Source organism: Centropristis striata, chromosome 6 (genome assembly GCF_030273125.1).
Source record: "Centropristis striata isolate RG_2023a ecotype Rhode Island chromosome 6, C.striata_1.0, whole genome shotgun sequence".
Lineage (NCBI taxonomy): Eukaryota > Metazoa > Chordata > Actinopteri > Perciformes > Serranidae > Centropristis > Centropristis striata.
Window position 1 is genome coordinate 30,261,360 of NC_081522.1, and position 72,089 is coordinate 30,333,448.

The following is a 72,089-nucleotide window of genomic DNA, read 5'->3' on the forward strand; positions in this document are numbered from 1 at the left end:
GGGGGAGGGTTAGCATAGTTCTTTGACTGAATTTTATCTTGACTTTGACTACAAAGCTCATACAAGTCTCACAACACGGCACCAGCTTAGTTAACATAACCAACTGTGGTGTCACAAAGATGTTGCTTCTGAATCCTGATTTAGTTTTTGGTTTGCAGTAAACAGATACAATATCCATATGAAATAGAAACATTATTGTGTATTGGGAAAATATATTTCAAATGGGTTCAGGTTTCCACTAGACACAAGAGAAAAAGTGAAACACTGTTCTGTGTTTTAGGATTAAAACTGTTTTATTGGGATGAGAAAACTAATTTAATTTACCATTTTTGAAGAATGTTTATCAATCAGAAATTTAACAATTTAATCAATATGTATAAAACAATACATAGCATGTCAACAGTGAGGATGACCATGATGATGATGATGAGACATGAGGGATGTGTTAAAATGGTCTGGCTTGCTTTGAACTTTCCTCTGTTCAGTTTACTCATTGTGGTGTCCAATCATAGACTGTATATAAATAATGGACGTAGTCACTGTGACGTCAACCATTGGTTTGTGGACTGCCCGTTGGAAGCATCGAGTTCAGCGTTCCATTCGTCACCATCTTGTTTCCGATACAGGGAGCAGACCATATTTGGACTGTGGAGGAGCGAGAGGGAAAATGTTACTTACCTCAGAAAAATCAACAGCGACTCCTTGGAGTGTCTGATATTCCAACCAAACACTGGAAAAGACATTTTTACTGAACAAAACATTAAGTGAAAATATAGTGTGAAAGGGTCAAAGTTATGAGACCAAACCGGTAAACGTCCTTTTTTATATGTATATAATGTTATATATCATTTTATTGTCACGTTGCCATGGATTCGCATTGTTCTGCTTCTCTCCTGATAGCGGCTCGCCTTGTTAGTGATCTGTCAATCAAAGCTAGCCACGCCCCAAACCAAACGATTCTTTATCTTCTATTTTCTTCTAAATGGGGTCATTATTTGAACTATTAACATCAAATTGTCTTAAAGATGATTTTTTACAAGTGATTGAGACCGTAGTGTTGTCCTAAAAAAAATTCTGAGGTAATAAATCAAGTGAGAAGTTTTCTCATTTTGCATTGAAATTAATAGACAGAAATGTTTTTTGCAGCCACACTTAGCGCCCCCTGCTGGAATTTTTCGTAGAATGCAGGCTTAAGGCACTTCCTGGTTTGCCTCCCTGCTCAGACCCGGAGGTTGCCACCTGTGTCCATGGTCTACTCCCCGTATCGGAAACGAGATGTCGACGCAAGATGACGACGAGTGTAAAGCTGAACTCGAGGCTTCCAACGGGCAGTCCACAAACCAATGGTTGACGTCACTGTGACTACGTCCATAATTTATATACAGTCTATGGTTCATATACAGAGAGAATGAGCTTGTTATGTGTGTGGCTGCCAGCACACATGTACCTTGTTTAGCCTATAGGCAGCGTCTATAGATGTTAAAGGTGTTTTTTCCGCTTTAACTATTAGTATTATTCTGATACTGGTGACTGCCTGCATTGAAATATTCCCATATGTATATGTGATATAAATGCAGCATGGCCTGTTATCACATACATACATATTTGATATGGTAATGGCCCCCGTAAGTATCTAATGGGAAAGTTTTTCTTGTTATTATAGAACTAACAATGGTAACAGCACTAATAATGCTGATCTTGAAGTGAAATAAACCGCTTCGTGAAGTGCAGCGTCACAGCATGCCTAAGAATCATTATCATACAATAAGAAGTACATCATGACAAATGATGAATACGAGGTTACTTTCTGAGGATATTGGTTCTTCATCTTCCAGTGTATGAGACAGTGATTCATCCTGGGACTCACCTTATTAAGACATACGACCAACCTGTCACATCCTGACAGAAACAGGACCCACTCAGCCACTGTGGGACTCATAATTTTAGATCCCATCTTATGATAAAAAGGCAAAGAAAATGGATCTGCCAGTGAACGCAATAAACAGAGGTTTATGGGTGCTTAATGGGAAGGTACACCTATCCATCCAGATAGATTGTCACCCTCAGTGGCTTTTGGTTTGCAAATCCCACTGACCCTGTAAGCTGTGTTTTCTGGAGCATTAGCCCACTGTGAGACAGCACCAGCAGGAAGAAGATGAAGGGTGTGGTGTGATGCCAGCCAGGCAGAGGACCAGGAGGGAGGCTCAGGAAGACTGCAGCCTGAGAGAGGGGGAGCAGAAATGCTGGATGATGTGCACTTTTTTTTTTAATGTATGTGTTTATTAGTTTTTTGTTTGCAAATTACAGCAAATCAAACAGCAAGACATTAATGCATGCAACAGACCAAACTTTTTCTATTTATCCTCCCTCCCATCCTCTCTTCCCCTCACCAAATAAGTATAAGAAAAACATGTTAAAACTATTTAAAAAAAATAAGATGAAAATAAAGCAAATATAAATTTTAAAAAATAAACAAAAAAATAAATAAAAATCAAGTAGTATTGACAGCAATAAGACCCTGAATATGGTATACAGTAGTGAAGGGACACTGAAGCTTCATGAACCATTTGTTTTATTTTTTGACCCCACTAGATGGTGGTCTTGGCTTAAAAAAAAGGTGTAGCAATAGTAATTGAGTGTGTTTTAAGCCCTTTGAAGAGCAAAGAGCGCCATCTAGTGGGCTCCATAAATAAAGCAAATGTTTCACAAAGCTTTGTTGTCCCAACACTAGTATACAGTATGGCCATAGGCCATGGACATATATATATATATATATATATATATATATATATATTAGTCTTTATTAAAAATAAGGCTTTAGCAATGGTAATTGAGTGTGTTTTCGGTCCTTTGTTCAACAAAGATCGCCATCTAGTGGGCTCCGTAAATAAAGCAAATGGTTCACGAAGCTTTGTTGTCCCTTCACTAGTGGTTCACCAGGCTCATTCTCCTGTGTGGTCGGTGGCTGCTGAGCAGGTAAGTGCTTTTAACATAAGCATAGTTTTAAATCTGGCAGTCCTGGTACATTCTGTTTCCAGTTTACTTCTAGCTCCTGTGGCTTCTGGTTGTTCCCTACAAAGTGGTGATTAGGGTTAGGACCTTTATTTTTTCCCGTGCTGCTGTTTTGCCCTCCCTCCTCTGAATATATCTTAGTTTGGAAATCGTTTTGCCATTGAACAAAGAAGCGCCATCTAGTGGGCTCCGTAAATAAAGAAAATGGTTCACGAAGCTTTGTTTTCCCTTTACTACTGAAAACTAGCCTGGGTATACCCAGACTGCCTTGCGCGCTCGAATTTAATTTCGAACTGCGGCGGGGTCTGGAAACTAGGAAGCATTCTTAGCCCTGTTTTAGGGATCCAATCACAGAGGACGACAGGGGACGGCAAGACGATGACGCGTACTACTCGGCACTTTGAAGCTTGTAGTTTTCCGGATCCAATATGGCTGCTGCAGACGCAAAACTCTCTTTAGCTGTAGATGGTGTTTTAAATAGTTTAGAGCGAAAGTTGAAAGGCGAAAGGTCTCCCGGCGGCTCCGCTGAGATCACCGGCGTTATGGTAGCGGGGCTATTAGCGTCGCTAGCGGCTATTAGCGCCGCTAGCGGCTAATAGCTAATAGCCGCTAGCGGCTAATAGCCCCGCTACCGCGGACAGCGGAGCCGCCGAGAGGTCCGCAGCAGCTTGTTTATTGCCCATAAAATCAGTGGATGTGTGTGGCTGAATGACATGAGGGGGAATAAAGCGTGCAAATAAATAATCTTGCAGAAAGCGAGAACTGGAGGAGCAAAGCAGCAAACAACACTCTCTCACAGACACACACACAACAAACATCAATTTCTGTTGCTCTACATAGGTCATCTGGTATAACTGATCCGATTGGCTAAGAGCTACCTACAGACGCTTTTGATAGACATTCTAAGCGTCCAATAAACGGCTCCGGAGGATCGTAAACCACACCTCCTCTATGGAGAAATCCATTGCTAGTTGCCAGACTAGACCTTATTTGAGAATAGTCTGGTGTTAGCCAGGCTAACTGAAAACTGTTATACTGATCATTTTCAAGGGCGTTCCTCAGGGCATTATATCACACGACATGTACATTCTACTCCCTCACAGCCTCCTCCCGCTGAAGCAAGTTACCAACATTAGCATTATGTCTTAAACAATTTATAAAAGGTCTCCAGATGTCATCAAAAACATGTTGTTTCCGTCTAATAATGTATGTTATCTTTTCCATTGTCCTAGTTAGGTGTTAAACAAGACAGTTTAAACAGTAAATAAATGTACATAAATGTCGGAAGTGAAGTAGTTACGAGGGTGACGTGAGCCATGGAAGTTAAGTAAAAATATGTAATTCACAATCCATGAGCCACTAAACATGGGTTGTACCTGAATTATTTCTGGCCCGGATCCACACCACTATCATAACCTTCATCTGTACCCACAAATCTTTATTAAGAATTAAGTGTTTGAATAACAAAGTCAAAAGAATGCATGGGTCAAGAAGCCAAAGGATTGCTGGGATATTTTCAGCTACAAAACACACGGAAGGTGCAAGTGCTGAAGTTGTTGAAAAAAAAGTTATTGCAGTTATTTTAATTTTCTATCTTTTAATCACCAAGATACACACCAAGGTAACTTGTCTGTATTTTCCTTGCCCTTCAAACAAATTGGTGTTCCTTCCTTTAAATTTAAAAAAATCATGGAAAGTCAAGGTTACTGTTTCATTTTGTTACATATACTGAATTATTCATCATTTACAGAATTTTAAAGCAAAGCTGACTCAACAGATGAGTGAAACACATTTTTAAATTTACTTTTAACATGCAGCAAATCATGACAGCAGCACATACTGTAGATTTATGTACCATTGACCATTGAACAACATGGATATGTTGCAGGACTTTAGATGTGGTAGCTCCTGGCCGTCTGGAGCGCAGTGAGACTCTGAGGTTCAAAGCCAGATGTCAGTTGGATAGGTGGTCATTTTACCTTTGTTATTATGGTACAGTGAATGAAGGAGGCGCGGACTAGCCATTGGAGAGAAATTTCCTGGTAGTCTGGTCTCCTGAGGGCCAGTCTCTCTCTCACTTCTCCGTTTTCTCATGTGGAGTTTTTCCACTGGTGCTAATTTATTTCTAAACAATTCCTTAACATCTTGCTATAGATACTTGCTATAGAAATACAAAGCAAAACCTGTTGTGCAATATTCATTTTTTTTTATTCTGTCAATGAAAACTATTATTAAGTCAAAGTAAATGTCTGGTAATCACTACATTGATTCAACCTTGAATGCTTATGTTGGCACCACAGGTTTTTGCTCCCATATGATCAGGAAAATGTATGTCTCTATCCCATTTGACATTTAACCCTCCTTATTTCAAAGTTTAAACATCTAAAAAATGAATTTTTTTGGGGGGGATGAAACTTCTTCTGCTTGGCTTAATAAGTGTAATCAACACATAAAATGAAAATGGTTCATTTGACATAGCAATGTCGTGTAAAACTATTGTATTTCATATGTTAGTATTTCCAATGAACATTAAAAAAAGCTTTAACATGCATTTTAAATGAAAAAACTAGTCAATTATCCTCATTGAACCATAATCTGTGAGAGATAAAGAACACCATTGCACTAAATATTGATTGAAATGGTTAGTAATGAAATTAATGATAAAATTTAAACAATGTTTATTTGGATTTTTTCGGTTTCTTTTGGATAATTAAACATGCCCCGGGTCAAATTGACTCACGAACATCATTGCTGTTCCTTAGAAATGAACATAAAAAGAGGGTTAACCATCACAAGCTTGTAATCCACAAAACCAACCTGAAAATGAAGGACACATTAAGAGATCTCATTACAGTCTATGGTGCAGAGCTGGCTGATGATTGGCCTGTCTGCATGCAAAAGACGGGACTGAGCAAAGGGTTACTGCTTGTTGTTAAGCTCTGCTAAACAGCCAGTAAGCTTCAAGAAAATCTTAAGTATTTAGAGTTCAGTATGTCACTGTATTTAAACCATTCATTTTACTAGGTTGAGGAATCAGTGCGTAGAGTAAGTTGTGCGTCCCAGAACAGCTGAACACATGAGAAGGTGATGCTTGAAGCTACAGAAATGTGAGAGCTTTAAACAGAATGTTTAAAGCTGTGCAGCTCTACTCATGGCTACAGGCTAGTTGTGGAGGATGTCTTGGCTTCCACCAATGCAGATTTATCTTTAGCCCAAGCTTTCAACATTCACTGCCCACATTGTTTCACCACTGATCTGGAGATCTTTTGTGCTGACGGGGGGCTCTATAGCACAGGGCACTTCTCCACTGCAAACCCACTGTTTCAAATGCATTTCTCCTCGAAGAAAACTGCTATTAGATAACTGGTTAGGGCATGTTTGGAGCAGCATGGTCCTATAAAGCGTAATAAAAAGTAAGTATTGAAATCCAAACAGAGAAGTCCGAAGCATGCAGTGGACTCTCATTATATGCTTCCCTGAGCTCTGGATAAGCTTATCTAGTTCTCTAAATGTTAAATAAAAATGGGAATCATGTCAGATTATAGCCTGCAAATTACACTGTAGTTATTTGCAGTATCAATCAATTTATTGGTTACTCTATGACAGGAAAGTAGCTGCAGGGGAAGATGATAATTATTGATATAGTTCCTTTCAAAACTGCTCAAAAGTGCAGTAAATAAAGACGTTTAAAATAAAAGCAGGAGGGCAATTAAAAACAAAATCACAGAATGAGTAAAGATAAAATAATGGGAAAATATATAAATAAATAATATATATAGTATGTCGATTTTTGTCAAAAATTGTCAAATTTTAAAATGCCTAAAAGTGCTTAAAATGGCCCAATAATAGTCTGTTGGTACATGTTAGAGCATAGAATGGTCATGAATTACAGAAAAACATCATATTATGGGATGTCAAAAATTTGACAGAAAAAAAGTCATAACCTAGTATACTATGTCGATTTTTGTAAAAAAAAAAAAAAAAAAATTGTCACATTTTAAAATGCTTAAAAATGGCCCAATTATAGTCTACTGATACATATAAGAGCATTAATTGGACAGAAATACTATTGGATTTCGATTTTTGTTGATTATTTTAAAATGCCTAAAACTGCTTATATGGGTCAATTATAGTCTGTTGATACCTATAAGAGCATGATATAGCCAGAAATTACTTAAAAACATCATATTATTGGATGCCAAATATTTGACAGGAAATAAAGTCATACTGCAGCATGTTCATTTTTTGGAAAAAATGGTTAAATTTTGAAATTCTTAAAATGGCCCAATTAGTCTGTTGATACATGTTAGAACATAATATGGCCAGTAAAGACAGAAAAGCATCATATTATGGGATGTAAAAAAAATGGCCAAAAGAGTCATATTTTTGGCTTTTTTACATATATATATTATTCTTATATGAACATGAATTACATCTAATTAGGTTTATCTGGGTTATTTTAACTTAACATGAAACACACTGAAATTGTTCCTATTTATTAACTTGTACTTCTATAAATATAACATGGCTCCACACAAACTGATGTTTTAATGAAACACATCTGTTCGTACTAAAAACTATAATATGACATGTCCTTCAGTAATATTCTGACCAATACACCAAACACCATCTTATGTAGAACAATAACAGACACAGTAACATATATCAAACATAACATAAATTAATGATAAACAGAGACATACACATATATATATGTACATTACAGAGTTTCCTCATGGTGCCAGTGATGCTGTACCACTGACCAATCAGCATGGAGGAGCTCTGGTCTGATGCTGCTCCATCTGTGTGTTTGTGCTGCCACAAAGTGGATAAAACCAGAATCATTTCCACCAGCAGGGAGGAGATGGAGATTATCATGTTGTTGATGATGATAATGGGAAAGAAGAATCATTTTTATGGTGATGGCTGACAGTAGTTGATGTTGATCATTTTGACAATCATGATGATGATGATGATGAAGACGGTGGTGGTTGTCGTAGCGGTGATTATGATAGTTGAGGACAATAAGGAATGAGAAGGACTGTGTATAAATAATGGACTGAGTCACTAGCGGTGTGACTCAGCAGAGGCCCCTCTATACGATTTTATCCCGATACTTGAGTCATGATGAGATATTATTGTGATTTTAAGCATTTTGCCATAAGGTGAATATGGCGATACAATATATTGCGATTTAACTGTTTAACTTAATTTTGTGTCCATAAAATTAAATTCAATCAAGAATTTTTTTGTCAAATAAGAGAAAATTCTCAGTCTATTTATCTCACATCAGTCTTTTTATTTCTCCACAATGAGAGTCAAACCCACAGACTGACCAACAAAGTATTCAGTCAAACTGAACTGAACTGATATCAAACATGTATGGACTTGCTGTAATCAATATTTTTATTTGCATTTCTTGAACATGGTGTCTCATGTCCTGTAAGAGTTTTATAGAGACCCAAGTTATTTTATTAATTTGTTAATTTGATTGCAATGTACCTTTTACTTTTATCGGACTGCTGTACTTGTTTTGTCTTTAAAAGCAATTAAAAAGTTTTTCACAAAAAAAAACATGTATCGATGACAACAACTGCAGCATTTTCTCAAACTTTCCTCAACTTTAACCTTCACTGCTCTGAATTTTTTCGAATGAAACATTAAAACAGCCAAACTTTGCAGCGTTATTTCGACAACTTCCCGAAACGATATCCTGACACACGGTGCCTATAGATTCTTTAGATCATCTTGTTTCATATAATACCAGTATCTCCAGTATATTCTTGAAATTGAGCCTGCTACGCTGAAAATATAAATGGCGAAAATACCGGCGCTAAATAAATGCTAAATATCGATACTTGGCGGCCATGAATCAATAAAATATTGCGATACTATGCTGTATCGATTTTTTACCCGACCTCTAGAAGCCACCGTAACGTCATCCATTGGTTTGCTTGTGGACTGTCCGTTTGAAGCATGGCCATCACATCTATCACCATCAAGAGACATTTTTAAATGACGAGAATGTTCAAATGAAATTTAATAAATGAAAACACACTGTGAAAGGGTCAGAGACAAACAAGTTCACAGCTGTTTAGATGTACACGTTGCGGTGGATACACATTATTTTTGCTTTGCGTGTATCTATCTATCAACCTGTCAATCAAAGGTAGCCACGCCCCAAATCATACCCTGCATTATCCTCTAGTTTCTTCTCAATGGGTCCACTATTTACACAATTAACATCATATTGTCTTGAAGGAGACTTCAAACGATTTAAACCATAATCTTGCCATGAGCAATTTTCAGGTAATAAATCAAGTAAGAAGAGTGATTGTATATACACACACACATATACACACGACTATTCAGACAGGACAGCAGTTTGCTGTCTGAAGCCTGATTTCCACCGGGCGCGTTACTGCAGCGTAACGTCAGCGTCGCGTATGACGTTGCAAATAGGTAACACTCTAATCAGCAAAAACGCTGTGGAGACGTGCTGCTGCAGTAACGCGTCCGGTGGAAATCCCCAGTCACAAGGTATTTATCTATTGGATTTCCACCGGACGCGTTACTGCAGCAGCACGTCTCCACAGCGTTTTTGCTGCGTCTTGTCAATTCACACCGGACGCGTTACTGCAGCAGCACGTCAGTTTAGCGAGCCGGCCGTATACACGCGAGATAACGAGATCACGCGATAATCCTGACCATACGGGAGACCGCAAGCTCCCGTGATAAACTTTAAACTCTATTTATACAGTCTATGGATAAACTGTGTGTATAGAGTAAACAACAACAACAAAAACCAACTTACTTTGCTTCTCTGAGGTGAAAGATATGTTGATCTGACCATCTATCCTTATAAAAACAATATGTTATGTCATAAATGATTGTATGATGTTCCACTTCAACAATTAGTCTCTTGTCTTCCGTGTCGCCGATCCTCTGAGACCCTTTGATTGATTGATTGCCGATCTGGTGCCCCGGTCATAACATAACGTTGATGTGAAGTAGTTTTAGGCTGCATGAACTGCGTATTGTGTTTTATTTTGAAAGGGGCGGAAGTGTTTTACGCTGAATCTGAGTCGGACTTCCTTTCTGGTGCGATCTGCTCTGTTGAGATTCACGCGAGTTGGCAGCGTCTCGCGGAGAAATAGAAGTCCTAATGCTCGCGTAGAGACGCTGACGCGACGCTGCAGTAACGTTACGCTACGCGCCCGGTGGAAATGCTCTCATTGATTAGAGTGTTACCTATTTGCAACGTCATACGCGACGCTGACGTTACGCTGCAGTAACGCGCCCGGTGGAAATCAGGAATCCCCATATTATTACTATATACGTTATTCTTTTTTATCCTGCTGGATTGTGCTGCTGTAATGTAACATTTTAACATCATGATGGTGCTGTTTATCCATATTTAGTCAGGCTGAAGCAGGAGCTGTGCTGCTCTTGTTCTTGCTGTTCTTGATTCATTACCAGCAGTGGTGGAAGAAGTATTCAGATCCCTTACCTGAGTAAAAGTACTAATACCACACTGTGAAATTACTCCACTACAAGTAAGTTTTACTTACTGAAGTAAAAGAATAACAGTATCAGCATCAAAATCAGTATCAGTATCAGAGTAAAAAATACTCTGTCATAATAATAATAATAATAATAATAATAATAATAATAATAATAATAATGTTTTATTTATTCTAAATATATTATTATTATAATTATAATTATTTTTATTATTATTGATACATTCATGTTGATTTTCTCAAGATAGGGCTTAGTTGCACTACTTAATATACTGTTATGAGGGTTTATTTATTAAAAAAATAGCTAATCACTTTAAATTAATCATGTTTTATATGTTAAATCTCAGACTGTAAACTAACTAAATCTGTCAGCTAAATGTAGTGGAGTAAAAAGTACAATATTTGCCTCTAAATGTAATGGGGTAGAAGTATAAAGTTACATAAAATGGGAATACTAAAGTAAAATACAAGTACAGCCTCAAAATTGTACTTTAGTACAGTACTTGAGTAAATGTACTGAGTTACATTCCACCACTGCCAGCAACATACCATGATGGTACCAGTAGAACCATTAGATCTTCTAGTTCAGGGATGGGCAACTGGAGGCCTGGGGGCCACATACGGCCCACACCCTCACTTGAAGTGGCCCTCAGTACAACTACATGCATTTGAGCATGAAATCTTAAAAGTGCAGTGTTAAAATGCACAAAATTACTTCTTGCAATTAATGTTGGTCTGCTGTTCTTGCACTGAAAAAAGAAAAGCAATCACAGTAAGTGGTTATTTTTTATGTTTCAAACCTTTTGTATTCCTATTTATACTGTTTTACACTGCAAATTATTTGATCCTTAGGATAAAACAAACTTAGATTTAGAAGTGTTAGATAATTTATCTTATTTTAAGAATTAATTTCTTATTTTAAGCGTTCAACATGCTTATTTCTATATTTAATAATCTTAATTTAAGAAATCTTGTCAAGTGAAATTATCTGTCCATGCAGCAAGATCATTTCCCTCAGATTTAGTGTTTTTTTCTTGTTTTTAGACACACCTTTTTTGCAGTGTACAGGCATTTGAGCATGAAATATGTTACTGCATTGTAAACATATTTAAAATTGCAGTTTCATCATATCTGGTTAAATGCATGGTCCTATATGTGGCCCTGTGGTAGTGTCCATGAAAAATTGTGGCCCCCTCCAGCATTTAAGTTGCCCATCCCTTTTCTAGTTTCACATGAAACCAGTATCTTCATACAGTTTTAAAACTGAGTGGTATTCTTTGTGGTACTTTGTGTCATCGTGTGGTCCCCTTTTTGGTATCAGGCGGAACTTATCGTCCGTGGGGGAGGTGGCGTACCTGAGGCAGGTCCCAGTGCCCGCAGAGACAGAGAGTCGGACACGTTCATCCACATTCCAGGCTCTGATGTTCTCAAAGAACGGAATGTATTAGAATCACACAACCAGCTGATGTACTCATGTGTGAAACGGAATCTGCTTTATCTTAATACCAAGTTTCTTAAATTCTGGAATTTTTCATCAAGGTTTTTTTTTACATTTCAGTTAAGGATGTGCTTTGGATAACTGTACATTTTATCAGTAATATATCACCAGGAGACCTATTAAGTAGGCTATATTGTGTTTTGACTGAGTTTATAAGAGTATACATTTCCTTATTATGGACATACAGGTCATTCTGCATAACAAGTACTTTTACTTTTGATAATTTAAGTAAATTTTTTCTTGGAGTGGAGTCATTTCACAGCGTGGTATTAGTACTTTTATTTAAGTAAGAGCTCTGAATACTTTCCCCACCACCCCTACTATGTATACATAGTGAAATGAATGCTGTGGGTAACTTCATTTTCAGTTTCACAGTGCACCTAAATTCTAAGTGCACTGAAAAAAGATTTTTTTGGCCCTGTAATTATTATTTTAATCATCTATATACACTCTACAAAGAAATTCAGTGCTTTTACTTTAAAATAGCAGTTTTTCATGTACTGCATTACTTGGTGATTGTTTGTTATTATCTGTCCTCAGTTTTGTATGTAAATTGAATAATTTGTTCCAAGTAATATTTACTGAACCAGTTCATTGGCTTAATTAGTTGATATTTCCAAGTAAAATGTAATTGAGGGACATCAGTGAATCTGCAATTTACTTGTGTATTTTACAAACACTTTCTGTGTGGGAAAAACTTGCCTAGCTTTTTTTAATTAAGTGTCACTCCAATTTTTTTTCAGTGTGCTTTCAGTTAGAGGAGAGTAATACCCACACAGTCCAGGAGAGGGCGCACCCTGTGTGAGCCCTGGCAACAACTCTTTCAATGTACAAATGAGCAGGCCAGTGTTGTGTTTATATTCGATTAATCTGTCATTCAATAATCTTCAGTTTTCTTATCTTTTGTACAATGAAAAGATATGAGAGAGCTGTTTGATATGCACGATTCCCAATGAGTGAGACGGTTGTTTGAAAAAGAGATCTTCAAATCTTCAATCTATTCGGTAAATAATTGGAAGTTCAACACAAAATTCTTGTGTCAGTAATGGATGACTGTCACTATTTTGAGTTAGCATTATCATTTATTTTCTAAAAACAATTTGATGATTGTTAACTTGTAATGTTGAACTTGCATATATAATGTTACATTTTATTACATACAGTATTGTTCAAAATAATAACAGTCCAATGTGACTAACCAGATTAATCCAGGTTTTTAGTATATTTTTTATTGCTACATGGCAAACAAGGTACCAGAAGGTGCAGTAGATTCTCAGAAAACCAACAAAACCCAGCATTTGTGATATGCAGCTCTTAAGGCTGTGCATTTGGGCAATTAGTTGAAAGGAGTGTTGAGTTCACACAGCTCGAACCATAAAAATTCAGAAAAATGCAACAACAAAAAAAATGTCTCAATTTCAATAACAAATTGGGGAAGTTGAATGGTGATATCTATAAGTTTAAAAGAAAACTTCTCCTATTCTCCTATTCACCTGTAGTGTTCCTCTAAACAACTAATAAAGCAGTGATTCAATCATCTGGGCAGACACACTGGTATGCAGATCCTACTGTGACCAGCAGACAACAGGCCTGGTTCACCTCCTATTGTATATCGCAACGTGTGTGTGTGTGTGTGTGTGTGTGGGTATTCTTGTACTTCATACATAGTGAGGACCGGAACATGTTTTTAACCAACAGAGTGAGGGCATTTTTGCAAAGTGAGGACATTTCTGCCAGTCCTCACTTCTTTAAAGGCTTTTTTGAGATTTAAGACTTTGTTTTAGGGTTAAGGTTACAGAAAATGATAATTAACTGAAACTGTATTGTGTGGTTACAAAACTAACTAAAACAAATTAAATTAAAGTGAAAATGTCCTTCGTTTTCATCTTTGTCTTATCCATCTTCATTATGTGTGAAAAAAGTTGACAAAGGAAATAAAGGCAAAATTTACTGTGACCTCTTTTAATCTATCCATTACAAAAAACTACAACTAACACTAAAACTAATAAAAACTAAACTAAATATATAGCATTTCAAAAAAATAAATACTAAACTAAAACTAGCAAAGTCACTCTAAAAACGAATTAAATCAAACTGAAATTGAAAACAAAAAATCACAACCCAATTAAAACTAAAACAAATTCAAAACTATTATAACCTTGGAAGGGAATTCACTATTACAATGAGGGCCCTCACAAAGATAGAAGTACAAGAATGTGTGTGTGTGTGTGTGTGTGTGTGTGTGTGTGTGTGTGTGTGTCAGAGAGAGAGAGAGAGAGAGAGAGAGAGAGATCCACCCTGTATTGTTACACTGCTGGAGGTCAGCCGGATATGAATGAAGCCACCTGACACAGATAGAAACCTGTCCTTCAGCCTCAACACCTGTCACACCCTGACACACAAAACAAACCATCCCTGACTGGAGGCCGGGACATACCATACATAACACACATACGTGAGCCAGCCATGATTCAACGCACCTTGCAGTGTGACTCACAGGACTAAAATATAGTCTTCATGAAGTCTCGCCTCTCTCAAGTATGCCACATATTGTCTTTGTAATAGAATAGTGGTTTCCATTTGGAGCAATGACTGTAAATAATAGCTTCAGTAGAGTGAGGACATGAAATGAAACGAGAATGGAAAGGAAAGTGAAACGAGAGAAACTGAATGATGAAGAAATAAAAACTAAGAAATGAGAAGTGAAAAGAAGGTAAGAAATTAGACATAAAAAGAGAGAAAAAAACAAGATTTAAGAGATACAAAGGAGAGAAGGAAGGAGACAAGAGAAAATTATGGAATTAATGGAGAGAAGCACTGAGACACAAAAAGGAAGAGAAAACATGAAATGACTGTAAATGATAGCTTCAGTAGAGTGAAGAAGTGTGATGTGGGAAAAGCGTGAAGAGAAGAGAAGAGAAGAGAAGAGAAGAGAAGAGAAGAGAAGAAAAAAAGGAAATGTATGGTAAAATGAGTGAAATTAAATAAGAAATAAAAACTAAGAATTGAGAAGTGAAAAGAAGATAAGAAATTAGACATAAAGGAGAGAGAAAAACAAGACTTAAGAGATACAAAGGAGATAAGGAAGGAGACAAGAGAAAATAGAAAAGTATGGAATAGTGGAGAGAAGCACTGTGACACAAAAAGGAAGATAAAACATGAAAAGGAGGCCAAATGAAATGGGAAAAAGGGAAAGATTAAGCTTGAATTGGGAAGGAGAAGAAAAAACATAAAGAGAAGAGAAGTTAAATGAGAGAAATTGAATTAGAAATAAAAACTAAGAAATGAGAAGCACAAAGAAGATGAGAAATTAGACATAAAAAGAGACAAATAAGACTTAAGAGATAGGAAGGAGACAAGAGTAAATTATAGAATAATGGATAGAAGCACCGAGACATAAAAATGAGGCAAATATAAATGGAAAAAAAGGAAAGATGAGACTTGAATGAGGAAGGAGAAGAAAAAACATGACGAGAACAGAAGAGCATCAAAATGCAGCAACAGGTTGGCTCAGTAACTTGACTGGTCCACATAGCTGACATTCCTGCTCTGTCTGTCTCACTCTCTCACTCTTACACCCCCAGAGGAACGAGCAGGAAAGCAAAAGGGGCCGAGCTGAGCCGTGAGTCAGATCTGAATTCATTAAGCCTGAGTTAGCTGGTTTCCTGGGTGTGGCTGCAGGTAAGTAGAGTCACATACAGTGCCTCTTTGTCTCGTCACACACAGTGTCAGGCCAAAGCAGTATTTGTGTATGAATTGTGGTTGAAGAACAGTGATCAGTTTCATTAGTTTTAAGGTGAGACACTACAGACAGAAACATTGTTTTTTCATGCACTGGTCAATTTTGAGGTTATCGTTCTATTTCAGCGTGCAGTCTAAACCTCATCATCACTGGCATCATAAGAAGTCTCCCACTCTCCTGCACAATATTATGTGTTTTAGAAGAAGAAGAAGAAGAAGATGAAGAAGAAGAAGATTACTTTATTAATCCCACAATGGGGAAATTCAACCTCTGCATTTAACCCATCCTTTTTTACACACAAGTGAACACACCATGCTCTATGTACATGTTCTATATTCTTCTTGGTATGAGTTAGATTCAATATTTTGTCTTCCAATAGTCATTACCAATAAGAATGTATGAAAACTATGAAGGCCTTTTACTCAAAATTAGTTTTTTCTCATGCTCTGAGCCATAAAGCTCAACTTCAGCTACATTGCATATTCAGAGTCCAGTACATGACATATTCATGATTCAGTGCTATGACAGACTGCAGTGTTACAGTCCGGGCTGGCTTAACTGGCCAAAGAGAGACAAATCCTAATTCTGCTTGGGGCAAGAGTAAGCTGTGGGCCCCTTCTGATGTGCCCCACCCTAAACCTCTCTCACTCTGTGCATTGTACATTATGTATTCTGTCACCTTTAAAAGTTGTGCATGTTTTGAGGCTAAAAAGTCAAAAAATTGCCTGTTCGCTATCAGGAACGGAAAAACTACTGATGGAAGACCAAAAAATTACTTTGTGGATTACATAAGAGTCACTTTTACACGTCTCCTGTATAGAAATTTGTTTCCCACTCTATCTGGTGAAAGGTTATGCATGTTTTGAGGCCAAAAAAAAAAAAATCATCTTATCTCTCTTAGATGAGCAGGAAACTGACACAGCTGCCAGGAACAGGAAAACTACTAATGGAAGAAATTACTTTGGGGGTTCAATAAGAGTCACTTTTACATGTTTCCTGCATAGAAATTTGTTTCCCACACTTTCTGGTTAAAGGGGCACTCCACCAGTTTTACATGCTAATGTCAGTTCAACTGGACATAGGAAGTCCAGCCCAGTCTGTCAAAACAGTTGTATGACTTCTGTGGATTAAGACAAACTCAGAGGAAATAACCCTGATGATGTCGTAGTGATGTCATCAGGGTTATCTGGTCAGAAAGTTCATGAGTTTCAAGATATCTCAGCCTTTCAGACTTTAATCTGTCTCTTGTGAGTCCCCCAATGTCTCTTAAGTGGAATTCAATATTACTGTACTCTTTTATTCATGTATCATCAGCAGTGGTGGAAAGTAACTAAGTACATTTAATCAAGTACTGTACTTAAGTACAATTTTGAGGTACTTATACTTTACTGGAGTATTTCCATTTGATGTAACTTTATACTTCTACTTCACTACATTATTAGGCAAATATTGTATTTTTTTACTCCACTACATTTGGCTTAAAGATTTAGTTACTTTACAGGTCAAGATTTAACATGAAATTCACATGTTTAAGTATTGTACCACTAGGCTTACACTTCCATTTGTTGTCATTCACCAGATTACACAACGGTGCATTTGAGAATGAAATTACGTTGCAGTAGCTCATGATTAAGTTGTTGTCAGTATATAAATGCTAAGTGTTGAATATATCATTAATTCATTATTCCTAACCGCTAATCGCACATAGAGACAGGCAACCATTCATACTCTCATTTACACCTACAGACAATTTAGAGTCACCAATTAAACCTAAGTGCATGTCTTTGGACTGTGGGAGGAAGCCACGCTGACATGGGGGACAGCATGCAAACTCCAAACAGAAGAGCCGTAGGTCTCTCACTACACCAGTTTGTGTGTGTGTGTGTGTATATATATATATATATATATATATATATATATGGTTGACAGACACTACTGTTAATGTTCTCTTTCAAACTTGTCAGTAACTATTTCATCTGCAATTTTGTATGAACCAGGTCAAAATTACAATGAGCAACCACATGTTTTTACAGTATAGGCAATAATTAGGAGAAAGATTCCTAGAAGTTCTGCTGTCAGAGGAATCTACAGGCCTGACAACTAAACACAAGTGACTCAATAAAGAACCTGAATCATCACTGTCATCACTGTCATTTCTAATTTTGCCCACACACACACACACACACACACACACAAGCACACACTTCTTATTTCTTATTGTAACCTTAGCCTTAAAACCAAGTCTGTTCCAGTCCTCACTATGTGGGAAGTACTAGTACACACACACACACACACACACACACACACACACACACACACACACACACACACACACACACACACACACACACACACATGTATAAGCATCACATGTATAAGTTTTCAACCTTAAAACCAAGTCTTAACCCTCAATGTCCTAATATTCCAAATATGTCCCCACTCTGTTGTTTAAAAATGTGTTCAGGTCCTCATTATGTAGGGAGTACTAGTTCTCTCTCTCTCACACACACACACACACACACACACACAATAATGTGTACATGCATCAAAGTTTTGGCTAGCTGTATGAGATCATACTGTCAATCCAAGTCCTCCCTTTTCCAACTCTCCTCACATTCCTGCACTCCACCTTCACTGAGAGAGCAGCAGGAGGAGGGAGAGAAAAGAAGAGCAAGGGAAGGAAAGGTAGAGTGTTAAGGAAAAGAGAGTAAAAAAAGGAAGCAGAGAAGAGGTATGGACAGACAGAGCAGTGAGAAAGAGGGAGTTCAATAGAAGACGTTTCTGATAAATTAAAACATTTTCATTTTCTGCTCTCTCCTCTTCGGAATGCATCCTTATCTGGAAGCTTACGTGTTGGTAATTACAGCCTCTTACATAAGCATGTAGGGGTCCTGCCATGGTACACACACACACACACACACACACACACTGGCCCCAGTACGGGCTGGTACTGAAAATGATTAGGACGGGTTAGCACGGGGCATAAATCTGGAGGAGGGGGAGAGGAAAAACTGAACAGGACACGGAAAAGAAAGGTGAAAAACTTGGATAAAACACACATACAACTGACTGAAACTTTGTTCAGTCCTAAATCAGTTCCACACATCACAGTGAATCATCTTTACTGAATTCTAGTCTGACATGTATTGTTATCTGATGACGATCTGGTTCCATCAATGTGATGAAATGAGGGAGGTTTGTTTTTTTAGTGCAATCAATTATGATAAATATTCCACCATGTCTCCAAAAGGAGAAACCAGATTGAGAGAGAACAGTGGAGTATTGTTCGCCATATCATATTTGAGCTCGGAGAACAAAAGCTGTGAATGTCCCGACTGATAGTTTGCATCTCTGTTATCACACCGAAGAGATCTGAGAGAACTCACAGACATAATATGAGCCTAAAGACACAGGCGATGGCATGTACGTGTCACAACCCTGCATGTCTTTAGAAGATAACAGCTCTGTTACACCACTGGGAATAGCATTGATGTAACTATAGGCTAGTCGAAGAGGCCACTTGAGTAAAGCCATATATTCACAGGGGATAGTATTAGCTGTGCTCCTGTGATTCACCATAATTGCAGAGGTTGTCTGTGGTCTTAATCCTGTGTATATCAGCATGGATCCTTTGGTTACCTCTGAGAACTGTAAAGGCTGCTGTGGGAATGATTACTATTTCTGTTGTCAAAAACAGCTCTCAGGAGGTGAGGCAGAGATCCTTCTGATAAGGTCAATTAAACTGACAAAAACACAGACATAGGGGCTAATTCTATCTCTTAGCTGTGTTAAGTATGGAGATGAACTCAGGACAGTGGTGGAAAGTAACTAAGTACATTAACCCAAGTACAATTAAGTACAATTTTGAGGTACTTGTACTTTACTTGAGTTTTACCATTTTTCTGTAACTTTATACTTCTACTCCACTACATTTTGAGGCAAATATTATACTTTTTACTCAACTACATTTAGCTACCAGCTTTAGTTACTTTTCTGGTCAAGATATAACATAAAAACATGATACCTTTACATTTTTTTATCAATTAAACCACAAAAAAGGTGTATTAAGTAGTTTAAAATGTGCCCTATACCTTGACAACAGCAGATTAAACCTTACATAAATAACAAACTTACAAAAATAATAATACAATAATATATTTGGACAATCTGAGTGGGTCCATTCTGCAGAGCGATAACTTTAGTAAATTTTGATGCTGATACTTTTGTACTTTTACTTCGGTAAGTTTTCAATGCAGGACTTTTACTTGTAGTGGAGTAATTGCACAGTGATTTACTAATTTTTAAATTAAATTAAATTAAATTTTAAATTAAATTTTATAACAATATATTAAGTAGTTAAATGAGCTCTATCTTTAAAAAATGAAAACGCTGCTTACATAAAAGAATCAATACAAATAATCTTAGAATATATTTAGAATAAAACAATCTGAGTGGGTCCATTCTGTATAACAAATATTTTTACTTTTGATACTTTAAGTTCATTTTAATGCTGATACTTTTGTATTCCATTTTCAGTAAGTTGTGAATGCAGGACTTTTTCTTGTCGTGGAGCCATTTCACATTGTGGTATTAGTAGGCTACTTTTACTAAATACTATTTCCACCTGCCTGAAACTAATTTAAGATATAAAAGGACAGTGTTTATGACAACAGAGTGAACTGTGTGTGAACTGTAAAAGATTACAGTGGTGACAGCTGTAGGTGCGCTTGCTGCACACACACACACACACACACACGCACACACACACACACACACACACACACACACACACACACACTACTTCCGCTAGAACGAACTACTATAGCAGCCTACTCTTTTCCTCTGTGTGAATGGGAATATGACAGGAGAAATATGTGGATTGCTGAATTCAGTCATGGTCAGGTTATCGTCATTAAACTGAGACCTGGGACCTCTGAAAGGCTAAAAACAATAGCAATGCACGTGTAAACAGTAGCACCGGAGTGATAGTAATGCTCCTAATAGCGGCGTAGTATTACAGCAGCAGCAGCAGTGTTGTGGTGTTATGACCCGCCCCTCTGCTGTGTGTCCTCCGTGTCGTCAGGTTGGAGCAGGAGGACGAGTTACACCTCACATCACATACTGGATTTACCGGACTCCACCTGTCGCGAGCGCTGTTTTTGTGTTGTTTTTCTCCCCACGTCCGTGATACCAGCGCGCGCTGACACCGGACGGCACGAGACATAAACCGGAGAGAGACCTGGCTGTTATTTTTTTTTTTTTTTTACACTCAATGCGGCAGGAAAACAAAAAAAAATACCCAGTCAGTTGAAATGACCGCTTCAGCTCGATTCGCCTGCTTCATGTTTTGATTTTTTTTTTTTTTTTGGCCGTTTTAGCCGAGGCCAGAGGAGGAAACAACAACAACCGTAATTCCGGTGGATGGTTTTATCCGCAGTGCCTCAGCCGAGCAGCCAACCGGGGAGCAGAATGTCAAGACAGCAGCAGCACCGGACGCCGTTAAAACTCACCGACAGCGTGGTGGAGGTCAAGAGCAAAGTGAGTGCTGGGCTAATGGGGATGTTTGGCTTTTAAGTGAAGCGGTAATGAGAGGTTACGGTCTCTGGTTTGAAAGCTGCCGCTCTGGTGCACTGACAACACCGACATAACCTTCCTTCTGCTGTGGCTCGGATAAGATACGTGATGTCTCTCCGTTACCGACGCTGCTAATTCAGGCCAAATATTCCGTATCAATGAAAAAGCGACCGGGGTGCAGCTGACAGGCGGCCTGGCTGCCCCTGCTGTCACACTGCAAGCGTCTCATTCCGCTGTTATTCTGCCGTTTTTCGCCCCTATGTCGCTATGTTGAAACACCGATTCTGCTATTTAGCATCCGCAATCTCTCCCTCTCTACCAACGTTTTTCTCTCTGTCTCTCCCGTTCAATTACTTTTCCCATTAGGGCTAATACTGTAGTGTAGTATTTGGCGTAGGCTCCTTTAGTGATGTGTAGTTACTGTACTTTATAGAGTATTTGTATTAAAGCTGTTATGCTACACTCATTGTGGAGACAGGCGTATGTGACAGAAAATGTGGACTTTGCATAATAATGGAGCTTATTCATAACGTTTAAAAGACAAGTTGTTCCAGTAGGGCTGGGTGATATGGACCAAAAGTCATATCCCGATATATTTAGGCTGATATTGATATACTATGTATATTCAGATATTTTTATCGCAAAGTGAGAGCAAATGTTAAGTCAAAGTCAAAGCCAAATCTGACATGTCAAACGTTTTATGTGTTTTATTGAAAGTGTTTATTTAAGTAAACATTATAGGCTACTGTATAACAACAGGAGTGCCTTTTTTCAAATCAAAGCTTTGATTTGAATAAAAAAATAAAAGCTGCAGCTTGCCTGGAGCAAGGATCACAGTGCAAATTTGAACTATATCGAAATATGCGATTTGGTCTAATTCCATATCACATTTAAAAATATATTGATATATCTTTTATAGCGATATATCGCCCAGCCCTGTGTTCCAATATGACAGATTACTATGGAAGAGGATTGGGGCCAGATAGAAGAAAAAAATAGTGAGAGGAAGATTTTTTTTTTTCATTATGTAGTTCGAGAAAAAAGTCGAAATAAGAGAATAATTTGTTTTTGGTTAAGTTGGAAATTAATATTGCACAATTCTAAATCTATATTTAAGTTTTCAGAGGTCATGCAGACATCATTTATTGTGAAAATAATTATAGATTTCAGTGAGTAATGCAAACAAATGATTGATTGATCAGATTTAGATTGTTACCTTTCAACATGTAGAATTACCTCCACAATAATACCTACTTCACCTGCACACAATCAGGGCTACACACACACACACACACTGTCATGTGTGTGTTAAAGATGAATTGGTACAATCTTCTCTGTGTCTCTTTGTCTCTGTGTCTCAGTCTCACAAAGTAAAATAATCAATATATGGTACATTTTCACATCTAGCAGACAAATACAGTGTTGTAAAAACCAGCTTGGAAGTTTTTTTTTTTATAAAGGCACAGACACATATGCTTTGAATCTACTGACAAAAAGAAAACATTTAGTTTTATACTGTGAAAGTGACTGATGACATTTAGAAGAAACAATTCTGTGTATTTTTTCGCTTCTTCTGTGGCGCTATTCAAATCATTCTGACATTATGTAGGTGTGTGTGTGTGTGTGTGTGTGTGTGTGTGTGTGTGTCTGCATTGTTGTGTAAAATAACATAACACACTGTTTTTACTAATACTGTAAATGATGTGCACAATCAATACTCCCTTTTTGAGAACTCTTCTTAGTTTCTGTCCATCTGAGTCAGCCATCGAGAATACTTTTGCAGACATAACTATCATCATAACTGTCATCATTGTCATTGCTTGCCAATTAATTAATTATACCTGTATTTATTCAGTTATATAAGTCTGATTGCAGATCAGATTAACTCCTCAGGTGGAGTTAAGTGACTTGTGGCTGAATCAAATATTTTGGAATCAATCACATGTATGTAACATCATGCTACACCTTGCTGCGGCCCCAATTTATAGCTCACTTTTTTTGTGTGTTTTCAGATCAAGTCTCAGACTGAAGTTTAGTTTCAGTTGAGTAATGAAATGATGTGATTGAAGCCTGCCCTACTTTGGTGAAAACGGCATTTCTCCAGTGCACAGTCATATGTACACTGAGTAACAGTTTAAATATTAGGACAAAAACAGGATTTTTTATTACACACTGGTAGGCAGCAAGTTGTGCTGTCATGGGACTGAGGTTGTGACTGTTCTATTGTAGCATTTATAAAGGCTCTATTTACTTGTGTACAGAAGTTCACACCAACACAATGAGGTTTGGGCAAAAGAAATACTAATCCATTTACATAATTATTTAAACCTGCCTTTCCCTACAATAATCCATTTAAGTAGACTAAAGTATTTCCATTGCTTTAATTACCAGCATGCATCTCCCCACCCAAAACAACAATTGCTCATAAAACAATTCTGAGCATGTTTGTGCACTAACATCACGAAAGGCCTCTGTCTAATCACAGTTATTACATGCTATACTTCAGTCTCCACGCAGTATTTTTTGTCTGTTGAAATTAGAGGGAGAGGTTTTACTTGTATCGGCATCGGCCGATACGTGCGTGTGTTCGCCGATCAATTAGCCCATTTCGCTGAGACAACAGCAGGCAAGGCTCGGTGCAACATCCGCCATTCTCTGGTGAGCTGCTGCTGATACCGGAAAAAAGAAAAACACATCAAATATGTGGACTCATCTGAGGCTTCAAGAATCGTCTTTTTTTTTGTTGTGAGATTGCGTGAGATTGCGTGAGACGTCTAAGACGTCGCGTCGGCTATTATCCACTATGATACTGCACATTATACTCATTCTCATATGTCATTCTGTTAAAAATGTAATTGTGAAAATATTGTGAGAAAATCATATCGTTAACCCTGTATTGTATCGAATCGTGAGTTGAGTGTATCGTTACAACCCTAACTATTATAATGCTAATATAGTGCAGTCTGAACCCGGCACATGCAGTGTGCAAACTGACAGACTTTTTGATGTTTGCATGAACATGGAGTTTAAGCTCTGGAGATAATGTGGAAATATAAGGGTGTAGTGGTGCATTGAGAAGTTGAAAATGCCAGTGTTACTGCAAAACACAATCTTTTGTTTGGTTTTTCTTTGGTTTGTCAGATTTAAAAAAATTAGTTTTGGTTCTTTAACTGGTTGGTAGTACATTTCACCACATTGCAGCTTTTAGACATTTTTCTGCTTGCTCCTTTCAATACAAGAGGAAACGGAGATCGATAGGTTGTTTTTTCCCTCAGGTGGGGGCGGGGCTGAAATGCGCTCTGTATATATGACTGACAGTGACGTATGCCATCGAAGATGTGAAATCAAAAGTAGATCAGCCCTCTGCTGTTGCCAATGCATTTTGTACAACCTATTATCAATCTAAACACAAACCCCCGTCGTCATCACAGCCTTACCAGATGGACACTGGTAGCTGACAATAACAAAAAGGATTATGGACACTGCAGGGATGATAGAAAATGTGTTTAGGACATGCAAAGATGTTCACTGGGACTAAAGTTATTTTTGCATGTAACATTATGAATGTAAGCATAACTATGTCAAAGCATATGATGAATTGAGTCGAGAATAGTTTAGCCACCTTAGAATTCAGTCAGCAGTGTGTTTTCTAACACATGTTCAACCAGAGAGGAAAGACTTATACATTTCATTTCATTTCCCTATGCAATGGATTTACTCCATTGCATAGGGATTTGAATCTAATACATAGAGATGTAATGATACTATGTCGACATTTCCATATGAAATTATTAAAAATGTCATGAATATCAATTACTTTGATATAATACAACATACAACATTCACCTGACTCAAACCTGTACTTTAAATACTGCTCTGCTCTAAATTAAGTTGCTAATGTTAAATTGGAAAGGTGGTGTGGCGTCAGCAGTGATGCCTGTGCTTTACCAGACCGTCATGGTCCATCTGGTCCAACCCTCACCTATGTTTGATAGAGGTGGGGGAAGAAATAGATACAGCATAGTATCGCGTTATTTTGCGTGGCAATATTTTAACGTGCGTGAGGATATCGTGTCGGGAAGTTGTCGAAATAATGCTGCAAAATTAGGCTTTTTTAATGTTTCATTAAAAAAGTTGAGGTTAAAGTTGAGGAAAGTTTGATAAAATGCTGCAGTTGTTGTCGTCAATACATGTTTGTTATCAGTTCAGTTTGACTGAATACTTTGTTTAGAAATAGAATAGATATAAATAGAAATAAAAAGACTGAAGTGAGATGAATAGACTGAGAATTTTCTCTTATTTGACAAAACAATTCTTGATTTAATTTAATTTTGTGGACACAAAATGCAGTTAAACAGTTAAATCGCAATATATTGTATCGCAATACTCACTATATCGCAAAATGCTTAAAAGCACAGTAATATTGTATCATGACTCAAGTATTGGGGGGTAAAAAAATCATATCATGGGGCCTCTGCTGATTCAGTGTTCATGAGCTTTGTGTAGTGACCGAAAAGATGAGATTCTCAATACAAGAAAGTTAGGTTTCATCGTAGGGTGTCTGTGCCTGTCTCAGCCTTGGAGATTGGGTGAGGAGCTCAGACATCCGGAGGGAGCTCGGAGTAGAGACGCTGCTCCTTTGCATTGAAAGCAGCCAGTTTAGGTAGTTTGGGCAACTGGTCAGGACTCCTCCCGGGCGTCTCCCATTTGAGGTGTGCCGAGCACGTCCAACTGGTGGGAGACTCCAGGGTGGACCCAGAACACGCTGGAGGAGAGATAATGTGTCTCATCTGGCCTGGGAACGCCCCGGGGTCCCCCAGGAGGAGCTGGACGTTGTGTCTGGGCAGAGAGACGTCTGGAGCACCGGATAAGCAGAAGATGAAAATGGATGGATGGAAGGGTGTCGAATTCCTTAAATTACTCAATTGGTTTTAGATACCTTTTATATCCCTCTCTGAGATTTATTACTTTAGTGCTTGATGGTGAATGGAATCCACCATGGTCAGTTTGGATTATTTCTTCAGTTGGAAATAGTCCTCATAAAAATAGACAGTGCAGACTGTGGATTATCCTTCGGTTTCCAATTTATTTGGCTCTAACTCTAGAAAAAGATGCTTTTCCAATACTGTGAGCCACACACATTGAAATCAGTTCACTTCCATTATACCTGGCTAATATGGAGGACGAAATCAGAAGACATAAAGTTCAAAACTTAGACGAATAAAATCAGCCAGAATAAATACCACAGTCTCAGTAAGAGAGAAAAAGTAACATTTGACTAAACTGATGCTTTTAAGGCACAATGTTTAGGTTTCCTAACTAGCTAGATTTAGTAGAAATAATTACTCTCAATCATCACTTTTTACCCACCAGATGTGTGTCTGTATCTGCAGAGACCCTCCCCTCTGTCTGGATTTTCAGTTTGGACATTTCTGGGCGGGGCCTGGCAGCCATCAGTGTCATCTGAGTCTTAAGCTTGGGAAGCTCCACTTTATTCTCGTGTCTGGACACAAATATTATGTCTATTGACAAGCTAGACTGAGGACTCCTGAACTCACTGGGTAACTAGATGTTGCTGAACTGTGGATAAGAGGGCCAATGTTGAGTTGACAAACCACAACGAACAAATCCACATTGTGCCTTTGAACCTATAACCACATATAACATTATGGCTTCTTCTTATTAGTAGAGGTGTGATTCAGCGTATCGGCCCCTCGATACGATTTTATCCTGATACTTGAGTCATGATACGATATTATTACGATTTTCAGCATTTTGGGATATGGTGAGTATTACGATACAATATATTGTGATTTAACTGTTTAACTGCATTTTGTGTCCACAAAATTAAATTCAACCAAAAATAGTTTTGTCAAATAAGAGAAAATTCTCAGTCTATTCATCTCACTTAAGTCTTTTTATTCTGCACAATGAGAGTCAAACCCACAGACTGACCAACAAAGTATTCAGTCAAACTGAACTGAACTGATATCAAACATGTATGGACGACAACAACTGCAGCATTTTCTCAAACTTTCCTCAACTTTAGGCTTCACTGCTCTGAATTTTTTTTTTTAATGAAACATAAAAAAAGCCTAACTTTGCAGCGTTATTTCGACAACTTCCTGATCCGATATCCTGGCACATGGTTCCTCTAGATTCCTTAGATCTAATAGTTTCATATCATCCAATGGAAATACTGAGGGCCCACTGGCCATCGGAATGCTAAATATCAGTACTTGGCGGCCATGAATCAATAATATTGCCACACAAAATATGGCGATACTATGCTGTATCGATTTTTTCCCCCATCTCTACTTATTAGGTGTGAAATGTGTGAAACAGAGCCTGAAAGCAGGTGTATCAGAGTGCTGCTCTGAGCCAGGATACATGACAACGTCGCCACACAATTTTATTGCAGTGTCATATTTTTGTATGAGTCCTTTCTTCTTTAAGCATTTTGACCTTTAAGTGAAATTGTAAACTGTACGCAGCATTAGTGACCTAGTTTGTCTCAGCTGTCATTGTCCAGCCTAAACTGAGAAATATGTTAGCAGGAACATCCTCTGATGTTTGTTTTCGTTGTCTTCTTCAGTTCGAGGCAGAATACCGTCGCTTCGCTCTAAAAAGGAACGGTCCAGGTGGCTTCCAGGAGTTCTACCGCCTCCTACAAACCATCCATCGCATCCCTGGCGTTGACGTGCTGCTGGGATACGCCGACGTCCACGGGGACCTCCTTCCGATCAACAATGACGACAATTTCCACAAAGCTGTCTCAGCAGCCAATCCGCTGCTCCGCATTATTATAACCAAGAGAGGTAAGACAGTTAGGGACGGACAGAGAGTAAATATATCAAAAAGAATAACAGGTTGGAGAAAGTTGGTTTCAGAAACTCTCCTGCAGCTCTTCTTCTTAACCACTGACTGCAACTCAGAGAACACAGAGCTCATTGTCTGCTCTACCTGTTGGCTCTCCCTCCTGGCTTTTAAGCACTGTCTGTTGATCTGTTTGTGTGTGTGAGTGTGTGTGTTTTTGTTTGTTTGCGAGCCAGGGGCTGTGCACAGCTGCAGGGAAGGTCCTTGTTCTTCACATCAAACACGTTTATTCTTTACACACAACGCCACCTGATGATTCTCTGCCTGTCTGTTAGCTGTTGGTGTGCAGTTCTCCCTCTGGGTGGGCTGTGTTGAGTTTTTTTTTCTTTCTGAGGCACGTCTGTTATGTCATGCATGTTATGTTATGCAGCCACAACCTCCTCACTCTACGGCTGTCAGACTTTGCTGTGACAAACTTATCCACACAAAGTATGAAGGCAGTCTTCCACTGGTTGGTGCTTTTGGTGAAACAAGACTAGGTCTAGGCCTAGTATATAGTAGAGGTGGGGGAAAATAGATACAGCATAGTATCCTGAAATTTTGCATGACAATATTATATTGATTCATGGCCGCTGATCGATATTTAGCGTTTTTTTAGTAGGAAGACTGCTATTTGAAATATATGAAATAACGCTGCACAGTTACAATGATTTTAGCTATATGCTAAAGACACTTGAACCCAAATATGTCACTTTGTCACATAAAAAGCATATGAAAAGCCTTACTTTGCAGCACTGTTTCAATACCCTGACTCACATGGTGCCTATAAATTCCTTAGCTCTTATGGTTTCATATGATACAAGTATCTCCAATATATTCCTAAAAGTGAGATGGCGACGATACCGACCCTATTTAAGCCTGTAACAGAGACCAGTCTCTTTGTTACGGCCAATAGGTCAAGTAGTTTGCAACTGGCTGGGTAAATAACTGTGTTAGCAGGGACAGTTATTTACTTTCCAAAAGCTAGCAGCATCTCAAATGAGTTTTCCTGCAAATGACTGATGATTCTGTTGGCTGGGATCAAACAAATAAACTTCTCTTCCTATCTTCTACTCATGCTTATTTCTTCCATCATGTGTTAGTCCACTGATTATTGCATGTATTATGATGCACAGTTGCCTCCCTGTGCACCTTCTCCTGCTGTGTCTCTGTATCTTGCATAATTCATGATGTAATGATGCTAATCTGCTGCTTAGCAGGCCTTTATTGTTGCTACAGAATCACAGACAGCTGCTAGTTTAATCAGATTAACTCAGTGGTCTGGGAGAAAAAAGGAGAGCTAGAGAAAGTAACATGTTTAAGACAAAGAGACTGAGGACGGAGAAAACAAGAGGAAATCAACATGTATGCTCTGGTTTTAACATCCTGTATAAGAGGACATTCATTCATTCCACTGTTCCATCTGCTGTGTTGCAGACTTGTGAATGTAGAGTCTGCACGGACATATCTGATGCAAACGTCCTTACCAGGAAGTTTTTTAACTGAACCTAGATCAGTGGTTTTGTAGCCTAAATTCAACAAATCTGCAGCCTTTTTTTTTTTTACAATCGTGAACTGTACGTATATGTATCATGACGTGTGCACTATTTTTACAACACTCTGCTCTGTACTGCAAACCGTCAAACGATCATATGGGTCCTTTTGGCAATCTGTACTGACAAACAATGTCTTGTGTTTCGGTTGGAGATCTTGTTGGCTGTAGCCCCAGATACATTAAGGCCCTGTTTAGATGGAGACGATCTGGAAAGAAAATTCAAAAGTGGTGTTGCATTCTCACTTTGTATCCCGCGTTTAGACGTGCGTCTTTAGGGGGATATCTGCATACGGTGACGCAAAAGTCTTTGAAATTCGATTTAGTTTGCACGTTTCTTTTTCTAGTAGCGCTCCCAGGTCTTGTCCAAAGCTGTCTTTCAACCCATTAGATGGAAATGCAATAATGGAGCAATTTTAAGTTCCAAAAACGTCATCGGCGTCATGTAAACAGGCCCTCACATTAAAGAAATGCATCTGTAGCCCATAAATCAAACTGTTAGCAGTGAGTCTCAGTCCACATTATCTGCCGACAGAGTTTACATGTGCTGTCTTTGTTATTATTTACATCCCACCATCAGCTGTCGAGGACGCCGCCCACTCTGTCATCCCTAACCACAAACTACCATGGCCTCTGTCACACATTGCCTCTTTATTTCACTTGTGAAGTTAAACGATAAAGTGAATCTATCTGAGTGTTCTTTAGTATTCTTGTAGTTGATTAAATAAAACTCAGAAAATGTTTTACCTGTTTATTTTCATTCACCCACCACCAAAAGAAAATCGAGGTCAAAACCTTACCATTCATTTGCAGAATCACTACACGCTTACAAAAAATGGAGAAAGGTTTCAGAAGTCCATTAAATCCAGTTTGAAAAAAAAAGTTCATTAGGAATAGTGGCGTAATATAATCTGCATTGTGCATTAGAAAATAGTCTGCAGCTCATTAGTAAGGATTAGGACTGGAGTAAGCCAACTAAAAATGTACTCACCAAATCACTTTATCTTTCAACCCTGAAGTGTAATCCTGTTTATAAACCAAGTCCACGTGAACTGAGAGACTCATGCGGACGTGATGCAGCAGGGGCTTCTCTCTGGGTCGGGGGGAGGTTCAGGCTAGATGAACAGATTGATATTGTGGAGATGATCTATTGAAACTTATCAGGTTTTTCTACATTTAGTTTTAACATCTTAAACTATTCACAAATGCAAAAAACATCAGTCATGGTTCCATCAATAGACTTCTCTGTTGAATATTGGCATGACATAGCTTGATAAAGACACCAATATTCGATAAATCCTTTGTCTTTTAGGAAAACCAGTTAATGCACTTAACAGGAAATGGATTTTTTTTTCCAAATAAGTTCTGATATAACATTTAACTCACATGACTGATCAGTAGTGAAGGGACAACGAAGCTCTGTGAACCATTGTCTTTACTTTACTTTACTTTGCTTTACTTTACTTTACTAGATGGTGCTCTTTGTTCAACAAAGGGCTGGAAACACACTCAATTAACGTTGCTAAAGTCTTTTTTTAAATCCAAAATTTTGCTTTCATACTGTGTTTATGTGTAGATGTAAAAGCTACCTGACTGCTTACAAAACATCAACATCCTCTGAAGCTCTTTATCAAAACCGTTAATTTGGTTAATTTCACTCTTTACTTAAATTCATATTACTTTCCTTTATTCTCTGTTGTGACCTTTTACATGGGTTGTCTTTGATTTTGTTTGCGGTCGTGTTTGTATTTCTGTCTGTGTTGTATGTGTGTAAGAGAGAGAGAGTGTGAGAGAGAGAGAGAGTGATAGCAGCCCATCTGGTGTTGTAAACCATTAGCCACTGAGTGGGATTATCTTACTCTAAAAGACTTCATCAATCATATCAGCTCCACTCACTGCTGCCACCACTCTGTGTGTGTGTGTGTGTGTGTGTGTGTGTGTGTGTGTGTGTGTGTGTGTGTGTGTGTGTATGTGTATGTGTGTGTGTGTGTGTGTGTGTGTGTGTGTGTGTGTGTGTGTGTGTGTGTGTGATGTGCACAATGTAAAAAGGTCTGAAAGGATTACAAAGCGGAGGTTGGTTGGTGTCTGCTACAGTATGTGAATTACATCCGTCTACATCAGTGCTGCAGTGGTAGCCCCGGTAACGCTCTCATCCTTTATTAGTATTACAGGGGTTGCCATGGTTACAGTTCTGCAAGTGGTAGTTCTGGTAACAGTCGCACAGTGTTAGTACAGATGTAACCATGGTAACAGTCCAGCAGGAGTACTACGGTGATGTTTTTCTGGTAGAATTGTGAGGTTAAAAAATATCCAGCCGCATGCAGCTCCAGAGCAGCAGATTCATTTCACCTGACCTAAAATATATATAATTACCAAGGACAGTGGTAGTGAACATTAACGTATTGTCAGAACTAACCCAGTAATGTTTGGTGAAATTATACATGACATAATGATGTAGCTGGTGTAGTATTTTTAGTTAGTACACTTCTTAGCAGGTGAGCCAATGGCAGATTAATGCTGCTTCCTGTTGGGGAAAGGTACAGAGTATGAGCTTTGAGTCTGATAAAAAAGAAGCTGGCTTACCTATGTGTGTGTGTGTGTGTGTGTGTGTGTGTGTGTGTGTGTTGTACTTCATACGAACTGAGGACTGGAATATGTTTTTACCGACAGAGTGAGGACATTTTTGCGAAGTGAGGACATTTCAGCCGGTCCTCACTTCGTCAAAGGCCTGTTTGAGGGTTAAGACTTGGTAAAGGTTAGGTTAAGTGTTGTGGTGAGGCATTTAGAAATGATGGTTAAGGTTAAGGAAAGGGAAAGGGGCTAATGTATGACTGTCAATGTCGATGAAGGGTCCTCACAAAGATAGAAGTACAGGAGTGTGTGTGTGTGTGTGTGTGTGTGTGTGTGTGTGTGTGTAGGAAATGAAAGAATCAGAAAGAGAGAAATTGGAAAGGAGCAGGTGGAAGCAAGGAAGGAATCAAGAGAATGGGATGAAGAAAAAGGGGGTTTGGGGGGGTATCTTCTTCTCACCAGAAGGTGACTGTCCAGGAATAACACCAACAGACATACACAAATAAACACAAAGAATACTGCCACAGTTGCTGACACGCTTGTGTCTATAAATGTGCATAGGAATGTATTTATATAATGTTCCAGCTGTGAGCGGCAGAGCTCCCCCAGTCCTCTGACTGAAATCTCTAAGTTGTAGATGGAGAGCTGGCGATAGATGGCTGAAAATATCTGTGTACAACATAATGAGAGGAGGATGGAATCAAATATTTATACACAAGCAGCAAGATGCAGGATTGGAGGGAAGCAGAGAGGAAGACAGAGCTGGAGAGTCTGCAGCTGATTTTCTTTGCCTTCTGTCTTGATGCCCTGCCATCAGAGTAATTCATGTAATGAGCAAAATGAGTGAAATTGGAAAGATTTGATACAGTAGGACTTGTGACATGGGGAAGAGAGTAAATGTTGTTTTTGGTGCTTTGGCACTGCTGGAGCTGGCGAAGGGAATTGAGAACCAGTTTCAAATTGACTGATTTGTCAGAGCCGGATGCCTCGGAGCTTATCCGTTCCTTTTATCCGTGCCAGTGTGGTCTGACAGTTGTGTGTTGCAAAACAAAAATGTCAAATTCATGTGTATTCATGCATATATATTGGAGGTGGGGGAAAAATGGATACAGCAAAGTATCACAATATTTTGCGTGGCAATATTATGCCAAGTATCGATATCTAGCACTCAGACGGCCGGCATCCGGCAGCATTTTCGCCGTTTTTTTCCCCAGAGGTCGTAGCGGGCTCATTTTTGGGAATATACTGGATATATACTGGTATCATATGAAACTAGAAGATCTAAGGAATCTATAGGCACCATGTGCGTCATATCGTGTCAGGAAGCTGTCAAAATAACGATGCAAAGTTGCCTTTTTTTCATCCAAAAAAAATGTTTGATATCAGTTCAGTTCAGTTTGACTGAATACTTTGTTGGTCAGTCTGTGGGTTTGACTCTCATTGTGGAGAAAAATAAGACTGAAGTGAGATGAATAGACTGAGAAGTTTCTCTTATTTGACAAAACAATTCTTGATTGAATTGAATTTTGTTGACACAAAATGCAGTTAAAAAGTTAAATCGCAATATATTGTAAATCAATACTATCGCAAAATGCTTAAAATCTCAATAATATCGTATTGTGACTCAAGTATCAGGAAAAAATCGTATCGTGGGGCCTCTGCTGATTCACACCTCTACTATTGGAGTCATTCACTTCACTTCATTTTGCAAAGAAAGATGACAAAAGTGCTGATGGTAATGCCTATAAAATGACAATTTCAGTTAAGTGCAGTAACACCAGCACAGTGTTTCCGTGGTGGCCCACCATCACATCATTTTGTGGTTAGTGGATGTAATTTCAGCTTTATGAAACTGCAAAGAAGAGGGAGTGAGATAGAGCATGGACGCTGGTGAGAGATGTGACCATTATTTATTATAAAGGTTATAAAGGAGCTGTGAAGCTACAAACATTTCATGTACTAGACGTATTAAGCTGATGTGCAATCGACCATTTGATCTGTTTATATGAGTCGACTGTCACTCTGTCACTGTTAGTGAGAATCCTGTAGATATGTAGAGCAACATGGGGCTTTGTGATCAAGAAGATTTTGTGTCTGGTCTTTTCTAAACCAACTTTAAAAAAGGAAATGAGGACATAGAGGAAAAATGGTACACCTTGGATTAAACTAGGAAATAAAAACTCTGCTGACTCAGGCAGCAAAACACACACACACACACACACACACACACACACACACACACACACACAGATATACCACCTGGACTGACCTCACCAGGACTTTCTTTTATAATGTGCTGATGAAATGTGAAAACGGCTACTAATGTTGTTCTTCTACATCTTACAGTTACTTACTTATTGTAAGTCGCTTTGGACAAAAGTGTCTGCTAAATGACATGTAATGTAATGTAATGTACAGTCATGGAAAAAATTATTAGACCACCCTTGTTTTCTTCAGTTTATTGTTCATTTAATGCCTGGTACAGCGAAAATGATAAATACAAAGTTAGCTCATAAGAGTTTCATTTAGTTTCTGATATCTAGCCATAGTTTTCTATCGTTATCTATCATTATATTTGTCCAAACAAATGTACCTTCAGTTGTACTAGGCATTAAAATTAACAAGAAATTGAAGAAAAAGAGTGGTCTAATATTTTTTTCCATGACTGTATATGGTGTTGAAGTGACAGTATGTATTAGAGAACATCAATAGATCAATATCCCATCAGTTGTCTACAAGAATATCTTGACTTTCACTGTAGTTAGATTTATCAGTGTCAAAGACTGCAGTGTAATACAAGATTTCTATTTGAGTCATGATATCATTATCATCATCTGTCATACTGACTGTAGTTCAGAAAGAGACAGAAACGAAGAGACAGGAAGCTCTCCAACCTTTTTTTTTTTTTTTTTGCAAGCCCCAAAGGGGAGTTAGTGAAGGGTCAAATTACCATACTTCTCCTTCTACAACAGTGACTATGAGAAGCTGCTGTCAGCTGGCAGTTTTATCAGTGTTTCACACAAACTGAGGCTTCTGCAAGAGGAGACGAGACAGGGGAGCGAATGTCTGCTCAGGGACTCTTTGGTTTGTTTGAGATGTTATGACTAGGGATGTTGTGATATGCATGTTCTAGAGACAGGACAATAAACATGGTGAACTGGAATTAAGTCTGCAGGCATGACTTGTTAATTGTTGCAGGCATACATTGATAGTGTGATATGGATTTCAGACATATCACCAACCACACAGTAAATATTAGAGGTGGGGTAAAAAATGTATACAGCGTAATATCGTGATATTTTGCGTGGCAATATTATATTGATTCATGGCCGCCAAGTAACAATATTTAGCATTGTGGCAGTCGTCAGTATTTTCGCTGATATTTTTTTTTATCCAGAGGGCTCACTTTTAGGAATATACTGGAGATGGTATCATGGTATCATGTACGGTATGGTATCATGTACGTACAAGATAAACTTATATTTTGGTTGGAAATACTTATTATTAAATACAAAGGGAAGTGAAACTTCAGCAAAATGCAGTAAATAAGAAATGTTTTTACCTTATTTGTTAACTACAAATGTCCCTAAAACATAATGGGACTGTGCATATGTGCCGACTTGGGTTAAACAGTGTTGATATAAGTTCTGATGGAATCATATTGTGAAGAGACTGCGTGTTCCACTTTTATTGCGCAAAATTAATCGCTTAATGTGAACATGGAAGTTCTTTTTGAAAAGCAAATTAACCCATTTAGGCCTAAAATGCCTGGAAAAATGCCTGGAAAACCTGTGGGCGATTTTAAAATAACCCTCTAAAACCTGAAGTTTTTCTGGAAATTCAACAGAAGTGTCAACGCCTACTAAATAATCGATTTTTAAGCCTGTGTAGCAGATAGAAATGAAATTCAAAAAGTACTTGAGAGCTTATACCTGTTATATCTGAGCTCCCTCTGCGATAGTCATCTTCCACCATGATTTCACTTCTGGAAAAGTCCCATGTTGCATTGTGACACTCCTACATGTATTCTGATGCATTTCATTGGCAAAGAGACCGAAAATAGGTGGAAAAAACTACAAATACTAATAGAAATGTGGTAATGCTTTCCCGGCTTAAATGGGTCAAATGAAAAAATAAATTGGTATGTAAATCAATAAAGAGACAAGTACAATTGCACTTATGCGTCTTAGTAAAGCCTGTGCACACTTGCAGCATGCAAGTTATAAGATATATCATCAGCGTGACATTGTTGTTCCCAGTTATTGTTGTGAGTATGTGGTAAGGGTTAATACCTTCGTCTCACAGCATGAAGTGTGTTCTTTGTCTCATGTCGTGCCCTCTATGTCCCTCGCCATTGTACACAAGCCCATTGTAGACCTGCACTGGGTTCAGCCATATGGCAGCTTATTGGGCTCCAGATGGTGGGCACTGCAGACACACACACACACACACACACACACACACACACACACACACACACACACACACACACACACACACACACACACAAGCTTATGACAGCTGCAGATCACTGACACATGATGCATTTGGGACAGATATGGGACAGATAAACACAGAGGCAGATAACATGATAACATCCAAATTATATTTTGTGGATTGATATTATTTTGTCTTCCATTGTCACTAAATCACTCTCTAAGCTGCACAAGTGTAGCTAATTAATATTAACTTAACAACACATAGTTATTCAGGTACATTCATTTACACAGCTGTCCACTATATAGCCCACACTGTAAAAAAGAAAATCTGTTAAAATACGGTAAAATACCAGCAGCTGTAGTTGCCAGAATTTAAATGTAAATATCAGCAAAAACTGTCATTTAGACTGAAAAGTTCCATTATTTGTAGCTTAATTGTCTCCTTGTGACAATATGGTTTTTCTCCATTATCTTAAATGGAAATGTTATATTTTTACAGTAAAACTGCATGTTTTCTACAGTTTTTCAAAAGTGTTGTACTATTCCTTTGATTTACAGTAATTTATAGTGTCTACTACGGTGATATGCAATTTTTAATTTTACGCCCTATTTCTCATGCAATTCGACAGTTTTTTACTGTAATTTCTACAAACATTTTTTACAGTGCAGGTATTTTAGTCATTCCCAAGCCATGTTCTTGTGGAAAAATAGTTTTAGATTCTTGATATTTAAACAATAAACATTTCCACAACATTTAATTAAATCATGTCTCATAGACAAATGGGCAGACAGGCCAACTGCAGGGGATTAACATATGTATTGCATGGCAATTAACTGAACCGGTTCCCAATCCACTGTCCTATTGTTTCTTTGAAGTTTATGTGTCTCACTACTTTGAATGTGTGGTTCCTGTATGTTAATCTCATTCAGACGCTACTTCACCTGTAACTTCCTCCTCTCTTTGATCATGTAAGGCTGAAATGTTGTATATAAGGAAGAAAGTTTACTTTGTCGGGAGAGATTGCTGAGAACTCTCTCCGTGCTGCACGTAACTAAAAGCTCTGATTGATCACACCGGCTCATTTCATTTTTCTTCAATATTTTGGGAAGAAACTGCATCTACATTCTGTAATAATGTAATATGTGATGGTCACTTAAACCTTTATGCTCACTTGCCCTATGCAGGTGAGTTGAGAGATAATTTCAGATACAGGTTAGTCAGTCAATCAATGGATCAGCCAGCTCTCAGACTAGTGATCAAAGCAGTCAGTCGTTGTATAATCAAGGCAGTCTGGTGGTTTCTAGTGTTACAGTTATTTATTGTTCTGAGTGTCTGCCAGGGAAGAACGGCCTTCATATCAATAAACAGAGCCCCAACAGTTATTACAAAGTAAACATAATGAAATGCTTCTATAATACATTGTGACAGTAGGTCTTTGAGTTTATTAATTACAGATCTTTATTGACATTATGAGTATATATTATCCAGCTTTGAGAGTCCACAGTGCATAAATATATAACTAAATGTGGCTTTACACACACAAAAACACACCTTCAAGCATTTATATATCTTTGAGACCTTCATTATCAGCATTCATTAGCTATCCACTTTAACTTTAACTCTCGCTATAAACTCATGGTAAACTTACATTTAAAATCAACAAAGCAGCTCTTCGAAAATGGGAAGACAAGCAAGATTAACTTAATTGCAAATATTGTGATTGGTTCCCACAAAGACAGGATTTCACAGATACACACATGTACTGCCCTACATGTATAAAATCTGATCTAACTGTAATTCACTCTATAAATATACAGTATCAGGTTTTACATAAAAAACACGAATCGGCTTGTGTTGGCAGACTGGAGTCCACATGGAAACACAAAGGCAGTAGATATCCTCTCCCTTGTAGGTCCAGTGGACTGATCGATGCTCATTTTGCAGTCTGTACTCTCAATAACATGTTAGATTTTAGTAACAAAATCCATGTCATATTGATCATATTGGGCGAGAGTCATTGTACACTAGAGGTGAAGAAAAAAAATGATACAATCTAGTATGGTGATATTCTGTGTGGAAATATTATATCGATTCGTGGCCGCCAACTTTTGATATTTAGCGTTGGACGGGCAGTCAGTATTTTCGCCGTTTTTTTATTTTGTTTTGTTTTGTTTTTCCGGAGGCCATAGTGGGCTCACTGTTATACTGGTATCATATGAAACTAAAAGATCTAAAGAACCTATAGGCACTATGTGGATCAGAATATCGTGTCTGGAAGTTGTCGAAATAATGCTTCAAAGTTGGGCTTTTTTATGTTTCAATCAGATTCAGAGCAGTGAAGCATAAAGTTGAGGATAGTTTGAAAAAATGCTGCAGTTGTTGTCGTCCATACATGTTTGATATCAGCTCAGTTCAGTTTGACTGAATACTTTGTTGGTCAGTCTGTGGGTTTGACTCTCATTGTAGGGAAATAAAAAGATTGAAGTGAGATGAATAGACAAAAAATGCAGTTAATCAGTTAGATCGCAATATATGGATTCGCAATACTCACCATATCGCAAAATGCGAAATCGCAACAATATAGTATCGTGACTCAAGTTTCAGGATATTTTGGGTTTGGGCTGTGCCTTTATATTGGTTGATGGATGCTGTCATAATTGTTCTAAAATTAGAACAGCAATTTAGAAACATTACAGTCTAACAATACTGTAGGATTTACATGGGATTATATTGTTAATCAGATTTCACTGCATTAAAAGGGTGGTCTCATGTTGTGGAGAAAGGCAGAGCCTGCAACAATATCGTTCTATCAATCTACAGTGTGTGTGTGTGTGTGTGTGTGTGTGTGTGTGTGTGTGTGTGTGTGTGTGTGTGTGTGTGTATGAGGGGGCTTAGCAGTGTCTGTGCCTCCAGGCTTTAGTCTGGTCCTTTCTGTCTCTGTTCTGTCTGCCAGGAAACACATACACACTCTAAACGGAGACAGTGTGTGTGTTTGCATGTGAAGTGTGCATTAGTGAGCTTGATCTTACTTTAATGTTGTGCTCTCTGTTGGTCGATACTGCTTCTCAGAGAGTGACCTAATGAACACACCCACACACACACATGCAGTGAGAGAAACCGTGTGTGACAGAAAGAAAGAATGTTGTATGAGGAATGCAGCAGGTCAGGTATTTGTCTCCAGCAGAGAGGCTGCCTTCACTTTGTTTGCTCTTCTTCTTTTCCAGCTAAATAAAAGGCCAGAATGAAACTAATGGCAATGTGTGTTAAGCTTCACTTACATGTTTTTTTCTTGTGCTTTCTCCTGTATTGCAGTGGTGGAATATAACTATGTACATTTACTCAAGTACTGTACTTAAGTAAAATTTTGAGGTACTTTACTTTATTTGAGTATTTTCATTTTATGTAACTTTATACTTCTACTCCCATCATGATCAATCATGATACATTTAAAGTGATAAGATAGATCTGTTTTTATTTTTTTATTAAACCTCATAATGTAGTAACCTCATAATAAGTATATTAGGTAGTTAAAATGAGCCCTATCTTGAGGAAATTGAAATGCTGCTAACCTTATTGCATAAATACAAATAATCTAATAATATATTTGGAATACAGTCATGAAAACAAATATTGGACCATTGTTTTTTCTTCAATTTCTTGTTCATTTTAATGACTGGTACAACTAAAGGTATGTTTGTTTGGACAAATATAATGATAACAACAAAAATAGCTCATAAGAGTTTAATTAAAAGCTGATATCTAGCCATTTTCCATGGTTTTCTTTATAATAAGAGTTTAATTAAAAGCTGATATCTAGCCATTTTCCATGGTTTTCTTTATAATAACCAAAATCATTTACAAGAAAACCATGGCTAGATATCAGTTCTTAAATTAAACTCTTAGAAGCTAACTTTGTTTTTATCATTATATTTGTCCAAACAAATGTACCTTTAGTTGTTCATAAGAGTTTAATTTAAGAGCTGGTATCTATACATTTTCCATGGTTTTCTTGATAATAACCAAAATGTATAAAATATAATATGTATATCATATATATATACGGTATATAACAATCGTGGTGGGTCCATTCTGCATAACGAGTACTTTTACTTTTGATACTTCAAGTACATTTTGATGCTAATACTTTGGTAATTTTACTTCAGTAAGTTTTGAATGCAGGACTTTTACTCATAGTGGAGTAAATTTCACAGTGTAGTATTAGTACTTTTACTAAAGTAAAGAATCTGAATACTTTTTCCACCGCTGCTATATTGTGACAATGTTCCAACATACTATGTAGAGACTAACAAAAGGAAAGAAACAGATCCATGAACACAGACAAGCCTGATGTTAACTCCAGAAATGGATAAAGCCCTTAATCATTATCTGAAGGCCTCTGTCTGCTCCACTAAAAGGACTGCTGAAAGAACGCCATCTGTAAACATGATTTTTACACACACCATAGTTCTCATATCAAAAGACAGTTTACAAAGTATGACAAATGAAATAAAAAGTACAAAAAGATCAAATAGAGCTTATAAAACAAAAGCCAGTGGCATAGAATTTATAATAACCTTGATAAATAAAAACAAGTCAAACTAAAGATGCCAGCTGTCTGTCTGTTTTGATATCATAAACACGTCAGGCAAACATGATTAGTAATTACAAGATGTAATGACGTTAAGTCGGGAGACGTGTTGTTTGTCAAATTCCCTTCAGTGTCATAGAATGTGGTCGTACAAGTGCTGATGGAATGAAGTTGTGCTTCAGCATTGTTGGCGTGCTTTAGTCAAGTGTTAAGGAGACTAATGACACACTGCAGACACCTCCAGTTTTCTCCCATCAAGAGGGTCGCAGGTTCAACTCTGGCCTGCAGCTCTTCTGTGTGGAGTTTCATGTTCTCCCAGAGTGTCAGTGTGGGTTCTCTCCGGCTTCCTCCCACAGTCCAAAGACATGCATCTTAGGTTTATTGGTGACTCTAAATTGACCATAGGTGTGAATGAGAGCATGACTGCCCTGCAATAGTCTGGTGACCTGTCCAGGGTGAACTCCGCCTCTCGCCCAATGTCAGCTGAGATCGGCTCCAGTCTCCTGAGACCCAAGTTCTGATAAACAAGATTGCAGCAGCACGTCTCTACCTGTCTGTGTTGGTGTGACTGTTCTGGTGTTTTCTGAATGAATGATATATGTTTTTATTTCTGAAAATACTCGTCAACTTTCTTGAGTTGTTCAGCCACCATTCCAATTTATTATCGGGTTCTACTTTGACGTTTTTATACTTTTTTGGATTCTTAAACCTGAACTGAGATACCTGCTCCTGTAGGTAACAGGTTTCCAGGATGTATGTTAAATGATACATAATTTAACATTAACCAGTGATGGAAAAATTTTTTGGATCCTTTACTTAAGTAAAAGTACCACACTATGAAATTACTCAACTACAAGTAAAAGTCCTGCAATTCAAACTTACTTCAGTAAAAGTACAAAAGTAAAAATGTTCATTATGCAGAATGGACCCACTCAGATTGTTGTATATTAAAAAAATATATTTTAGATTATTATTATTGATGCATTTCTGTAAGAAGCATTTTAATTTTGTAAAGGTAGGGATCACTTTAACTACTTAATATACTGTTTTGAGGTTAATTTTTTTTTAAGTGTAGTCATTTCAAATTATTTATTTTTTAATGTTAAATCTTGACCTGAAGAGTAACTAAAGCTGGCAGCTAAATGTAGTGGAGTAAAAGTACAATGTATGCCTCTAAAATATAGTGAAGTTGAAGTATAAAGTTAAATAAAATGGAAATACTCAAGTAAAGTACAAGTACCTCAAAATTGTACTTAAGTACAGTACTTGAGTAAATTTACTTAGTTGCTTTCCACCACTGACATTTACAGCCTGGATAGGGACCCTGGATTTTCCTCCCTCAGCAGTCTGTTTCATTTAAAGGCGACATGAACACTGAGTCACACAGGCCAGCCAACAGCTCCTGTCGTGCTCTTCCCTTCGTGAGCTAAAAACTAAACATCCTGAACTTTTGGTCACACCCAGATCAGTGACATCACAGCATGTGTTCTCTCTGAGCTGGCACAGGCACATTTTATTCAAATAGTTTGCAAAGGCTGCCAAGGAGGCTCTTTGCTGACAGGTTGCTGTGTTTGGCTCAGGATTCATAGCAACAGGGAAACAACAGACACATGTCTGTCTGCGCTGTTTTTGACACGCACAGTAAGACATTGTTGTCTTGCTGTATTTCATGTTGCAGAGGTCATAAAGGTTTATGCTCCTTTGTGACTGTCAGAGAAACCTTATGTGTGGTTTATCCCAAGTTTGAGTATGAATTATGGTGATGTAATAAGAGATGGTTGTGTATGGGGGAAAGTTGATCAGATGGTGTCTGGCCTCAGATGTGTATGACGTCCTTGAACTAGGGCTGGGCGATATGGCAAAAAAATGATCACGATGTATTTTTTCATATCGTCTGATCTCGTTTATTATCACAATTTTTTTTTATTGTTTTTAAACTGACGCATCTGTACTGTACTGAAAACTAAAGAAACTAGAGATTAGATCATTGCTATTGAATGCACCATACCTGTGTGAATTGCTGTGCTGTGAATGTTAGTTTTCTCTTGACACAGCACCGGATAGATTGTAATTTTCTTCGCTCTTTCCCAACATTCACCTGTACCTCCCTGGTTTATTGCTCTAAGTCATGGCTGACATCTATTCTGCTGGCCTCAGCTCCATGTTAAGCGCCACGTTTGGTCTTTGTGTTTACTTCTCCAGCAACTTACAAACAAAAGTGGAGCAGGAAAAGATCGACCCTGATTGGCTGTTGTCACGCACACGCACACATAAATATGCTCACAGCTGATTAACGTAATCAACCTGAAATATATCACGATTACTAATTGCGATCATATAATCGATCAGGCCTACCTTGAACATGTGGTGGTTGTGATGCTAGCATGACTTATAGGAAGATATTAGAAGAATTGACTTTTGCAAAAACATTGACAAAGCATGTGCAAAGATTGGTGGTCACAACAACATCAAATAAGGTGTAGTTCCACCATGAGCTTTGGTTATAACAGTTCAGCTATCTGGTAGAGAGCTAGAGGAAGTGGCTGTCAAACCAAGGGGATGATTGAGGACCTGTCATCCAATCATGTGATGGACATGGCTCATTGCATCCAGAGAAACAGCCAAATGTGTGATTAAAAAATCTGCTTTTTAACCCCGGGAGTCAAATGTTATTGGGCCAGATGGCATCTGAGTCACATCTGGAATTAACCCTTTAAACCTTTTAATCTGACCCCTATCATTCATGTCAATTGAGCACACAGCAGGGCTTAAAGATGCTTCCCTGGTACAGAAAAGGCTATTACTCGTGGTCTTCTTCGAGTAGTAATCCACAGTGTGAATGTGCTTACACTGATAGAGGCTCCAAGGAGCTTCTAGAAGAGACCAAAGAAGAATCAACTGCTGCTGGAGAACAACGTTGGGATTATAGATTGGGGTTAAATCTGTTTGCAGTTTGCTCGGACACAAAGGTTCCTAGAAATCTTACGAATCATACAACATCAGAAGTATGTATACTTTGATACTTTTTCAATATCGCATGTTTGAAATGGTGTGATCTTAGTTAATTCGATAACTACTACATTCGATAGTATCAAAAGTACCAAAGCTATTGAAAAAAAAAAAGATTAAAAAAAAAGTTTTATACATCTGAATTTTCAAGTTTTACTTTGTGCAGTTTACAGTTGTGGAATGTAACTAAGTACATTTACTCAAGTACTGTACTTAAGTTCAATTTTGAGGTACTTGTACTTTACTTGAGTATTTCCATTTTATGTAAATGAATACTTCTACTCCACTACATTTAGAGGCGAATATTGCATTTTTTACATTTCTACATTTAGCTGACAGCTTTAGTTACTTCTCAGGTTGAGATTTAACATAAAAACATAATAAATTTAAATGTTTTAATCATTAAACAACATAAAGGTATATGAAGTAGTTAAAATTAGCCCTACTTTGACCACAGTAAAATAAATGCATCAAAAATAATAATACAATAATATATTTGGACATTCTGGGTCGGTCCATTCTGCATAGCAAATAATTTTACTTTTGAAACTTTAAGTACATTTTGATGCTGATACTTTTGTTCTTTTACTTCAGTAAGTTTTGAATGCAGGACTTTTACTTGTACTGGAGTAATTTCACATTGTGGTAATAGTACTTTTACTTAAGTAAGAGATCTGAATACTTTTTCCAGCACTGGCAGTTTCTCTTGTAGTTACTATAATAGTTCAAGGTGCATTAGCACTTTGTTTCAGCAGTAATTGTGCTAACAGCAGTAAGTGTTGTTGGAATTCTAGCAGCCAGTAAAGGGTTTTTAGGAGTTGAAGTTGTGGGATAAGTACAGTAGCAGAGGAAGAATCAGGAATGTTCATTTATTAAATATCCCATATTTGTGTTTTTGGTGATGTCATTCTGTCGGCTCGTGATTGATGAAGCTGCACAGAGAGAGAGATGGAAAAATAAACAAAAGTAAGAAAGAGGAAAGGGATGTATGCACACCCTGAAGTGAGAAATTAGAAGATGGTTTGAATATATAAATATCCCCTTGCACATTAAGTCATGGGTCCAGGTATGAAATTTGACACAGAGAATAATATTTTTGGACTGAACTTTGTTAATGTTCCTCCAAACAAAAAAGAAGAAAAACATTCAAATGTACCGTTCCTCTTGATTAGATTATATAGATAAACTTGTGATGGTGCTCTGAACTCTTTCTTCACTCTTTCTCCTCTGCCCCCCTCTCCCATGCCTCTATGTCAATGAGCCCCCCCCCCCCCCGTGGGTTCCCACAAAACACAAAGCTGATTCTGATCACTTATTTGAAAGTCCACTGCCAGTGTTGCCTTCATTTCCACAGTATGTTCCCTCTGTATGAACAGGCTGCTTTATTTGACCAATATTAAACATCTGTTCTCTCCATTCTTCTGTGTCTCCTTTCAGAGGATGAACCTGTAGTTTTTGCCACCAATTCCCTCCAGAGGCGAAAAAAGGGGCTGGGCTTAACCGGTCTGCGCACCACTGGCTCGGGGTCCACCCACTCAAAGAACAGACCGGGCCTTCTGATTGGCCTGCCACAGAACTTCAGACAGATCTCGTCCATCATCGATGTGGACATCTTACCCGAGACACACCGACGCGTACGACTCCACAAGCACGGTACCCACAAACCACTGGGCTTCTACATCCGCGATGGAGTGAGCGTGCGGGTAACACCGCAGGGCGTAGAGAAGGTGAGATACAGTACTTCTTATACATACAGTGGGCTACATGGAGGTGTAGTGGCCTCACAGCAAGATGTCACAGGCTCAAAACCAGCTGGGATGTGGCTGTTAAAGTTTGGTTTTTTAGTTGTTTTTCCTTGTCAACCGTGAGGGTCAAAGGGTGTCAGAGGGTGTCGTAGCCTGTACAGTCTGTAAACATGGAGTCGGTCGACATGGGTAAGGTCAGGTTGATGACCAAGGAATGATTCTCTCAGAGATTGCTGAACTCTGAACTGGGTGAAATCTGCATCAGATCATTTACTTCTAAGTAAAGTCGACGCCAGCTGACATTGGGCGAGAGGCGGGATTCACCCTGGACAGGTCGCCAGACTATCACAGGGCTAACACATAGAGACAGAGAATCACACTCTCATTAACTCCTACGGGCAATTTAGAGTCCCCGATGAGAACCCACGCTGACACGAGGAGAACATGCAAACTCCACACAAAAGAGCAGCAGGCCAGAGTCGAAGCGGTGACCCTCTGTGCCGTGTAGCCCACTGCGAAATATACTTGATTATGTGACATTGGACAATTATGACATTTGACTACGAGTCACTCATCAGGAGAGGGAAATAAACTCACCTTTTTGTAAATTGTCCTACTGACTCTGCTATCGCGTCGGTTGAGGTATTCAATGATACGCATCAAAGCAAACAGTTTAGGAATATACTGGAGATTCTGGTATCATATGAAACTGGAAGATCTAAGGAATCTATATGCACCATGTTAGGCTTTTTTTTATGTTTCATTCAAAAAAATTCAGAGCAGTGAAACTTAAAGTTGAGAAAAGTTTGAGAAAATGCTGCAGTTGTTGTCGTCCATACATGTTTGATATCAGTTCAGTTCAGTTTGACTGAATACTTTGTTGGTCAGTCTGTGGGTTTGACTCTCATTGTGGAGAAATAAAAAGACTGAAGTGAGATGAATAGACTGAGAATTGTTCTCTTATTTGACAAAACAATTCTTTAAAGGATTTAATTTTGTGGACACAAAATGCAATTAAACAGTTAAATCACAATATTTTGTGTTGCAAATATATCGGATACAGTCTTATCGTGGGGCCTCTGCAGATTCACACCTCTACTGAATATATGAATATTCTCTGCCAAGCATGCTATACAGGTGTTGGGTAATCCATATCAGGAACTGTAATGTCCTTTGCTTCACAGAAACTTGGATATATCCTCAACCAATGTTATTAATGGAATAACTAAGTCTTTGTGGGATTGAATTTGGAAAAAAAAACCAGAAGCAACTGTGACCAAAAACTACAGTTAAATCATTCCACAACTATAAACTGTGTATTAACAGAACACTCCAGGATGTCATTAACATAAACACTGCAGCCTACAACTGAGGGCTGCAAAACAGCTGAAGCAGAGGTTAATGGATGTGTGGGTGCACCTTTCATCCTCATCTCCCATTCTGAGCATAATGTCAGGTGGGCTTTCAAGAGTGTGAACACCAAGAAAGCAGCAGGATCAGACATCATCAATAGGCAGTTCATTTCAAACCTATACTCAACAATGTATATATATATAAAGAAGGTTAATGATGTGTCTGTTGTATATGTCATGTAACATTTTGATTCTCTGTCTTCTTGTAGGTCCCAGGGGTTTTCATATCTCGTCTGGTACGTGGCGGGCTAGCAGAAAGCACAGGGCTGCTGGGAGTTAATGACGAGATCCTTGAAGTCAACGGTATCGATGTAGCAGGAAAATCTTTGGATCAGGTAAATTCAGTATTCAAAAGGTACCCCGTTGAAGACAAGATTCGAAAGGATTTGGATGTGCTAAATGGGAGATTGAAGTGCTTTTTGCGAATAAGTTCTGATATAGCGAACATTTAACTCATGGCTCATCAGCTGTTTCCGCTCTGCTGGTCAGGACAAACTGACATGAGAGAACGATTAGAAGTTTCCCAATTGAATCTAATTCCTAAAGATATATTTTCTGTCATGGGTGGCCAAATTTGTTCTATTTTTTCTATTTTTTCTCTCTTTCTCGGTCTCTTCTTCTACTACTGTTTACCAATGGTGGACTGTAACTAAGTACATTTATTCAAGTACTGTACTTAAGAACAATTTTCAGGCATGTGTACTTTACTTGAGTATTTCCATTTTATGTAACTTTATACTTCTACTCCACTACATTTTTAGGCAAATATTGTTCTAAAAAATCTATTTAAATTAAAAGTGATTAGACTTTTTTTTATTAAACCACATAACTGTATATTAAGTAGTCTTTACAAAGTGTAAATGCTGCTTGCATAAATGAACCAATACAAATAATCGAAAAATATATTTGTAACACATAAACGATTGCACAATGGGTCCATTCTGCATAACAAGTACTTTTACTTTTGATACTTTAAGTACGTTTTGATGCTTCTGTACTTTTACTTTAGTACGTTTTAAACTCAGAACTTTTACTTGTAGTGGAGTAATTTCACAGTGTGGTGTCAGTACTTACTATCTGTATACTTTTTCCACCTCTGAGTGAATGGAACAAGTGGAAACCTGTGGAAGATCCACCATGTCATAATGTGAAGCACATCTTGATCACAATGATAGCTGATCTCAACACAATATCAACAGAAAAGAAAAGAGCAACAGGGGGGGAAAAGCTGTCCCAATTTCGAGAAATGTTATTTATGTGACTGACTTTGTATTTGGGGAAATGAACAAATCTTTGAAGTGTTTTCTCTTCCTTTTGAGCTAAGACTATCTGTCATTTGTCATTTCAGGTTACAGACATGATGGTGGCCAACAGTCATAACCTCATTGTGACAGTCAAACCAGCTAACCAGAGGAACAACGTGGTGCATCGTGGGAGCAAAACCTCAATGGGCAACTCTGGGTCTGTGGGCTCAGCTGGATCGGCTGGCTCGGCTCTGTCACATGACTCACCAAGCCCCGCCTCTCAGAGCAACCCCATTACTGCAAGGTATGACATGGCAGACGTCCTGCCTTTTTGCAGTGAAGCTACTGATTACAAAATAAACACACACAAAACCCCACAATGAAACAATGTGTGTTCTCAGTGTAAAAGCTCTGTTGAATACAGTACACACTCCATGATCAGCAGCAAAAAGCAGACAGGCACAGTTTGAGACTGGATTGTGCATGTAGTGGAGAATTAAAGGGATAGTTCGGGATTTTGGACATTAAGTTGTATGAAATACTTGCTAGTAGTGTAGTGGATGCAAAGCTATTGGCTTACTTTCCAGTAGTGAAGGGACAACGAAGCTTCGTGAACCATTTGCTTTATTTTTTGACCCCACTAGATGGCGGTCTTAGCTTAAAACAAAAGGCTTCAGCAATGATAATTGAGTGTGTTTCCAGCCCTTTGTTAGACAAAGAGCGCCATCTAGTGGGTTCCGTTAATAAAGCAAATGCTTCTCGAAGCTTCGTTGTCCCATCACTATAAAAACACACTCAAATACCATTGTTAAAGCCTTTTTTTTAAAAGCCAAGATCGCCATCTAGTGTGGTCAAAAAAAAAGCAAATGCTTCATGAAGCTTCGTTTTGCCTTCATAACTTAATGAAGGGTCGCGCAATTACAAGGTTTTACTCCACAAAACTACCTGTACACTAACGGTACAGCCTCATTGTATTTCATGGCTTTTTCAAGAAACAAAATAATGCCAAGTTGGTTTCTGAGATGCAAGAGGACCATTGCTTTGAGGCTGAATGGGTTACCTTTTAGTGTACACATAGTTTTGTGGAGTAAAAATACTGAAAACAAAATACTGAACCCCACATTGCTCCCGACTTCATTCACTGAATTAATTTAGAATGGATGTGTGTGTGTGAATGAGCACAGAAAAGTGCTATACAAGTGAAGTCTATTTATTTCTACTATTATGTAGTGAATGCAACTTAATGTCCAAAAATCACGAACTGTCCCTTTAACCCTCCTGTTATGTTCCTTTCTCAGGAACAGCAATAATGTTCATGGGTCAACTTGACACGGGCATGTTTAATTATCCAAAAGTGACAGAAACTAAAAAATCCCAATAAACATTGTTTAAATTTCATTAATAACTCCATTACAAACCATTTCAATCAATATTTAGTACAATGGTGTTCTTTACCTTTCACAGATCATGGTTCAATGAGGATAATTCACTTGTTTTTCATAAAAATGCATGTTAAAACATTTTTTTATGTACATTGGAAAGACCTACATATAAAATACAATAGTTTTACATGACTTCAAATTTTATATTACATTTTTATTTTTATTTTTTTATTAAAACTTATTTTTAAAACTTTTAAATGGGTCAATTTGACCCACAACATAACATGAGGGTTAAGTAGCTAGACACGAATTATTTCTCAGGAGTTGGTGGAGACAAAATCAGAGCTATAAGAGAGAGACGAGATATTGGACTCAGGGCTGCAAAAAGATTAATTAAAAACAAACTTCTTTATAATTATTATTTGTCTTTTGCATTTACCACAGTAACAGCATTGCCGAGGGCGACAGCGATGACGACGACGATGATGGCGACCTCATTCTGGAGAACGAATGCCTGACACCCTACGACTCCCACCGGCTAACCAACATCAACAACACTAACCTCAACAGAGACTCACCCAGCAACGGGCCACACAACACCTCCACCGTGGTTAGACCACTCCCACAGAGCGTCTCATTGCCCAATAGCGTCGGAGCATCCCTGAGTGACAGCTCCGTGATGATGTCCAATCACAACGGAAACCCCGCCCACACATCCAGTAGCAGCCAGGAGACCATGAGAGAGGACGGCAACATTATAACATTGTAACCATGACAATGCTGACAGCTACACTGTCAGGACGATGGAATGTTACAACCACAGAGTGCTGTCACCATGACAACTATAGACGGCTGTGCTCCCAGCAGCAGCTTTTCCTTTTACAGGATTTCTCTTATAAAGTGGATGGACCCCGCACAGATACAGGACTGAGGCCTCGGCTAGGTTGTTAGCCTACGCTAGCCTTGGTGGATCATGGGTTTTGACAGTCGACAGGCATAACAACAGTGACTTTTTATATGTCTGCCAGTCTGAGGTAAGGTATAAAGCTGAATGGTCAGGTTCAAAACAATAACTTACAGTCACCCGAGGGACATGATTGAAATGCCATAATGTATTAATTGATCAACTAGACTTATAGAGAGCAACAAGATTGAGAAATAATTGTAAATGCTTCTGTGAAAGCCATAAGTCAGTCTGATGTGAAATCATCTCTTATCCAAAATTGCTTGTGAAGTTTTACAAAAACTAAAAAAAACCTACAGTTGCACCGATCAGAAGCATCCAACACTAATAACTTGTTTATTACAAGACAATAAACCTTTAGGGGTCTATTTTCTTGGCAGCACAACAACCAGTACAAGCAGTACTCTGACGGCTATTTTTTCTGACTTTAAATTCCTCTTTGCCCACGTCTGCTCACTCTGCTGCCAATCTGGGAATTTCATCAACAAGAGCAAAGTAAATTCTTGCAGCAATAATGGAACGATCTTACTACTTGCTTTTTTAAACCAGTAGATTCATTGAAATTGAAAGTTTATTGTGATCAAAGCAACAACATTAGGTAATTAGTCTGCATTGATCTGCAATTCTTCTTTCTTCTTTGTTGTTCACAGCTGCTTTTTACTAAGTTAAAAGTTTCTTCTTCAGGTTATTAAATTCCTGCAGACATCACATCTAATTGGAGAAGTGAGTCAGTGGTGGAAGAAGTATTCAGGCCTCTTATTTAAGTAAAAGTACTAATACCACACTGTGAAATTACTCCACTACAAGTAAAAGTCCTGCATTCAAAACTTACTGAAGTAAAAGTACAAAAGTATCAGCATCAAAATGTACTTAAAGTATCAAAAGTAAAGGTACTTGTTATGCAGAATATTCCAATAATATTATTAGGTTATTATTATTGATTCATTTATGTAAGCAGTGTTTTACTGTTGTTAAGGTAGGGCTAATTTTTACTACTTACTATACTGTTATGAGGTTTAATTTATAAAAATGCTTAACCCTCCTGTTATGTTCATTTCTCAAGAACAGCAATAATGTCCATGGGTCCATTTGACCCAAAAAAAATCCCAATAAACATTGTTTATATTTCATTAATAACTCCATTACTAACCATTTAGTGCAATGGTGTTCTTAACCTCTCACAGATCATGGTTCAATGAGGATCATTCACTCGGTTTTCATAAAAAATGCATGTTTAAACTGCAATGTACATTGGAAATACCTACATATAAAATACAATAGGTTTTTTTTAATTATTTTACTTTTTTTTTCAATTGTTTTCTTTTTATGAAAAAATACTTTTAACTTTTTTGGGGGGGATTTTTAAACTTTGAAATGGGTCAATCTGACCTGAACACAACAGGAGGGTTAATTACTTTAAAGTGATCATGTTTTTTATGTTAAATCTCGACCTGTAAAGTAACTTAATCTGTCAGCTAAATGTAGTGGAGTAAAAAATTCAATATTTGCCTCTAAATGTAATGAAGTAGAAGTATAAAGTCACACAAAATGGAAATACTCAAGTAAAGTAAACATACCTTAAAGTTGTACTTAAGTACAGTACTTGAGTAAATGTACTTAGTTACATTCCACCACTTCTCAGAGCGTAGCTGTTTTTAGATCTCAGAGCAGATAGAGACAGAGAGAGATGTGATTGGCTTAGAGTGTAGTTTTTATTCACTACACCCTCTAATCTGTGTTCCACTTCACTCAGCCTGTGTGCACTTTAGGCTACAGTCACCATAGCGAGTACCAAGGTGATATTCATGTTGAATGTGGGCAGTGCATGATGTGACACATAGAATTCCAGGAATTGCAAAAAATACCAATTTAATATGACTAATAGTCAAATGTTACATCCCCAAATGTATGAGAGCAGGTGAACACAGCAACACATCTATCCCACTGCTCTGCACTGGTTGTTATACTTGCACAATAGAATAGTGCCCTAATTGTATTATAAATGACAATACACACAAATATAATCAAGACGGATTAAGACGAAAGGATTCCATGATATTTGCAATATTTTTGTACATTTTCTTTTAATTTTTTTCACTCTTTTTTCTCACAAAATCAGTTATAGAATAATCACGATTTATCTCATTGATTTATTTCAAAGGTTAAATTTTTATATATTTCTTTTGTTAATGTGTGTAATAAATAAAATAAATGGTACATTATGTTCCAAAACACACATTTTACACTTTAAAAGGGGGACAGTACTACGATATTGTTATGCTATTAAGATAAAGCTTTATTAGAAACACTATTACTGTGAATGATATTTATCATTTTTCAGATTTTTCAAAATCAGTTATCAGATCAGTTATCAAGAAAGTAGGATGGGAGGAGATGGAAAGGTGTGTTAAATGGGTGATGCAGGGACACGGCTACTCTTTTTTATGACTTTCACACTAAATTTAAGAATAATAATAAGAAAGAAGCAGCGCCATGTGCTCCCTCCCGCCCGAGCAAGACAAGCACTGGTCACACATACACATACACATGCATATACACACATGCACATACACACAAACACACCAATAACCATCGGGCAGCAGGAGTCAATGTAATGAAATTCCTGTCAAGTTTGAACAGTCTGAGTGTTATTATGCTCTTATCTGGGTCATATAAACCTGTGTGTGTGTGTGTGTGTGTGTGTGTGTGTGTGTGTGTGTGTGTGTGTGTGAGGCCATGTCTTTGTTGTCGGAGCTCTGGGAGTATTGCCTTACAGTCAGAAATGTTGGCTGACTCAGTCACACACTGCACTCTTTCTTCACTGTCCTCTCTGTCTCACATTCTGCTTCCAATTACAAATTCAAAAATATTTTTTTGTGTGTCAAACTAAATCAATGTCACAATTATGTTTACAAAATAATATCAGCAATGTATATGATGTGCAACAGAAGATGTACAAATGATTATAAATCCTCTCTGTCAACTTGGCCTTGGGTGATGACGACTTGCTTACAACTACAGTTGTATGCTTTAGTATACTATTTGTCAGAAATAAAAAAATCATAATGCTCTAATAGAAATATTAAACAGAGCTCCATAGTCTGCTTGTATTTAATGTCCTCTGACAGTGGAAATGCTCTTTCAGTGCCATGTTAATCTAATCCTGCTCAGAACAGTGCCTGTGCCCTGGGGAAAAGCAGAGCAAACCCTGTTTTTATTCCACATCTCAAGCACGAGTCAAGCCAACATTAAGCCATTTAATAAACTGAGGGGCGAATTCACAAAAGGGTTGCACTGCTTTGTGCAAATAAGGCAAAAGTAAACTTTTCTCACAGCACCCGCAAAGGCTAAATTGCACCCCTAACTGCGCTCCTGAGAAAAAAATTGCATCTCAGTGCTCTGGTTCTATTTGCATGTATTCAAATGAGGTAACGTGCAGATACATTTGGTGCAAAATTGCCCCTGTCTATACTGATGAGACTCAGTCCAATTAACAAACACCAGTGCTAATAGCCACACGCAGTTAGAGTGAATTATAAGTGTCTTCAGTGAGCTGATGGTAAATGAACGGCGTTTATAAGGACAAATATATGGTCAACTCAAACTCGTTTATTTTGGGATTCAGTGACAGGACGCTCCTCTCTGCTCCCCTTTCGTGTCATTTTTTAAAATATGTGAGAAATTAATGAAAAATAAGAATAATAAATGAATAGATTTCTGACTCAGTCTGACTCTCGTGATGTCCACAGCTGATGCGCTCACATAGGTTCACTATGTGAAAGTGGACTGTTTGTGTGTTGTCTTTTGGATGTGTAGACAAACACAGAACATTAATTAAAATTAGTTCCGGACCGATCAGAAGGTCTGACTCTGGAAAATAATCAATGGAGATCCGCTGGTGTGCCTTCTGCATAAATACGCACTGCGTTTCTGTTATCTCTGAAGACACACTTACTGTAACTTTGCAGTTAAATGAGCCGAGCCCAATCTGTTACAAAAAAGCACAAGCCCAGCCCAAGTGTTTGTCAGATTCAGTGGTGGAAAAAGTATTCAGATCCTTTACTTAAGTAAAAGTACTAATACAACACTGCAGGATTACTCCACTACAAGTAAAAGTCCTGCATTCAAATCTTATTGAAGTAAAAGTACAAAAGTATCAGCATCAAAATGTACTTAAAGTATCAAAAGTAAAAGTACTCGCTGGAGCCACTCAGATTGTTTTATATATTCTAAATATATCATTACATTATTATTATAGATATTGATTATGTTTTACTATTGTTTTACTATTATGGCTTATTGTAACTACCTAAAAGACTTTTATGTGGTTTTATTTATAAACTAAAGCTGTCAGCTAAATGTAGTGGAGTAAAAAGTACAAAATGTTCCTCTAAATGTAATGAAGTAGAAGTAGAAAGTTACATAAAATGGAAATACTTAAGTAAAGTACAAGTACGTCAAAATTATACTTATTAATAATAATAATAATAATAATAATAATAATAATAATAATAATACATTTTATTTGGAGGCACCTTTCTTGGCACTCAAGGACACCGTACAAAGGACTCAAGTAAATGTACTTAGTTACAATCCACCACTGGTTAGATTAGGAGTTATTCAGGGCTTCACCCCTCACAGCCCACATTTTAACCTCTAGTGCATTTATACTAGCAATCATGTTTAAAAAGGAGGCAAATTGTGCTCAGCTTCAAAACTTTGTGTGTGTTAAAAACTGTGATATAATTAGCATAATATTCTGAGTAAATAGGTCCTTATGACTGGGCAGATATTGGTAGATATTCATGTTGCTATCAGCAGCTGCAATCCATTCTTTGTGAATTCACCTCTGAAACAACTGAAATACTTACTGTTATAGTATCTATAGCAACTAGTGTAGTAGTTGTTTAAAAGTCAGTTTTAAAGTAGCATTATAACTTTCAAATACATGCTGATGAAGCAGTTATTGAAACAGCTCTGGCGTTGTGCTCACTGATGACTGTTCCTTCTTGTTCAGGAACTATTGACCAATCAGAGCTTTGTAGGAGGGATTACAAATGTGTACTTCATCATCCTACAGAGCTTTGTAGGCTGACAGCTAAAAAACATACTGACAAGAAGAAGAGATGATGATGATCAACGTGCTTTGTTAATCCTCTGTTAGGTTGTGAGGGGGTGAAGCAGCTGTTTATACAGAAAGATCATCTAGTCATGCAAAGCTCCCAAACTCTGATAGGAAGAAAGACTGGATTTTCATAAGAGTCACAACTAGTGAAGGGACAACGAAGCTTCGTGAACCATTAGCTTTATTTATGGAGCCCACTAGATGGCGCTCTTTGTTCAGAAAAGGGCTGAAAACACACTAATTTTCCATTGCTAAAGCCTTTTTTTTTAAAAAGCCAAGACCGCCATCTAGTAGTGGGGTCAAAACATAAAGCAAATGGTTCACAAAGCTTCATTGTCCCTTCACTCCTCACAACATTTTCAGGATATAATGAAGCTCACACCTTACTCTCTCTGAGAAACATCTGTCTGATACCCCGTTGTTACAGGATGTGTGGATCATGTTGGTTTAGTGAGCTGTGAGATGAGATGTGTTGGGCCCAGCTGTCACATTTTTAACATAATTCTTGGTTGTCACACATTCCCTGTAGACTTGACTGTATATGTCACAACAAATGACACAGAATTACATTGATTGCCAAATTTCATGTTGAGGTTGGGCAGCGTCTTTTCCTGTCACAGACAAAGTATTTCCAGTCCAACCCTATAAATGGAGTACCTGACCCTGGTACTAGTCTGTGTAGTGTGTCCAGCAGGGCCTAACTGTCTCCAATTAAAATGTAAATTGAGCTGCCATAGAGGTGGAAGTAGCCAACGTCTCCCGTGAAACTGTGCCAATTTATTCTCACTAGCTGCTCTTCTGTCTCCATCACGCTGCAGTTAGCTGGGGCTCTTTACAAGCCAGCTGGTGTTAATGGCCCTGGGCATCATTTTTGTTACACTGATACAAAAATCACACACACACACAGTAGAAAACATAAACAGACTTGTCAGAAAACATGTCATGTCATTAAATCAGAGTTTATGAGAACTGAGTGAAATGTCTGTTGATTCAAATTTTAGGGGCTGATAGATAGATAGATAGATAGATAGATAGATAGATAGATAGATAGATAGATAGATAGATAGAGAGATAGAGAGATAGAGAGATAGATAGATAGATAGATAGAGAGAGAGAGAGAGTAGAACATCTGGGAACAGATTGAAATAAGGTGTCAGGGAAGAATGAAAGACAAAAAACTGAGGAAATAATAAAAACAGACTATTAATAGATCTAAAGTTTACAAGAGTTTTCTGCTGTCAGAAGAACATCCTCATTATTATATTACTGCGCCAGGCTTATGGTAAACATCACTGACTCAAACAGACAGTTACTCATTTGACGTTAGACAGATTTTGACAGTAGACTTTTGTTTTTGCAGACACTGTTGTTTTGTTGTTTTGGACATTATCCTCAGCCCAGATAGAGCAGAGCCCTAATGTCAGTCAATGCTCTCAGTTGTCCATTTTTCATGTTTCTGTGAACTGTGAACTGAGCTGCTGCACTGAAGTTCACTGTTACATACCCATCAGCTAGTGAAGGGACAATGAACCTTCGTGAGCCATTTGCTTTATTTTTGGACCCCACAAGATGGCGGTCTTGGCTTTTTAAAAAAAGGCTTTATCAATGGTAATTCAGTGTGTTTTCAGCCCTTTGTTGAACAAAGAGCGCCATCTAGTGGGCTCCGTAAATAAAGCAAATGGTTCACAAAGCATCTTTGTCCCTTCACTAACTGTGCAGGAGTCATACCAAATGACAATCCACTTGTTGCTGTGTCACATTCGAACACCAACAGTGTTCGAATGTGTTCGAACACCAACAGTGTTCGAATGTGACGTAAATAGTTCTGTGACACTTACGTGATTATTCAGCAACAATTTTGACCATGACGTCAGTGACGTGTCGCTGACAACAGACCGACAAGTCCAAACAGTCGCCGGTGTTTCTTTTTCCTTTGTCCATTGTTAAGTTTATTTCATTCAAATAGCCCAAAATCACAAATCACAGATTTACCTCAAAGGGCTTTACTTCTTTTCTTCTTTGGTTTCTTGTTCTCGATTCTCTCGTCTCAGCCTGCTCTGCTTATTTCTTTTTAAAATGGCGCTGTTATGTTGTGGTTGTGTCGAGTTCTACTCACGTCATATCCTGCCTCAACCGTATCCAATCAGCATCGACTAGTTAGTAGCGGCTCAGAAAAGTAGCTACCCAAGGCAGGTACTTTCTGAGTTGCTAACTGGTGAAGTTGGGCAGATTTTGGGCAGATCCTCTCTCCCAAGCCACACCCACACCCAGCAGCTTACTAGAGGGAAAGGTACCTAATAGAAATGCGCCTTAAGACCGGAAGTAACAATGGAAAGAAAACTGTCCATGACACACTATACAGAGTTAAATCCACTTTGGTCAGAATGTAACACACGATGTCTTGCTGAACAAGATGCTTATTAAAATGCACCTGAGGGAATTTTGAAGAAAACATGAAGAGAAGTCCATTAATGCTGACCTTTGTCAAAATTTGATGTCAACAACTGCATACACACACACACACAAAACAGTCACTCTCTTCTTTTTTTTATTTTATGTATGTTACTGTAAAATTTTAATGTAAATGTTACATTATGAAACAAGAAAATAATTTAATTACTGGGAGAAGTTTTTATGTTTTATGTATGAGAACATTTTATAATATGTGTAAAGTTTGGAGAGTATTTTTCTTATTCTTGTACTTTAAACCGTATATGAGAGGAGACGGGGGACGGAGATGGACAGTGTGTGTGAATGTGCTGACATGCACACAGTGTTGTGTTTGTGTTTAGCAGATGTGGTTAGTTAAAAATGAAGGATGTCTTTCTTTCAAGGAGTTTCTGTTGAACTTAAGTTGTAATGAATGCATGCTTAAATGTTCCATGTTAATAATGGAAATTTTGTTAAATTGGTGAGACTGTTCGAGGTGGAATCAATGTGAACTAGCCTGGCCTGCAAGACACAAAACGTGACGTTTCAGGAAAATGCAGAACAACTTTGTCGAGGCCAGCACAGCTCTTTACGGCAATATAGCAGGACTTTACAGAAACGTAGTCTGAAAAGGGGTGCAGATTCAGTTTGTTGGACGCCTGGATTCAAATGTTAAGTTCGCCCAGACATGCCTGGTCGATGGGGCTGCCTGCATGGTTTAACAGTCCAAAAACGAGCAGCTTTTTGAATAGCCTGGTAAGTAGCTACCAAGCTACTATTTACATTGTCTAGGCCAGGTGTAGGCAACCTGCGGCTCCAGAGCCTCATGTGGCTCTTCAGGCCATCTGCAGTGGCCCCCTGTGGCTGTGAAAAAAAATAAATAAAATGAAACGTTTATTTCTTTACATTTTCATTCACAACTGGTGTAGGCCCAAAGCAATCTGTAATCTTGACACCCAAAATCTACCGGGTCCGTCCGCGTCGCGTCGATTCATCGCGAGTAATACGCGACATTATAGTCAATGTATCAACCTCCACCGGCTCTGTGTCTGTGAATTACGCTTCTGTTCCATTTTTGATGCTCAAAGAGAGTAGCATGCATCAGGACTGAGAGCGGATCGTTCTGACAGGAAGTCAGACAGAAATTGCAGAGTGAATCCAGTCGTTTTTCAAAATAAAACACCATGAGTAGACTCCGGGTCGTATTTCACTGTCGGTACGGTTTATGCTTTCATACACCTAGCTTATAATTGCACTTTAAACAGTCAGAACACAGACACAAAGCTTTAATTCACATAGCTTATAACTGTAATTTAGGCAGTAAATAGAAGTACACAGGCTATAGCATAAAAGATATGAAACAACAATAAACACAAGTTGAATCACACATAAAACACCAAAGACATTTAACTACAAAGCCTACTTACCCATGGTAGCAGAGCAAATATCGACAAAAATGATCAAATCAGCAAGTTACCACTGTCGTACGAAAAGGTAAACACTGTGGGGCATGAAAGACGTGCCGCTTTTTAAACGCTCCCGGTGGGTGTTGACGCCGTGGAGTACAGACCAAATCTGCGACACTCATGCAATGTGCCGTGGACGGGCCCGGTGGATTTTCAGTGTTATTGTAAAAATGTGTACCTTATATAAGGTATTAACTTTTTCTTTTTAAAAACGTTTGTGTCAACATCTAAATTTTGCCAACTTCAAGTCTACTTTTGAGTAGATAGCTTACAATTCAAATCTCCTGAGATATTTCTTTGGTGTCCAGCCTCATTTGCACATTGGTCTTCACTGGATTCTGTCAAAATAAGGTTTGTGGCTCCATTTTGAATTTTTTTCTCTTTATTTGGCCAACAATGGCTCTTTTGTTAGTAAAGGTTGCCGACCCCTGGCCTAGGCCCTAAATCAGACAGCTATGGAAGTTTCTGAAAGGTGTATTTATTACAGGCTGGCAGTCTTTGTGCCAAGCTATAATCGACATATTCTGTCTGTGGACCGGACAAGCATCTGACTCTTGATCAGATATATGAGCATATATATCAAAATATCAGATGGTAAAGGACCCTGAGCTCATGTGACTGCGAGGACTAGTTACTGTGGTGGAGCTCCTGTACCACTGTAGCCTTTCTTGGGATGTAAAATGGCACACAAGAAAGATCCAGGTACGGAGCTCAAGCTGAGATCACTGATCAGAACTACACTGCTGATGTCTGACTCGACATGTCACACCACAGTTTACCTCTGTGTGTAGGCCGTTTATGTTGTGATGATGAAGGATGTCCTCCCCCTAACTGTCCAAGCTTTTAGAAAGTGCCTTTTTGAGTAAGGATACTTGTGTTTCAGTGATGTCATGTTGTGTGTGTGGTGCTGGAGCTCCTCGGTGCAGCAGCAGCAGCGTGTAAGAGGACGGAGGACATGGGGACTGATCTGCCTGATCAGAGTCTGTTGGAGGTTTCTCATTAGACATGAACACACAGACGGTTTCTATAGGAGTCTCTGACTAAACTGTGAATGTCATTTGGAGATCAAATATGATTATTATCAAAATAAAGTATTATTAAAAGGCATCAAGTGTGCTTGTAATATTTCATCTTTTTCATTTCACTTCAACAAACGCCTTCTCTTTGTCTCTTTACATTTTACTTTCATTCCATTTTTCTACCTGTTTCCTGTTATCTTTCTTTTGTTTTTTTCCAGCCCCTTTTACTTCTTACTTTTCTGTTCTGTCACTTCACTCTCTCTACCCTTCGTCTTTTTTATAATTTATAACATCCGATTAAATTCCTTTTTTTTTTTTTCTTTCTGTTTGACCAGTTCCATCTTTTTCCAGGATCTTTCTATCCTTACTTGATTTTAGCTTTTTCTTTTATTCCTACTGTCTTTAAAGTCAAAGTCAGCTTTATTGTCAATTCTTCACATGTACCAGACATACAAAGGAATCAAAATTGTGTTTCTAATTATCCCACGGTGAAGACAAGACAAGACATTTCTCACACTTAAAGTAAACAGTAAAGTGCACAAGCACAACAAATAGAGACAAACCTATTCTAACATGATTTATTTTCTCTCTTTCATTTCTAACTTAATTCTTCCGTTCCCTCCATGGATCTTTCCTCTCTTTTGTTTCTTTCCTTTGTTTCTCTCTCTTAAAGACTCAGACACCACACATAGAACTTATTCACTATCGCTCTCTCAAAGAGAACTGTTGGCCATTTTCATCATTGTCTCAATTTTTTGGATTCCCTTTTTCCCCAAGGAAAAACAAAACTTTAAAGTAGTTAAACATGCTTATGAAATATAACACCATCAGTACATAAAAAGAAAACCAAACAATGAGCGAATTAAGAATGACTTCTGTACACTTACTCACACTGATGTTGTAAGGTAACCATATTCATTCATTCATCCATTATCCTTCACCTCTTATCCGCACTCGAGTAATGACTGACATTGGGCGAGAGGCGAGGTATACTCTGGACAGGTCTGTCAAAAGGCAGACACATAGAGACAGACAATCACGATCTCATTCACTCCTACGGGCAATTTATAGTCAACAATTAAACCTAAGTGCATGTTTTTGGACTGTGGGAGAACCCACGCTGACACAGGGAGAACATGCAAACTCCACACAGGAGAGCCACAGGCCGGAGTCCAACTGTCACACTGCGGTGAGGTGGTGTTTTATTTTGGTGTTCTGGTCTTGTCATTTCCTGTTTTACTTTGAAATAGTAACCCTCCTCTCGTTTCAGGTCACTTGCCCTTCCCCGTGTGTCATCTGTCTGATTGTCTCCCCTAATTTTGTGTGCTTGCTTGCAAAAGCACACTAATTGTTATTCCGTAGGCTTATTTTGTGTGCTTGCTTGCAAAAGCACACTAACTACTATTCACTGGGCTTATTCTTCTTCTTTTTATTATTCTTCCGTGTCATTTTTCGGTCGACTACTCCTCCCAGAGTTTTGGCCGCACATACACAAAAAAGGTATCAAATCGACCAGTTCACCCATGACAAGTGTGCTATGGCTTTTCTAAGGGTTTTGACAAACGGTTTGCAAATTATTGGGCAAAAACACGTCAAAAAATTCCCCCAATGTAACCCTATGGCAGCTATTCTCAACCTTCTTGAGTCGCGACCCCCAATTTAACATGCATGTTGTCAGCGACCCCCGCTCAGTGAACACAATCTCACAAGCACAGTTCGGATCACCCAAAAACGAAACAAAATGACCACAAAAAGACACAAAATGACCAAAAAAGACACAAATTGACCAAAAAAAAGACAAAAATGACCAAAAAAGACACAAAATGACCAAAAAAAGAAAACAAAATGACCAAAAAAGACACAAATTGACCAAAAAAAGACACAAAATGACCCAAAATAAACAAAATTACCACAAAAAGACACAAAATGACCAGAAAAAGACACATATTGACCAAAAAGACAAAAAACACCAAAAAAGACACAAAATGACAAAAATATAAACAAAATGACCCAAAAAGACACAAAATGACTAAAAAAGGAAACAAAATGACAAAAAAAAGAAACAAAATGACCAAAAAAAGAAACAAAATGACCAAAAAAGACAAAATGACCCAAAAAAGGAAACAAAACGACCAAAAAAAGACACAAATTGACCACCAAATGATAAAAAAAGACACAAAACCACCAAAACAGACACAAAATCACCAAAAATGACACACAATTACCAAAAAAAGACACAAAATCACCAAAAAAAGAAACAAAATGACCAAAAAAAGACACAAAATGACCAAAAAAGACACAAATTGACCAAAAAAAGACACAAAATGACTGAACAAGACACAAAATGACCAAAAAAGACACATATTGACCAAAAAGACACAAAATGACCAAAAAAAGAAAACAAAATGACCAAAAAGACACAAAATGAGCAAAAAAACCACACAAAATGACCAAAAAAAGAAACAAAATGACCAAAAATGACACAAAATTACCAAAAAAGGAAACAAAATGACCAAAAAGACACAAAATGAGCAAAAAAACACACACAAAATGACCAAAAAAAACACACAAAATGAGCAAAAAAAAGAAACAAAATGACCAAAAAAGACACAAAATGACCAAAAAAGGAAACAAAATGACCAAAAAAAAGACACAAATTGACCACCAAATGATAAAAAAGACACAAAATGACCAAAAAAGACACAAAATGACCAAAAAAGGAAACAAAATGACCAAAAAAAAGACACAAATTGACCACCAAATGATAAAAAAGACACAAAATGACCAAAAAAGACACAAATTGACCACCAAATGATAAAAAAGACACAAAATGACCAATAAATGAAACAAAATGACTAAAAAAGGAAACAAAATGACTAAAAAAGGAAACAAAATGACCAAAGACACAAAATGACCAAAAAAAGAAACAAAATGACCAAAAAAGACAAAATGACCCAAAAAAGGAAACTAAACGACCACCAAATGATAAAAAAGACACAAAATGACCAAAAAAAGAAACAAAATGACCAAAAAAAGAAACAAAATGACCAAAAAACAGACACAAAATGACCAAAAAAAGAAACAAAATGACCAAAAAAGACACAAAATGACCAAAGAAAGAAAACAAAATGACCAAAAAGACACAAAATAACCAAAAAAAGAAACAAAATGACCAAAAAAGACACAAAATGACCAAAGAAAGAAAACAAAATGACCAAAAAGACACAAAATGACCAAAAAAAACCACAACATGACCATAAAAAGAAACAAAATGACCAAAAAAGACACAAAATGTCCAAAAAAAGGAAACAAAATGACCAAAAAAGACACAAAATGACCAAAAAAAGAAAACAAAATGACCAAAAAAGACACAAATTGACCACAAACAGACACAAAATGACCAGAAAAAGACACATATTGACCAAAAAGACAAAAAACACCAAAAAAGACACAAAATGGCAAAAAAATAAACAAAATGACCAAAAAAGACACAAAATGACTAAAAAAGGAAACAAAATGACCAAAAAGACACAAAATGACCAAAAAAAGAAACAAAATGACCAAAAAAGACAAAATGACCCAAAAAAGGAAACAAAACGACCAAAAAAAGACACAAATTGACCACCAAATGATAAAAAAAGACACAAAATGACTAAGAAAGGAAACAAAATGACCAAAAAGGAAACAAAATGACTAAAAAAGGAAACAAAATGACCAAAAAGACACAAAATGACAAAAAAAGACACAAAATGACCAAAAAAAGGAAACAAAATGACCAAAAAAGGCACAAATTGACCACCAAATGATCAAAAAAGACACAAAATCACCAAAAATGACACACAATTACCAAAAAAAGACACAAAATCACCAAACAAAGAAACAAAATGACTAAAAAAGGCACAAATTGACCACCAAATGATCAAAAAAGACACAAAACCACCAAAAAAGACACAAAATCACCAAAAATGACACACAATTACCAAAAAAAGACACAAAATCACCAAAAAAAGAAACAAAATGACCAAAAAAGACACAAATTGACCAAAAAAAGAAAACAAAATGACCAAAAAAGACACAAATTGACCAAAAAAAGACACAAAATGACCAAAAAAGACACAAATTGACCACCAAATGATAAAAAAGACACAAAATGACCAATAAATGAAACAAAATGACTAAAAAAGGAAACAAAATGACTAAAAAAGGAAACAAAATGACCAAAGACACAAAATGACCAAAAAAAGACAAGAAATGACCAAAAAAGAAACAAAATGACCCAAAAAAGGAAACAAAACGACCAAAAAAAGACACAAATTGACCACCAAATGATAAAAAAGACACAAAATGACCAAAAAAAGAAACAAAATGACCAAAAAACAGACACAAAATGACCAAAAAAAGAAACAAAATGACCAAAAAAGACACAAAATGACCAAAGAAAGAAAACAAAATGACCAAAAAGACACAAAATGACCAAAAAAGACACAAAATGACCAAAGAAAGAAAACAAAATGACCAAAAAGACACAAAATGAGCAAAAAAAAAAACACAACATGACCATAAAAAGAAACAAAATGACCAAAAAAGACACAAAATGTCCAAAAAAAGGAAACAAAATGACAAAAAAGACACAAATTGACCACCAAATGATAAAAAAAGACACAAAATGACCAAAAAAGGAAACAAAATGACTAAAAAAGGAAACAAAATGACCAAAAAGACACAAAATGACAAAAAAAAGACACAAAATGACCAAAAAAAGGAAACAAAATGACCAAAAAACACACAAATTGACCACCAAATGATCAAAAAAGACACAAAATCACCATAAAAGACACAATTACCAAAAAAGACACAAAATCACCAAAAAGAAACAAAATGACGAAAAAGACACAAAATCACCAAAAAAGACACACAATTACCAAAAAGACACAAATTGACCAAAAAAAGAAACAAAATGACCAAAAAAGACACAACATGACCAAAAAGACACAACATGACTAAACAAGACACAAAATGACCAAAAAAGACACATATTGACCAAAAAGACACAAAATGACCAAAAAAAAACAAAATGACCAAAAAGACACAAAATGAGCAAAAAAAAACACATAAAATGACCAAAAAAGACACAAAATCACCAAAAAAGGAAACAAAATGACCAAAAAAGGCACAAATTGACCACCAAATGATAAAAAAGACACAAAATGACCAAAAAATGAAACAAAATGACTAAAAAAGGAAACAAAATGACCAAAGACACAAAATGACCAAAAACAGAAACAAAATGACCAAAAAAAGCCACAAAATGACCAAAAAAAAGGAAACAAAATGACCAAAAAAGGCACAAATTGACCACCAAATGATCAAAAAAGAGACAAAATCACCAAAAAAAGACACACAATTACCAAAAAAAGACACAAAATCACAAAAAAAGAAAACAAAATGACCAAAAAAAGACACAAAATGACTAAACAAGACACAAAATGACCAAAAAAGACACATATTGACCAAAAAGACAGAAAATCACCAAAAAAAGGAAACAAAATGACCAAAAAAAGACACAAATTGACCACCAAATTATCAAAAAAGACACAAAATCACCAAAAAAAGACACACAAAATCACCAAAAAAAGACACACAATTACCAAAAAGACACAAATTGACCAAAGAGACTAAAACACATTAAACATATGAACACTTTAACACAGTGGAGACAGAGCTGACTTCCAAAATGATTTGGTGACCCCCAGAAACCACCAGAAAATGACGAAAAAGACACAAAATGACCAAAAAAGGAAACAAATTGACTAAACAAGACACAAAATGACCAAAAAAAGAAAACAAAATGACCAAAAAAAGACACAAAATGACTAAACAAGACACAAAATGACCAAAAAAGACACATATTGACCAAAAAGACAGAAAATCACCAAAAAAAGGAAACAAAATGACCAAAAAAAGACACAAATTGACCACCAAATTATCAAAAAAGACACAAAATCACCAAAAAAAGACACACAAAATCACCAAAAAAAGACACACAATTACCAAAAAGACACAAATTGACCAAAAAGACTAAAACACATTAAACATATGAACACTTTAACACAGTGGAGACAGAGCTGACTTCCAAAATGATTTGGTGACCCCCAGAAACCATCTCGCGACCCCAATTGGGGTCGTGACCCCAAGTTTGAGAATAGCTGCCCTGGACAACAGGCTCCCTGTGGTGGTAGCCACAAGAACATATTGAATTCTTCAGACCCCCGGGAATGAGAGGTTCGCTCAAACACAATGGCTTTAATTGATATTTATTTATGTGATGGTGACTCTCTAACTTCTCAGTTGTAACCTCCTGTCCCTTGGAAGAATTGCAACATTCAGTTGACAAAGTAGAAGTAATGGTGTGGGACATGAAAATTGAAAAGGAACATATACCATAGTTAAATCAACCTCTGATGGAAATCAGACATGACATTAATGACAGTCAGGAACATGGATACCGGAATACAAAGGAGTTTTTGGTCCAAAATACAGGGTACCTTAGAGATCAGCTCAGAGACACTATGAAATGTCTACAACAGCATCACTCAAAACTCTTAAAGATATACATTGGGTTCTGTCCCCCATGGTTGAGATAATCCGCCGGCTGCAGGAAGAAATAACTTCTTGTAGCCTTAAGCTACACAGTGTCTATGAGGAGGTTACTGCAGTAAGACAACCACTCTACATGATTTTACTTCAATCCAATCCACCTTAGTTGTATAGCACATTTAAACAACAAAAACATCTCCAAAGTGCTGTACATAGAATCAACAATAAAACAAACATTTCCATATAACAATCAGCAATAAATAATAAGTGTATTACTCTAAAATTATGCTATAAATAAAACAATAAAATCAAACAGATAGTAAAATAAATAAAAGACATAGTTTGAAGTAGTCAAAGAAATAAAAGACACAGAGGACCACAAAACTCACGCAAAGTTAAAAAGCCAGGGAATAAAAATGGGTCTTAAGACGAGACTTAAAGCACTCCACCGTGGGGGCTGTTGGGACATGGAGGGGGAGGGCATTCCAAAGTCTGGGGCCCACCACAGAGAAAGCCCTGTCCCCCCTGGTTTTAAATCTCGCTCTCGGCACCACGGGCTGGAGCTGGCCCTCGGACCTCAATTTGAGCGATGGAGTATAGATTTGGATGAGGTCCTTGATGTATTATGGGGTCAGTCCATTCAAAGCTTTAAAAACAAACAACAAAATCTTAAGATCAATACGAAAATTAACAGGGAGCAAGTGCAAAGACATGAGGATTGGGGTATTTACTTACAGATATCGGTCACTTTGTCGGCGCTGGAAGTCAGATATCACAGAAGGCAAAGAAGCCTCTTTCATAGTGCCGTCCTGCAAATGTCCCGCTATATTGCCGGAAAGATCTGTCCCAGCTTTTCGCCTTAGGGCGTTCATAGTGATCCCAAAAAGGCTTGATATTTGTGCCCTCTCATAGTGCAGTCCAGCGTCGTGGAACGAGGTGATCCATGTTTTGAAGCTGCCATCCACTGTGCCATCTTGGAACTCCTTCAGATGAAACATTCTAGCGAGTCTACATACCAGGATGTCTCTGAAAACTCCTTCCTGGAATGTTTAATGAGAATTCAATATCAGGATATCTTCGAAAAATACAAGACCTATAAAACAGTGCTTTGGTATATAGGTGTTGATTGGGCTCAGCTCTGCTAATAATACAAATTAAGAAAAGCAGGGAAATTGCAGCTTCAGAAAGACTCTGGATTTCAAGGGTCTTTCCCATAGACTTCCAGAGGTAACGTGTACTCTGTTGTATTTATGGAGTATTACACCCATTCGGTTGAACTTTACAGAAGAGAGGGTGTCCAAGTCACTCACCAACAAAATTATGTATCCTGTTACCCCTAAATTCCACTTCATTCATAATGGCTGCAGATCCGTCGGCGGAGCCAATACGCATTAATTATAATCACTGTGTGAAGTTCCTCCGACTCCAGATCCGCTGCGTAGTGAGTCCGTCGTCGCACCGCCATCCATCAGTAACCACCAGTAACCACCAGTAACTCTGCCTCTGAGACCATGCCAACCAGTAACTCTCCCGCTAATACCATGCGAACCGGCGACTGCTACTGAGACCATGCGAACCTGCGACTGCTACTGAGACCATGCGAACCGGCGACTGCCAGCGAGACCATGCGAACCGGCGACTGTGTCGCTGAGAGACCATGTGAACCGGTGACTCTGTCGCTGAGACCATGTGAACCAGTAACTCTGCCGCTGAGACCATGTGAACCAGTAACTCTGCCTCTGAGACCATGCCAACCAGTAACTCTCCCGCTAATACCATGCGAACCGGCGACTGCCACTGAGACCATGCGAACCTGCGACTGCTACTGAGACCATGCGAACCGGCGACTGCCACCGAGACCATGCAAACCGGCGACTGTGTCGCTGAGAGACCATGTGAACCGGTGACTCTGTCGCTGAGACCATGTGAACCAGTAACTCTGCCGCTGAGACCATGTGAAGCAGTAACTTTGTCGCTGAGACCATGTGAACCAGTAACTCTGCCTCTGAGACCATGTGAACCAGTAACTCTGCCTCTGAGACCATGCGAACCAGTAACTCTGCCGCTAAGACCATGCGAACCGGCGACTGCCACTGAAACCATGCGAACCGGCGACTGCTACTGAGACCATGTGAACCGGTGACTGCCACCGAGACCATGCGAACCGGCGACTGTGTCGCTGAGAGACCATGTGAACCGGTGACTTTGTCGCTGAGACCATGTGAACCAGTAACTCTGCTGCTGAGACCATGTGAACCAGTAACTTTGTCGCTGAGACCATGTGAACCAGTAACTCTGCTTCTGAGACCATGCAAACCAGTAACTCTCCCGCTAAGACCATGCGAACCGGCGACTGCCACTGAGACCATGCGAACCGGCGACTGGTACTGATACCATGTGAACCGGCGACTGCCACCGAGACCATGCGAACCGGCGACTGTGTCGCTGAGAGACCATGTGAACCGGTGACTCTGTCGCTGAGACCATGTGAACCAGTAACTCTGCCACTGAGACCATGCGAACCTGCGACTGCTACTGAGACCATGCGAACCGGCGACTGCCAGCGAGACCATGCGAACCGGCGACTGTGTCGCTGAGAGACCATGTGAACCGGTGACTCTGTCGCTGAGACCATGTGAACCAGTAACTCTGCCGCTGAGACCATGTGAACCAGTAACTCTGCCTCTGAGACCATGCCAACCAGTAACTCTCCCGCTAATACCATGCGAACCGGCGACTGCCACTGAGACCATGCGAACCTGCGACTGCTACTGAGACCATGCGAACCGGCGACTGCCACCGAGACCATGCGAACCGGCGACTGTGTCGCTGAGAGACCATGTGAACCGGTGACTCTGTCGCTGAGACCATGTGAACCAGTAACTCTGCCGCTGAGACCATGTGAAGCAGTAACTTTGTCGCTGAGACCATGTGAACCTGTAACTCTGCCTCTGAGACCATGCCAACCAGTAACTCTCCCGCTAATACCATGCGAAACGGCGACTGCCACTGAGACCATGCGAACCTGCGACTGCTACTGAGACCATGCGAACCGGCGACTGCCACCGAGACCATGCGAACCGGCGACTGTGTCGCTGAGAGACCATGTGAACCGGTGACTCTGTCGCTGAGACCATGTGAACCAGTAACTCTGCCGCTGAGACCATGTGAACCAGTAACTTTGTCGCTGAGACCATGTGAACCAGTAACTCTGCCTCTGAGACCATGCCAACCAGTAACTCTCCCGCTAAGACCATGCGAACCGGCGACTGCCACTGAGACCATGCGAACCTGCGACTGCAACTGAGACCATGCGAACCGGCGACTGCCACCGAGACCATGCGAACCGGCGACTGTGTCGCTGAGAGACCATGTGAACCGGTGACTCTGTCGCTGAGACCATGTGAACCAGTAACTCTGCCGCTGAGACCATGTGAAGCAGTAACTTTGTCGCTGAGACCATGTGAACCAGTAACTCTGCCTCTGAGACCATGCGAACCAGTAACTCTGCCGCTAAGACCATGCGAACCGGCGACTGCCACTGAGACCATGCGAACCGGCGACTGCTACTGAGACCATGTGAACCGGCGACTGCCACCGAGACCATGCGAACCGGCGACTGTGTCGCTGAGAGACCATGTGAACCGGTGACTCTGTCGCTGAGACCATGTGAACCAGTAACTCTGCCGCTGAGATCATGTGAACCAGTAACTTTGTCGCTGAGACCATATGAACCAGTAACTCTGCCTCTGAGACCATGCGAACCAGTAACTCTGCCGCTAAGACCATGCGAACCGGCGACTGCCACTGAGACCATGCGAACCGGCGACTGCTACTGAGACCATGTGAACCGGCGACTGCCACCGAGACCATGCGAACTGGCGACTGTGTCGCTGAGAGACCATGTGAACCGGTGACTCTGTCGCTGAGACCATGTGAACCAGTAACTCTGCCGCTGAGACCATGTGAACCAGTAACTTTGTCGCTGAGACCATGTGAACCAGTAACTCTGCCTCTGAGACCATGCCAACCAGTAACTCTCCCGCTAATACCATGCGAACCGGCGACTGCCACTGAGACCATGCGAACCTGCGACTGCTGCTGAGACCATGCGAACCGGCGACTGCCACCGAGACCATGCGAACCGGCGACTGTGTCGCTGAGAGACCATGTGAACCGGTGACTCTGTCGCTGAGACCATGTGAACCAGTAACTCTGCCGCTGAGACCATGTGAACCAGTAACTTTGTCGCTGAGACCATGTGAACCAGTAACTCTGCCTCTGAGACCATGCAAACCAGTAACTCTCCCGCTAAGACCATGCGAACCGGCGACTGCCACT

At 38.4% G+C, this 72,089-nt stretch overlaps 1 protein-coding gene across 1 annotated transcript; it reads left to right on the forward strand.

Annotated features, from left to right (window-relative positions):
* Positions 1-21,205: 21,205 nt before the first annotated feature.
* Positions 21,206-52,301, forward strand: pard6a (par-6 family cell polarity regulator alpha). The gene is made up of 6 exons (XM_059335484.1): positions 21,206-21,313; positions 27,945-28,167; positions 45,802-46,091; positions 47,731-47,856; positions 48,870-49,069; positions 50,592-52,301. The coding sequence occupies exons 1-6, from the start codon at positions 21,245-21,247 to the stop codon at positions 50,914-50,916; spliced, it is 1,233 nt and encodes a 410-aa protein (XP_059191467.1). The 5' UTR covers positions 21,206-21,244; the 3' UTR covers positions 50,917-52,301.
* Positions 52,302-72,089: the final 19,788 nt, after the last annotated feature.

Excerpts from the sequence above, each read along its gene's own strand:
- pard6a (XM_059335484.1), top strand. The coding sequence starts at position 21,245 with ATGTCAAGACAGCAGCAGCACCGGACGCCGTTAAAACTCACCGACAGC. Across the intron at positions 21,314-27,944 it reads TGGTGGAGGTCAAGAGCAAA|TTCGAGGCAGAATACCGTCG; the intron begins GTGAGTGCTGGG and ends TGTCTTCTTCAG. Across the intron at positions 28,168-45,801 it reads CATTATTATAACCAAGAGAG|AGGATGAACCTGTAGTTTTT; the intron begins GTAAGACAGTTA and ends GTCTCCTTTCAG.